At 42.8% G+C, this 72,089-nt stretch overlaps 1 protein-coding gene across 1 annotated transcript; it reads left to right on the forward strand.

Annotated features, from left to right (window-relative positions):
* The first annotated feature begins 42,022 nt into the window (after window positions 1–42,022).
* FOXQ1 (forkhead box Q1) lies at window positions 42,023–44,647 on the forward strand. The gene has a single exon (XM_075316490.1). It carries the CDS (start codon window positions 42,366–42,368, stop codon window positions 43,689–43,691), a length of 1,326 nt encoding a protein of 441 aa, XP_075172605.1. The 5' UTR covers window positions 42,023–42,365; the 3' UTR covers window positions 43,692–44,647.
* Window positions 44,648–72,089: the final 27,442 nt, after the last annotated feature.

Here is a 72,089-nt window from a genome sequence, read left to right on the forward strand (position 1 = left end):
GAGCTACAACTCCCCTAGCTCCTCACTCTCTGAGGGCTACCACTCAATTCCTCTTCCAGCTCCCCAGGAGCTGCCACTTCAGCTCCTCTTGCACTGAAAGCTGACACTGAACTGATCAAGTCCCTCCCACCAGTCTGCCTGACCCCTAGGCAGGTGGCCCTATTCCAGCTAGACCACCCACTGGTGTGCCTGACAGGGTGTGATATAAGGTGACTAGGATTTGAATGCTGATAGAAGCAATACCAAAGGTTAAGATCCCAGAACCATGGAGGTTGGGTTCTGCACTATAAGAAAAAGGAGTGCAGTTCCCTGTGACACCCTGACTAGTCCAGGGGCGTCACACAAATACTCACCTTATATTCTACATTCTAAAGCACAACTTGTCCTGCAAAAAATCAAGCCCTCATATGACTATATGGACAGAAAAGTAAAACATTCTAGCTCTGGGAAGAAGGGGAAGGAAAACCGTGAACACAAAAAAATCGAAAAGGGCTACGTCATAAATGGGTTGCTGAAACCCATTTGCAAATATATATATATATATATTTTAGCCTCAAACAGTGTCAGACTGGCTACCGGAGAAACCACCAGTAATACCAGGCCTGGCTGCGGTTACCTGCATTGAACTCGGGAGCTCTCACCCGAGCTCCGGAGTTCAGCCCGGCCTGTCCACAGCTGTCATGAACTGAACAGCAATCGCCGGGGAATCAGTCGGCGCTCGCAGTTCAGTTCTGCAAATCCGGAGTTCAGCCCAGGCTGCACTCCGGAGCTCAAGTGAGAGCTCCGGAGTTCAATGCAGGTAACTGCAGCCAGGCCTGGTATTACTGACAGTTTCTCCGGTAGCCAGTCCAACACTGGCCTCAAATATATGTTTTTATGTATTTTTTATGTAGATTTTCCCCAAAAGGTGGATAACTCAATGAACCAGAACTACAGGCAGTATTAATCAGATATTAGTTGTGACACCTCAGACATGTACAGTTGAAACCAGAAGTTTACATACACTATCTAAAAAGACACATATGCATGTTTTTCTCATTATCTGACATGAAATCAGAATAAACCTTTCCCGCTTTAGGTCAATTAGGAACCAAAATTATTTATATTTGCCAAATTGCAGAATAATTAGAGAGAGAATGTTTTAAGGCATTTTTATTACTTTCTGCAAAGTCAAAAATTTACATACACTAAAGCGGGCTTTACACTCTACGAAATCGTTAATAAATTATCGTCGGGGTCACGTTGTTTGTGACGCACATCCGGCGTCATTAACGATATCGCAGCGTGTAACACTTAAGAGCGATCTTAAACGATCGCAAAAGAGGGCAAAACCATTTGCCGTGGAGAGGTCGTCCTGAAACAAAAAATCGCTTTCAGGATGTTAGCAATGTTGTTCCTCGTTCCTGCGGCAGCACACATCGCTGTGTGTGACACCACAGGAGAGAGTAAAATCTCCTTACCTGCCTCCATCGGCAATGTGGAAGGAGGAGGTGGGCGGGATGTTTACGTCCCGCTCATTTCCGCCCCTCCGCTTCTTTTGGCTGCCTGCCGTGTGACATCGCTGTGACGCCGCACGACTCGCCCCCTTAGGAAGGAGGCAGTTCGCCAGCCAGAGCAACAACGCAGGGCAGGTAAGTCCGTGTGACAGGGGTAAGCGAGGTTGTGCGCGATGGGCAGCGATTTGCCCGTGTCGCACAACCGACGGGGGCGGGTACGATCACTTGTGATCTCGCTAGCAAGATCGCAGCGTGTAAAGCCCGCTTAAGAATACTATGCCTTTAAATAATATGGGACAGCCCATGGGATGATGTCATATCTTTGAAAGCTTCTGAGTTAGAGACACACCTGTGGATGTATCTTATTGCGCACCTGAAACACACTGCTTCTATGTGTAGCATCATGGGAAATTGAAAAGAAATCAGCTAAGATCTCAGGAAGAGAATTGTGGACTTGCACAAGTCTGGTTCATCCTTGGGTGCAATTTCCAGATACCTGAAGATGCCTCGTTCATCTGTACAAACAATTATACACAAGTGCAAACAAGATGGGAATGTCCAGCCATCATGCCGCTGAGGAAGGAGATGGGTTCTGTGTACCAGAGATCAACGTGCTTTGGTCAGACATGTGATATTAACCCAAGAACAAAAGCAAAAGATCCTGTGAATATGCTGGTGGAAGGTGGTAAGATTGTGTCATTATCCACAGTGAAACGAGTACTGTATAAACATGGGCATAAAGGCCACTCTGCCGGGGAGAAACCATTATTCCAAAAGAAACATAAAAAAGCCAGATTGATATTTGCAAATGCACACAGGAACAAAGACCTTAATTTCTGGAGACATGTCCTGTGGTCTGATGAAACTAAAATTGAAATGTTTGGCCATAAGGACTATCTTTACATTTGGAGGAAAAAATGAGAAGGTTTGAAGCCTAAGAACACCATCCCAACTGTGAAATATGGGGGTGACAGTATCATGTTGTAGGGTAGTTTAGCTGTAGGAGGGACTGGTGCACTGCACAAAATAGATGACATCATGAGGAAAGAAGATTATGTGGCAATACTGAAGCAACATCAAAAGACATCAGCCAGGAACTTAAAGCTTGGGTGGAAATGGGTCTTCCAGATGTTCAATAATGCCCAACTGGTTACAAAGTGGCTTAAGGATAAGAAAGTCAATGTTCTGGAGTGGCCATCACAAAACCCTGACCTCAGTCCTAGTGTAAATTTATGGGCAAAGCTGTAACGGCTGGTGCGAGCAAGGCGACCTACAAAGGGATTGAGGTGTGGAAATGCCTCCGCTGGCAGGCCTCTTGGACTAGCTAACTGAGCTGCATGGTTCCTAGTTTTTTAAATGTATATTTTGATTGAAAGTGTTTTACAGTAAAACAAATCTGCCTGAAATGACGGATGACTCCGATTCATGCTGCTTGCTGGTTCCCTTTAAATGTCAATATTGTAATATAATGATTTATTTAACCGTGGGTGTGAAAAGTGGTTCATTTAGTTAGAACAATTACAAACATTAATTACAATTTGAAAAGCCCAAGCACGCTAAATTATCATAATGAAGTGTAAAAAAGATGATGGGATAACGACCAGAGAAATAATGTTCGTGTAAGGATGAACTATATGCAGTTTATAATGTAGTGTCATTAACTAATAGCAGATCCACCTAGACAGCAATGATTATTAATAGATGTATCTAGCGGTGATAAAACATGCCAGGACACTGCACACACCTTTTCCTCAAGTTAAAAACACACGTAGTCTCCGTGGTGATGATGATTAAATATGCCAAAGGATGGAGCACGCCTCTTCCTCAAGCAAAAAGCTGACCGTGCCTTTTCATGGAAAGGTTTTGAAAATGATTTAATGTGTCATGTCGTGGCAGATGAAGAAACATTTGACTGTGACAACTAATTATTGAGACGAGACTGGCAGCAGAAGATACTTGACAGGAATGTACATTAGCTCTCTATTCAATTACCTGCTTGCATGCAAACATGTAGCTCCCGTCTCATTCCTCTCGCATCACACACAAATGTGGGAGACAAATTAGAAAAAATGGAGCCCAAAAGAGTTCAATAACTTAGCTATGCGTTCTGTCAGGTGACCGAAACCGATCATGGAGGATAGAAAGAACCACAGACAATTATGGGAGAGGTTATTTTACTTTTCATACTACAAGAGAGCATAAGGCTACCCTGTTTCCACAAAAATAAGACAGTGTCATATTTTTTTTGCCCCGAAAAAAGTGCTAGGTCTTATTTTCAGGGGATGGCTTATTCTAGGGGAAACATGGTTAGGTGAAAGTTTACCCCCCAAAATATGCAGATCCCCCTTCCCAGGATCGTTATACTTACCAGACCCCAGGTGTCTGGATGGCCCCCAGGTCCTCCTGTGATCTCCGGTGGGCGCTCTCAGCAGGTATGCTGCACATCGTCCTCCCCTTCTTCTGGCCAACACTCACACATCAGATCGCATGCACACACTCATATACACACACACACACACACTCATACACATACTCATACACACAGACACACTCATACACATACTCCTGAGATCGGACATACAATCGCACACACGCACACACTCATACACACACGCACACACACACACACACACACTCATGAAATCGTACATACAATCACACACGCACACACTCACCACTTCCGGGGATACCACTTGCTTCCAGCCAGCAGGGGACTCTCTGCTCTCTTGTGTCTATGATGCATTCCACCACTGGGTCCTCCATATGTTGCACCCGCAGGTCCTGTCACTCCACTGCAAAGCGTCACAGGTCCTTATGCTGCCCAGAAGCAATCAATATCGCTGGATGTGGTGAGTGTGTGTGTGTGTGCAATCTGATGTGTGATTGTGTGGGTGTGTACGATCTCATGTGTGTGTGTGTGTGTGATCTGATGTGTGCATTCCACCGCAGGTCTTTGATGCATTCTTCTGCTCCAGGTTGGCATCTGGTGAGTATGATCACGGGGTCTTCTGTCTTCTTTCTTTTGGGGTGTGTCCGCTGTCTATAATGAAGTGTTCTGCAGTATTCTTTAACTTTTTTAGCTGCATGGACACTTAATTATTGAACCGCAACTAGGTCTTATTTTCAGGGTAGGTCTTATATTTAAGCCTTGCTGAGAACTCCTGCTAGGCCTTATTTTCGGGGTAGGTCTTATTTTCTGGGAAATATGATAGGATTCCATATTAGCTCCTTAATAATTGTGTCTGATCAGTTTTTTAAAAGGGAATCTGTCACCAAGTTTTCACTACTACATCTAAGAGCAGAATGATGTGGGGGCACAGACCCTGATTGTAGTGATGTATCACTTAATGGGTTGCTTGATACAGTTTTAATGAAATTACTGTTTTACCTGCTGCAGATACACCAATTCTCTGATTGCTGAGCTCTGTATAACCCCGCCCACACCACTGATTGGCAGCTTTCTGTGTGCACTGTGTGTGAATAGACAGAATGCTGCCAATAAGTGATGATGGCAGGGTTATACATAACTCCTGAAATGTTTACTTACAGCAAAGAAGGGCAACAGTTTTACATTGCCCAGGCCAAAAACTAATACTCTAGCAGGATGCAGCCATATCGCCCCCTGCACGTTTTGGAAGTGTGTGTGTGATTTGCTCCTCCTGCACCTGTGATGCCTCCATTTAGTGGGGGCTTAGCTGCATTCTGCTAGAGTACTAGTTTTTGGCCGGTGCGACTTTTTTGCCATTTTTTTCAGCAATGCCACATAGTTTTTGTAGTGATTATTGAAAACTGAGGCAAAATGGTGCACATTGCACTGTGACCGCAATGTGTGAATGACACCTAAAACCCAAACCACACTACTGATTGACAGCTTTCTGTGTGCATAAGCAAAATGCTGACAATCAGTATTAAATGAAGATCAAGATTATGAAGGACATAGCAGTAGACTAACTAGTCCTCTAGTGATGATCTACTGCTGTCAAGGATCCGATCCAATCAGGATCGCTGATGGCACCTGAGATCGCCGATTGGATCAGTGATACTAGCCGATCCGATTGTTGATCCGAACCGAACCCATTAAATTTAATGGTAGGCAAAAGTGATCTTTTGTAAAATGGTGTAGGGGGTCTGTAAAAGAACGAAAATAAAAAAGGGTTAAAGCAGGACATACTTTCTGAATCTCCCACTGCTGCAGCACTACTTCTGGGTATGATAATTATCCCTCATCCATAGTCACTGCTTTCTACTTCCACTGACGTCTCTGATTGGCTGCGTTGGACCACATCCCACCCTCTGAGACAGCTTCTGTGATTAGTTAGAATCATAAACGCTGTCTATGTCCTTATACTGGTGAGGAATAAATAAATACATAAAAATTAAATAGGGTCCCCCCTGTATTGATACCAGCATAGCTAAAGCCACAGCTACAGGCTGCAGCCCCCAGCTGTGCACTTATCATGGCTGTGTATCAAAATAAGAGGAACCTCATGCAGCTTTTTTTAATTAAATATTTTTATTTTTTTTTTTTAAAAAAAGGCAAGCGGTTTCCCCTAATTTTGATACCCAGCTATAATAAAGCCCAACAGATGGGGCTGGCCCATGGTTATTGCACCACCCAGGCTAAAAATAGCAGCCTGCAGCTGCCCAGAATTGTCGCATCCATTAGATGTGACAGTCCCGGCACTTTACCTGGTTCTTCCCAATTGCCCTGGTGCAGTGGCAATTGGGATAATAAGGGGTTAATCGCAGTCCACAGCTGACACTAAGCCCTAGATTAGTAATGGGAAGTATCTATGAGACCCCCCCATTACTAATCTGTAAGTGAAAAGAAATAAATACAAACATGGAAAAAATCCTTTATTTGAAATAAAATACAAAAAAAAAAAAAAACCGTTTTCACCACTTTATTAAACCCCAAAACACCCCTGCAGGTCTGACGTAATCCACAGGAGGTCCCAGGAAGATTCCAGCTGTGCTCCATCTGAACTGACAGCATGTGGCTATAGAACAATGACCTCCCATTGTGAGCTTCAGGCAGAGAATGAATGAGCAGTACCATCAGTGGTGACTTCACTCAGATTAGTTCAGCATCATACCAAGGTGGATGGCACAAGTTTCTGAGCCCTGTGAATAGCTAAACTGGTCATGTTGAAGAAGCAGCAGCAAAGAAGCATAACTAGAACAGATTTGATTTTAGTATTTTTGCTTAAAGAAGATGATGAGCACAAAAGCACTTAAAATGGAAGACTCCTTTAATAAAGACGTGAAGGCCATACACAGGGGCTCTTTGCTCTCAGTATTCGCCCCAGGTGCCATCAATTTTGTGTGGCCCCTTTTTTTCGGGTTTTGTGGGAAATTACTGTATTTCTAATCTGCCTGTTTTTTTATGCTGTTCCAATACACACAAGGGCAATAAATGTGTATAACACAACAAGTGTAATTGCAAAAATTAATACAAGACAAATACTTCATTTTCTGGAACAATTTTAAGGGTGCCAACACTTTCAGCCATGACTATATATAAGCGATAAGGATGACTGCAGGTTCAAGTACCTTAAGGGAGCTAACAAATATAATAAAAAAATCTTTTAAGAAAATATGAAAGAAATAAATCAAAGTTTAAATCATCCCCTTCATTCCCTCAATAAAAATTAAGATATACATAATTGGTATCACTAGGTTCATAAAAGGGCAATCAATCAAGATATAAAATAAGTTAATCTGATAGGTAAATGGCGTAATAAGAGAAAAAAATCAAAAAGGCAGCATTGCGTTTTTCCGGCTGTTGCAACAGCACGACCGAATTTAATCAACATTAAACATTACATTACAATTTTCTCACTGATTACTAAGCTATTTTATATTCATACTCCCAGCCCTTTCAGGAAGAGTTTTCAGCGGTCTCATTATCATGCCCTCGGTCGCGGGGTCGGTCTCTCCTGGGTGGGGAGATCGATGTTCTCCCTGCACCTCCATTCCTGCTTCTGGTTCAGCTTTTGTTGCTGGCTCCGTCTCTGCTGTGCAGAATGTCACTCATCCTGTCCGCTGTGCTGGAACTGCATCCTCGCAATAGGTCCTCTGGAAGTGCGCTTGGGCGATGCCCGCAGTCTCTTCCTTGTTGTTCTGATTTTGACTGCAGGATTACTTCCTGCTTATAAGGAACCTGTAGCCTATGTGTGGTACCTGTGCAACGTGCTCATTCCATTGCTAGGATTCAGGCCCAAACTACAGTGCTCTATACTCCCTTACTGCGCACTGCTGTGCAGTGCAAGATCCTTACCTTTCTTTCTCTACAGAATTTTCCCCAGCTGGTCTGTCAGTCCTGGCTTCACTGCATGCCTCAGATTCCTTTTTGCCAAGTTTACCTCCGTGGTCATTCTGGAACCCCTCCCGGACCCTTTTTATGGCTAGGAGCCGCTTTGTCAGAAGAGGTGCAGAGCACTCCGGATTCCTTCAACTACAGAATCCGCTTCCCTTTGATGGTACAGAGCATTCTGGATTCTACTCTCTGTTTGAGCTGGCATTCCACTATCTAGCTTGTATTCCTATGGACTGTCTGACCCGGGGCTGTGACCGCGATAATTCCTGTATAGGAGTTCCCTCGCCAGTAGCTCCTCCGGCGGTGCACAGCATGAGTCATCCCTTTGGAAAATGGCTGTCTGATCTTCCTGGGCTGTGCTGGGATAATCCCTGTATAGTCGTTCCCTCGCTCTTTGCTCCTCTCGCGGTGCTCAGCTTCGTGACCCTTTGGGGCCTCACATCTTCTGCTCTTGTTTAACATCACTTTAAATAAATCATCTTCTGTTTTCTCCAAATTCTCTCCAGTCTTTTGCTGTATCGGGTAATCTACTGCCACCAGTCACACGGTGGTCCAGCGAGTCCACAGTAACATATCCACGCCTCAGCAGCGTAACACACAGACAGAATTATATGACAGGTAACACCTCTATACACAGGATTCTACATTCACAATAGGTGATTTCCCAACTTCTCATCTTCGACCTGCCTTAATAATGACCTTTAAAAATATTCATTAGATTCTTTAATACAAGTGATAAGGTCTGAGTCAATCTATTGCTGCTTATGTACATGTAGATTTCCTGAAAGAATTGTAAGTATGAGTCTAGATTTGCCCCAGAGGCCAGTATGAATATTGAAAAAAATTGTATTTTTGAATACATATAGTGATATGAAAAGAATTGCCAACATTTTTTAAAAAATTACATTTAACGTGATAACCTGATTTAAGCAGTGGGTAATTTTCTGATGATACATTCCCTTTTAGGCCCTCATATACATTAAATAGCTGTTGGTCGAACATTAGCCTAAAGCTATGTCTCCTGTCTCCCCCTTGTACATGAACGCTGGGCTTAGTTGAATGTTCATGTATTTTCAAAGTGGAGGGAACAAAAAACCAATGTCAGCTGATTCTGCCAATGTTGGCAGATCCTGGCAACTATAATGTGCCTTTAGTTTAGTAACTTAAGACTTTTTTTAGTCTTTACACATTTTTGTATGTATTGATTTAAAGGGGTTATCCGTGACTTTTCCGTTGATGGTCTATCCTTAGGATAGGTCATCAATATCTGATTGATGGGGAAATAACGATGGGCACCCCCACTGATGAGAGGTTCTAAGTGTCTGTGACGGCTGGATGAGCTAAGTTGTGGAACATATCCCAGTCAACTGTATAGTGGTCCCAGACAGCACATCCACCCCCAATTCGAATCAATACGGGGTAGACATAGAGTACCCAGCCACAGCCGCTATACCACTGACTTGAGCTCATTACGTCCGCCGGCTCTTGATCATTGGGGTACCGGATGTTGCATTCCTAATTATCAGCTATTGATGACCTATCCTAAGGGTAGTCCATCAATGTACAAGTCCTAGACAAGCCCTTTATCTTTAGGTCTCTATTTACACAGGAACTTTACAAAATAGTTATTAACATATTGTTTATTGACTTTTATGAACATAAGATGCTGGATACCTTTAGATTCTCAGAACAATGTTTTAAAGTAAAGCATACTGAGTGACTTTCCTTTTCAAATCATTGCCAAGATTTTGCTATGTGGAGCTGAAACAAAAGCTTATATTGCTGAAAGTAGAGGTTGGAAAGAGTAAAGAGCGAGCTCAAAACATGTGTCATAGTTTATATTAACCTAATAGCATGTTTTACAGTGAGTAATGGAATCTTAAATTAAAGGCTGTCATACTGAAAATATGGCAGATTGAAAAATTCCTGCCATAAGTAATTGAAGTCCAATTCTACAGTATATTCACGATGACTTTGTAGTTGAATACAGGGCTGAATGTCAGGACGCTAATAAAATTTAGCATTATCTTCTGCAAAATGGCATGGTTATTGTACTCGGATGTGTTCATACCTTTTTTTTCAATGTTCTTTATATTAAGTAAGAATTAATCAAGCATAAGGGTTTATAAACATGTATAATTCGGATAAGAAAAGATCAAAACATTGTATCTATTACAAAATTATGTCAACGAAAATGTCAGCTTGCCCAGCAAAATTTAGGAAATCATAGAGGTCCATCAACAGTAAAATAAAAAACTATAGTGTGTTGGAAAATGGCCACAAAAAAATAAAAAAAACTTTTTTATATATATTATATGTCATTTGTAATCATATATAAATAGTATTGTCCTGATCGTACTAACATGTGGAAGCATCCTGCCAAGTCATCTTTAGCACGCAATGAACATTTTTGTTTTTTTCCAATTACACAACTTTTAGAATTTTTCTCTGTTTACCAGTACATTGTGTGGTTAAAAAAAGATGTCAAATAAAAGTACAACTTCTGCAAAAAAGTTCTCAAATGACTATTTGATCAAAAAGTAAAGAAGGTACAATTTTGGAAGAAAAGGAGGAAAAAATTAAAGTACAATAAAGAAACTGGATGCATCAGGAAAGGTTTAAACCTTAACCAAAGTAACCCTCTTTCACTCTGATGAAAGCTTTACATCCCTCCTTGGCATTATCTCAAGCGCCTTCATCAGCTAGTCATCTGGAATGGCTTTACACCAGCCTTGTGATAGTTCCCAGAAGCGCTGAGCACTGATTGGCTGCTTTGTCTACACTCTTTGGTGCAACTCATCCCAAACCATCTCAATTGGGTTGAGGTCAGGTGATTGAGGAGGCCATGTCATCTGATGTAGCACTCAATCTCTCTATTTCTTTGTCACATAGTCTTTACATAGTCTGAAGTGATGATACACCCAATCATCCACAATATACAAAAAGTACACCAATACTCATCTCACAAAATGTATCGGTAGGTGCGTACATGGAAATCATGCGGCTCCATAGCAGAAATCCTAATTATACCCCCACCCTCTCAACCCCACCCCCCAAAAAAAAATATTCACAGAAGAGTATATCTCAAAACTTTGCAGCCCTTACAGAGTAATTTTGCTCTTATTAAAGCCTCGAAGTGTTCCTAAACACTAAGATACCCTTCTCAGGGCCTCTATAAAGTAATATACCAACCAAATGCCCTTCAAACCAGATCTATATAAGGTGTGAGTCTTCCAATGGCTGTGATCTGGTCTACATAAGCCTTATCTCAGGCTATTTATATACTTGTTTTTCACATAGATCCCATTAACCCTTTGGGACCTTGCACCAGGGCACCACATCCAGGACCAGGCTTTGAAACTGAATTTTATGCAGTCACTTTTTTTTCAAAATTAATAACACCTTTTATGAAAAATCCCCCTGGTTATCTTCATCTACACAATAGTATGAGGACCACAGTACAGTTGCGCCTTTGACCACCCAATTTTTACCTTTTTGGTCTCACCCTTTTTTCATGCAATAATGCAGTTTTTTGTATCTGACTTTGTGAGTCCACATTTCAGCAGTTTGGTCTTTTACACCATTGAATCTGTTTGGTGGGGGGAAGTGTTGATATTAATGCATGATATATTGCTACTCCTGTTCTACACGTTGTCGTTCACTCATTGTGACCCATCCATTTTTCTACTTTTTGTGCTTTTAAAATATTTTGTATACTTATCAATAACAAATATAAATAAATTACTTTTATGTATTATCATTGGTACTTATTCTAATTTTTCTCCTTGTTCTATTATTGTAGCCTGCGACTTGACCCGGGGATGTGTTGAAGCAATATCATCACACCACTACACGTTCTCTAGCACTGGAAATCTGAAAGAGCCAGGGCTGTCTGCCCTGCTATAGTTTTCAACTGTACCTGCATATTGAGGACCAAGGCCACTGATATTACTAAATTCCATTGCCATGATGAGTTGTACTTGGTATGCATCAGAGTTTAGGGTGGTACCGGTAACATCCACATGAATGCCTAAATGTAACAATTCACAGCAGTACATTAGCAAGAGTATCACATAGCTTCAGGAAACATGCATCCTTACATAGTGCATCATGGTGACATCTCTATATGTTTACCACAGACTAGCAACACATACCCATCTGGCATGATGTAAAAGAAGATGTGACTCATCAAAGCAGGGCCAACTTGTTCCATTCCTGAATGGTCCAGTTTTGATACTCATGGGTCTATTGTAGGTGCTTTGAGTATGTGCATTCTGACTAGGCTGTGGCTCAGCAGCTCAATACACAGAAAGAAAGTACCTATCTGTTATAGGTACTAACATTAAATATCAGAAACAACCCACGAGATCTGCCTTTTTGGCGATATCTTGATTCAGTCATTTAGAAACACAATTTGGCCATTGTCATAGTCATTCAGATCCTTTCAATTGTCCATATTTCCAGCTTCAAAAACACATAAACTTCAAGAACTGGGAGATAACGGGCAATACTCAACAGCGGCACTCTACTCCATTTATTGCTACTAATGTTTGATGAGTGTGCCAGTTGTCCAACTCCCACTGATCTCATATCAATGGACCTATGGATAAGTCATCAATTGTTAGGTTCCTGGTCAACACAATTAACTTTTCCTGTCAGTGGCTTGAATATTACAGTTGATTTTATATATATATATATATATATATATATATATATATATATATATATAATTGCCTTATTCTGCCTGTCTGTCTGTCATGCTCCAAAATTGTGTCACCGTGACATGTCCTTACGGTGACACAAAGCTGATTGGCCGCTGGGCTCGCCATGGCCCCGCCCCCCCACACGGATTGGCCTCTCGCCCCGGCTCTCTGCAGGCCCCGCCCCCCTCACGCAATGCACGCTCGCTCTGGCCCAACTGACACGGAGCTCCGATTCCCAGGTGAGTACACACACACATCAGATCACACTCACTCTCACACTCACTCTCACACACACCTCACACATCACAACATGCTGGGATATCGCTTGCTTCTACACCGGCTCCGTCAGGATCCCGGCAGCGCCAGACATAACCTTGCGATGCTGGGATCTTGACGGAGGCCGTGAAAGCTGGTAACCATTATACACATCGGGTAACTAAGGTCCCTTAGTTACCCGATGTGTATCATAGTTACCAGTGTACACCGGCTCACACTCACTCTCACACACACCTCACACACACATCACATCGCATCCACACATCAAGGTCCTGCAGCTGCGGAACATACACACACATAACAGCACACACACACACACATACACACACACACAAATCAGATCACACTCACACACACCTCACACATCACATCGCATCCACATACTCACAGCATCCTGGGATATCGCTTGCTTCTCGGCGGCGATACTGTGCTGTTGTGAGCTTCCAGGACCTGCCGGGGGATCACATGGCCAGAAGCATGTGATATCCCCGGATGTTGTGAGTATCAGCGCGTATGTGCAATATCGTCAGTGTGTGTGTCTTTGTGTGTGAGTGTATGCGATCGGGTGTGTGTGAGTGGATGCGATCGGGTGTGTGTGAGTGGATGCGATCGGGTGTGTGTGAGTGGATGCGATCGGGTGTGTGTGAGTGGATGCGATCGGGTGTGTGTGAGTGGATGCGATCGGGTGTGTGAGTGTCGGCAGAGGAGCACGGCATGCTGGAGGAGGCTGGGAGCAGAGAGGCTGATCATGGGGAAGGCTGGGAGGAGAGAGGCTGATGCTGGGGGAGGCTGGGAGGGGGAGGGGGAGGCTGGGACGAGGGAGGCTGATGCTGGTGGAGGCTGATGCTTGGGGAGGCTGATGCTGGGGGAGGCTGGAAGGAGAGAGGCTAATGCTGGTGGAGGCTGATGCTTGGGGAGGCTGATGCTGGGGGAGACTGGGAGGGGAAGGCTGATGCTGAGGGAGGCTGGGAGGAAGGAGGCTGGGAGGAGAGAGGCTGATCCTGGGGAAGGCTGGGAACGGGAGGCTGATGCTGAGGGAGGCTGGAAGGAGAGAGGCTGATGCTGGGGGAGGCTGGAAGGAGAGAGGCTGATGCTGGTGGAGGCTGATGCTTGGGGAGGCTGATGCTGGGGGAGACTGGGAGCGGAAGGCTGATGCTGAGGGAGGCTGGGAGGATGAGGCTGGGAAGAAGGAGGCTGGAAGGAGAGAGGCTAATGCTGGTGGAGGCTGATGCTTGGGGAGGCTGATGCTGGGGGAGACTGGGAGGGGAAGGCTGATGCTGAGGGAGGCTGGGAGGAAGGAGGCTGGGAGGAGAGAGGCTGATCCTGGGGAAGGCTGGGAACGGGAGGCTGATGCTGAGGGAGGCTGGAAGGAGAGAGGCTGATGCTGGGGGAGGCTGGAAGGAGAGAGGCTGATGCTGGTGGAGGCTGATGCTTGGGGAGGCTGATGCTGGGGGAGACTGGGAGCGGAAGGCTGATGCTGAGGGAGGCTGGGAGGATGAGGCTGGGAAGAAGGAGGCTGGGAGGAGAGAGGCTGATCCTGAGGAAGGCTGGGAAGAGGAGGCTGATGCTGAGGGAGGCTGGAAGGAGAGAGGCTGATGCTGGGAGAGGCTGGAAGGAGAGAGGCTGAGGCTGGGAGGAGAGAGGCTGATGCTGGGGAAGGCTGATGCTGAGGGAGGCTGGGAGGGGAAAGCTGATGCTGGGGAAGGCTGGGAGGATGGAGGCTGGGAGGAGAGACGCTGATCCTGGGGAAGGCTGGGAGAGGGAGGCTGATGCTGGAGGAGGCTAGAAGGAGAGAGGCTGATGCTGGCGGAGGCTGATGCTGGGGGAGGCTGGAAGGAGAGAGGCTGATGCTGGTGGAGGCTGATGCTTAGGGAGGCTGGGAGAGGGAAGCTGATGCTGAGGGAGGCTGGGAGGAGGGAGGCTGGGAGAGGTAGGCTGAGAGAAGAGAGGCTGATGCACACACACACACACACACACACACACGCGCGCGCACTGCACAACACACCACACACACACACACACACACTGGGAACCACAAACAACTGCCCTACACAGACACCCACACACACAGACAACGCTGCACACACACAACACCCAACACACAAACACCGCGGCACACACAAATATACGCACATACCGCACAACACACACATTGCACAAAACATACCTCCCCCCAAAACACACCACACACACACAAACCGCGCAACACACACACAACGCTACAGACACACAGCGCTCCACAAACAACGCAACACACGCAACACACATACAACACCGCTCTCACCCCCCGTCACACCCAGACAACACCCAGAACATGTACAGCGCCCTACACAAACACTTGGTAACTACACACAACAACATCTATATATATATATATATATATATATATAACAAAAATCATACATGAACTACACAATACGTAAATTCTAGAATACCCGATGCGTAGAATCGGGCCACCTTCTAGTATATATATATTTGTGTCAGAAAACTTATCTGAATTTGGTTTCCACTCTTCGAAGTCTGCTGCAGTTAAGGCACACATATATAGCAGTTTATATCACTTTGCTTCTGCAGCAGGGATTATTTCCTTTTCTTTTCCCTCCAGTTAAGTGTAAAAACCATAGACAAGAATTAATTAAAAAACTGATCCCATATTTTCCTACTGTTTTGTTGCCATATGTCTCCCTTAGGGCAACATAATAGTTATTTTTCGTCTGAGCCAGCAATAATTGAAGTCAAAGTTTTGTACTTTGTGCACCTGTCAAACACCCACAACCGGAGAAAGAGATATTCCACATATTAATTCTCCAGCTCAGTGAGACATACAGCAACAATATGGATACAAAAAATGATAAGGGTGCAATTAATATGTGAGAACGCACCCAAACCAGCCCCAGCTAGATATAGTCAGTTTGCGATGTTGTGTGCTGGCTGACGTGTTATTTTAAGGCGGAAGAATTTTGGTGATGAAAATTTTGCAGGGAATTTTAATTTTCCAATCAGATATCTATGATGGGCACTTAACCTGGAAAGGTATCTAGAAAAGACCGGTCACCATTACTTACTTAAGTAATGAAGAGAGAGCACTAAAGTGCTTGAGTGCACGTTACGTGAATCGAGCAGGTCGGACGCTCAGAGGGGCTTAATTTAAGTAACAAATATAATGGATGTCAATGCAAAACACAAGCATTTTTCCGTTAGACCCTAACAGAAGGTCTGGGGAGGCCTGAAATTGATCGAAACACCGCTGAAATGGGAACAGTATGGGAAAGATACCTGGTCCTATCTCTGCTGGGAGAAAATTATGGCACTTTTATGGAGTGACAAAGATAAGTACAAAACCCAAACTAAAATGGATTTTACTGGAAAAAAATGTTAAAAAATATTATTCCCTGGATAATGTCTTGTATATAAAGCAAAGTAAAAAAAAATGCCTCCTCCACCCCTTAGGCTATGTTCCCACAAAGGATTTTTCCACTTTTTCATAGCTTTCAATGGTGAGTGAAAGAACACTGCAAAAAATGCTGAAAGAATTGACATGCTGCTTCTTTAAAAAAATGTTTTTCAGTCATGAAAAAAACCAACTGTGTTCATGAAATTTATGAAATCTCATTGTTCTTGCTAGTACTGTAAAAATCAGCTTTAAAAATTTGTAAAAAATGTACTATTTTAAACTGGCCATCAATGAGTTCTGACCTCAATGCCATTGAAAATCTTTGGGGTGAGCTGAAATCTGCCATTGGGAAAAGAACCCTGCAAACATTCAAGAGCTTGAACAAACTGTAAAGGGAGAAAATACCAGCTGAGAAGTGCAAGAAGTTTATAGATGGCTACAAGAAACGGCTGCCATCAAAGCCAAAGGGTGTGTAACCAAGTATTAATTAGGGGGGCCGTTATTGCTGAACATGCTGTTTATTCTGTTTCTTCTTTGAAATTGCAACATGTAAGCTAATAATTAGGGATGATCGAATACCTCAAATATTCGGCTTCGCGAATATCCGATGAATAGGTCGCCGCTATGCGAATATTCGATGCGCAATGTAAGTCTATGGGAAGCCAGAATAGTTCCGAATAGTTGTTATTTGGGTTTCCTATTGACTTACATTGCGCATCGAATATTTGCAAATATTCGAATAGCAGCGACCTATTAGGCAAATACTCGTGAAGCCAAATATTTGAGGTATTCGCTCATCCCTATTAATAAACAATGTTTTATTGTTGTCTTATTTTGGACCACTTATTAAAAAATCCTGAGTATATAACTTTGGTATATTTCTTGACGGTTCCATGCTTGGCAAACCTCTTAATAACATTGGGCACTGTTGAAACTGGCATACCAAGGTCTTTGGAGATGGCCTTATACCCTTTGGAAGTCTTGTGTTTGCTAATAGTAGCAGTTCTGATGTCCTCAGACAGCTCCTTTGTCTTCACCATTGTGACAAAGAAACAGGCCTACCATGTGGCTTTTTAACCCCTGCACCCACAGCCACTAATACACCCTTGTGACCAGGCCATTTTTTACAATTCTGACCAGTGTCACTTTGACAGGTTATAACTCTGGAACGTTTCAACGGATCCTGGTGATTCTGAGATTGTTTTTTCGGGACATATTGTTCTTCATGATATTTGTAAATTTAGGCAATTTTTTTTGTGTCTATTTGTAAAAATTTCAGAAATTTGGTGAAACGTTTGAAAATTTTGCAATTTTATGCCCAGAAATCTGAGATGTGTCACACAAAATAGTTAATAAATAACATTTCCCACTTGTGTACTCTACATCAGCGCAATTTTTGAAACAAATTTTTTTTATTAGGAAGTTAGAAGGTTCAAATTTCATCAGCAATTTCACATTTTTCCAACAAAATTTACAAAACCATTTTTTTAGGGACATCACATTTTAAGTGACTTAGAGAGGCCGAGGTGACAGAAAATACCCAAAAGTGACACCATTCTAAAAACTGCACCCCTAAAAGTACTCAAAACCGCAAAGAAGTTTATTAATCCTTCAGTGTTTTCACAGGAACCAAAGCAATGTGGAAGGAAAAAATGAAAATATTACTATTTTACACAAAAATTTTACTTTAGCAATAAAATTTTGCATTTTCACAAGGCTATCAGGAAAAAAAATGACCCATTAAATTTTTCACAATTTGTCCCGAGTACACCGGTGCCTCATATGTGGGGAAATGTAATCTTTGGGCACACGGTAGGGTTCGGAAGGGAAGGAGCACCATTTGAATTTTTGAAAGCAAAATTAGCTGTAAGCATTAGCAGACGCCATGTCGCATTTGGAGACCACTTGATGTGCCTAAATAATAGAGCTCCCCTACAAGCGATCCCATTTTGGAAACTAGACCCCTCAAGGAATTTATCTAGATGTTTGGTGAGCCCCTTGAGCCCACAGAATTTTATAACGTTGAGCCGTGAAAATAATAAAAAAAAATGTTACCACAAAATTGTTGATTCAACCAGGTAGCTTTGTTTTCACAAAGGTAACAGGAAATAATGCACCATAAAATGTATTGTGCAATTTCTCCTGAGTTCGCTGATACCTCATGTGTGCTGGAAATCAACTGCTTGTCGCACCACAGTGCTCGAAGGGGAAGGAGTGCCATTTGATATTTGGAGCACATATTTTCCTAGAATAGTTTGCAGACGCCATTTGCAGAGCCTCTAAGTGCGAGAACAGATGAAATACCCCTTAAGTGACCAAATTTTAAAAATTGAACCCCTCTGGGAATTCATCTACGGGTGCAGTGATTATTTAGTCTCTGGAAAACACCCATGGTATCAAAAGTGAATATTGAAGAATTAAAAATTGCAAATAAGCCCTTGTGCTCAGTATATTGTAGTGACTGTACATTGTGCCCAGTTTGTGCTTCTGTAAACCTGCACTCCGTACATTTTAGTGGGCTCTCCTCCCTACAACAATGGCAAACATGTGGATGCCAATTATGGTTTAGCCACATTTTGGGGCTCAGTAGGGAGGGAGGCATGTGGATTGGGAGCGCAGATTTTACTAATTTTCTTTATCTGAGGGGGGGAGCCATAGCTTTTTTCGAGAGCTTTTGTGCTACCAGTAACGTGGAAGCCTCCCATATTTCCATTAGCTGATGATGGACCTGATTTGAGACTTGTGTTTTTGTGGGTTGAGTTGAATACTATTTGGTGGCGATTTGGGTAAAGAACATTTTGAATTAGTCCACATTTTTCCTGTGCTCTATGATGAGCACTTACATCGGGGTTTCCATCTACATCTCCAAAATACGTGATTTAGGTGAAACCCACAGCAGGATAAATATGTGCCGCGCCGTACTGCGATCTTTTAGAGGCAGAATAAACAAATCAACAGCAGGTGAATAATTGGCTTTATTTTTTACGCCATTAACCTTGCAATGTAGGTGATTAGGTGGCTTTATTCCTCTGGTCAATAGGATTACAGCTATACTAGGTTTATATCTTTTTTTTTTTAGGTTTCGTGCATGTCTTGCTTTTTACAAAATAAAGGTTTTTTGCATCACCGGATTTTGAAGGCTATAGTTTTTTTTATTTTTCTGCTGACAGAGTCATGTGAGGGCTTGTTTTTTGCGGGATGAGTTGGAGTTTTAATTGGAACAATTTTTGGTCACATATTTTTTGATCGCTTTCTGATTCACTTTTTGTGAGGCAGAATCAAGAAGAAACAACAATTCAGAAATAGTTTGGTTTTTTTTAAAGCTTTTCACCATGCTGTAAAAGTGATGATAGCTTTATTCTACAGGTCGGTACGATTACAGCAATACTATATTTATATAGTTGGGGGTTTTTTTGCTGCTTTTACACCAAAAAAACAATTTTATAATTAAAAAAAGCAGTTTTACATTGCTGTATTCTGAGAGCTGTAACTTTTTTACTTTTTGGCTTACAGAGCTGTATGGAGGCTTGTTTTTTGCGGGACAAGATGACGTTTTCAGTGGTACCATTTTTATTTTATGGCTTTTCGATCGTGTTTTATTCAACTTTTTTGTCAGCTATATGTTGAAAAGACAGTTTTTGCTACTTTTTTTAATTTATTTTTTTACTGTATTCATTGAAGGGGGTTAACTAGTGTCACAGGTTTATAGCTCAAGTTGTTATAACTATTTCTTGGAATATTTTTTTTGTTCTTTATTTTCTGATTTTTTTTATGTTTTTGTTGTCTTTAAACATTTTTTTTACTTTTTCACTAAGTTCCTTTATGAGACAGCACCCCACAGTGCTCTGATCGCAGCTACAATGTTCTGCAGTGCTTGATCACTGCAGGACAGTGCAGCTGTCAGCTCTGCAGTTAGAGTGTGTAATCACTGACACTCTCTGTAGGCCCCCAGCAGTCAGGTGATCTTGGGTCACCATGACAACAATCAGGTCCTTGAGATTACATTGCAGGGGTCCGGATCATAGGTAAGTGGGAGCACGATGCCTCTCCTAATCCCCTAAGTGTCGCGATCGGTTTTGATCGTGTCAATTAGGGGGCTAACTAGCCATGGATGGCACAGACACCATCCCTGGCTGCGGGGGCAGTGACTCGGCTGTCAGGTAAATCAAGTCACCGGCCGCAATCGCGCGTGCACGGCCCCCTGTACCCCCGCGATTTTTGGAATGTATGGATATGACCCTGGTCATTGTCACATAAAAATAGGACGTACATGTATGCCCCGCGGTCGTGAAGGAGTTAAAACACTGTAGTCATCATTCATTGGCTAATTCATGTCACATAGGCACCAACAATTTATCACAGGTGATTCTCATTTGTAATTTACCACTGGCGAGTCAAATGTGTTTCCATACTTATTTAAATACCCTCATTCCCCCTGGATCTGTGCTGATGATAGACTTAAAATCTATACAAGCTCTGGATGCAAGCAGTCGGCTTACACTCATCTGAAGAAATATTGTTGTTCTTTGCTGTATCATGATCTGCACATAGATGCAGAATCTATATTGGGTGGTGAGAGAAGCCAAGGGCCAGCAGTAGGCTTGGTCACCATCTTCCCCTTCCTTAGACACAGGATTTCCTTTCCCTTCCCTTTTAGGCTGTGTGCGCACTTTGCGTTGAGTTACTTGCAGTTGTAAACACATCCTCTGGCAGAAATTGTCTTTGTCAAATTTGGTTTTGGCCACAAAAATGCTAAAAATACGTTTGCGTTTTTACCGTGTTTTACACGCTTTTTCATTGCTTAAAGTCAGATGAGGTTTCAATACAAAAAAAACACAAAAAATTAAGTAAAGTTTAAACATGAAAAAATTGCTAAAAAAATGATAACAAAAATCATGCATAAAATCATACACAAAATAACTTATTTTATTAAAATGATAACTGTGATCTAATAGTTATGTTTCAAATAACATTAAATCATTGATTTTCATTAATTTAATTGTCGGACTATGTGTGTTTGTAAAGGGACATATCATGCCCTTAATATAATGTCAAAAACACATGCGTTTATTTTGTCAAAAAAGCATGTAAAACGCTGGGATTTTGATTTAGGATGCGTTTTGAAACTTCAGATTGACTCTAATGTTAGCAAAACGCCGCCAAAATGGCAAAAACAATTGACATGTCGCTTCTTTAAACGCAGAGATTTTGACAAATTTTCTACAACTGAAATGCTGCGTTTTTAACAGCATTGTGCACACAAGAAAGCCCTATTTCCCATAGACTTTCCTTGAAAATCAAAACGCATGCATTTTGGCATTAAAACGCTGCAGTTCAAAACGCTGCGGAAATGCATGAAAAAACACAAAGTATGCACACAAGAAAAAACAAACAGCCAGCACCAAATGTGCACTTCAGCACTAAACATTCCAAACTGTATTTATAAAAATGTTGAGATTTTTGGCAAAAAATTGCAATTTCTTGAGCTGCCTCGCCACGTCACGGCAAATCTCATTTGAGGCAGTCCTACACTAAAATATTTTTATAAAATGTGCCATACGGCCTCACATATGAATAGTAGAACTGCTCTTAGCAGCACTCACCTGGTCTATTTCAATCCTGTACCCATGACTGAGTCATGGCTGTGGGCGGTACAGGTCCAAGCAAATGCTGCATGAAGTAAATAGCCTGTGGACAAGGCCTGATGACTTAATGTGAACAGTCACCAACCGCCAAAATCTAGACAGATGGAATACATCCCAAATTGGGGTGCATAGCAAGGTGGAGGTCAACCACCGACCAATTCAATGAAGAAAAAACAAAAAGCCAGCACCAAATGTGCACTTCAGCACTAAACATTCCAAACTGTACTTATTATAAAAATTTTGAGATTTTTGGTAAAAAATTGCAATTTCTTGAGCTGCCTCGTCACGTCACGGCAAATCTCATTTGAGGCAGTCCTACACTAAAATATTTTTATAAAATGTGCCATACGGCCTCACATATGAATAGTAGAACTGCTCTGGAGTGGCGTTGAGTGACGGGGTGGCTCAAGAAATTGCAATTTTTTGCCAAAAATCTCAAATTTATAATAAGTACAGTTGGAATTTTTAGTGCTGTAGTGCACATTTAGTGCTAGCTTTTTTGTTTTTTCTTCATTGAATTGGTCGGTGGTTGACCCCCACCTTGCTATGCACCCCAATTTGGGATGTATTCCACCTGTCTAGATTTTGGCGATTGGTGACTGTTCACATTCAGTCATCAGGCCCTGTCCACAGGCTATTTACTCAATGCAGCATTTGCTTGGACCTGTCCCGTCCACAGCCATGATTCAGTCATGGGTACGGGATTGAAATAGACCAGGTGAGTGCTGCTAAGAGCAGTTCTACTATTTCATATGTGAGGCCGTTTGGCACATTTTATAAAAATATTTTAGTGATAGGACTGCCCCAATTGAGATTTGCCGTGGAGTGGCGGGGTGGCTCAAGAAATTGCAATTTTTGCCAAAAATCTCAAATTTATAATAAGTACAGTTGGAATTTTTAGTGCTGTAGTGCACATTTAGTGCTAGCTTTTTTGTTTTTTCTTCAAAATATGCACACAGCCTTACCTTTCGCTTTGTCATTCCCCGTACCTAGGGTGACACCTATGTGACAGATAATAGCCCAAATGACACCATTTTAAAAACTATACCTCTCAAAGTGCTCAAAACCACATCCAAAGTTTAACCCATTAGGTGCTTCACATGAACTAAAGCAATTTGGAAGGAAAAAACATTGAAAATTTTACTTTTTCCCACAAAAATATTGGTTTGACCCAAAATTATTTGTTTTCACAAGAGTATCAGGAGAAAATGGACAATAAAATTTGTTGTGCAATTACTTCTGATTATGGCAATACCCCATAAGTGGTGTAAAATGATTGTTTGGACGCACGACAGAGCTCAGAAGGGAAGGAGCGCCATTTGATTTTAAGAATGAAAATTTGGCTGAAATAGATACTGGAAGCCATGTCGCATTTCGAAAGCCCCTGATGCGCTTAAACAGCAGAAATTACTTCAGCACATCTGCAACCACAGGACTTCACTAGACTTCACTGCTCTAGTGTGATTTTGGCCCACCTTCTTCCAGTCTATTCCACAATTCTTTGACTGTTGTGGGCTTCTTGGCCATAACTGTCACCAAGGATTTTTCAGATGTTTTCTATTGAGTTTAGATAAGGACTCTGTGCTGGCAATTTCATTGTTTCAATGTTTTCTGTTTCAAGGAACTGCTTTACCCATTTTGCTGTGTGACAGGGAGCATTGTCCTGCATGAAAATTGCTGGTTGATTGAGTGATGAATGCAAATAAAGAACCATGTGTTGTTGAAGAAGGTTCTGATCCACACTTGCATTCACTCTGCCATGTAGCTGTATGAGAGGTCCAACTCCTGCTGCAGAAAACATTCCCCAAACCAAGACACTTCATCTACCACCGTTCACTGACTTTTTAACACACTTTGGGTTCAGTCTTTCCATATTTTGTTAACGAACATAATGTTTCCCATCAGACCCAAATAAATAAAACTTGTTTTCATCACTAAAATGAACTATGGATCACTTCTCTTTTGTCCACACAACATGTCTCTCACCAAAGGTGAGTCTAGCATTTTGATTCTTTCTTCTAATGAGAGGTTTGGTCACTGCAGAGTGGGGTTTCAGTCTAAGGGTGGCTTTGTACGTTGCAACATCGCACGTGCGATGTCGATGGGGTCAAATCGAAAGTGAATTTCCCCTCCCCCTCTCCTTTTTATTGGGGACTAAGTGTGTGAGCATGCGCTATTCGCTCTTCTTATTTGATATTTTCCCAGTTCACGAGTATGTACTGTGCACTCTCTGTATTTGATATTTTTAAAGTCCATAAGCATGCGCTGTTTGGCTTTTTGTATCTGATATTTTCTAAGTCCATGAGCATGCTCAGTTTACATTCGTGAGATAATTTCTAAGTCCATGAGCATGCGTTGTTTTTGTGCTTTGTATTGGTTTTCCTAAGTCCATGAGCATGCTCAGTTTACAGTTGTGAGATATTTTCTAAGTCGATGAGCATGCGCTGTTTCGTTCTTTGTATCTGTGGTGTGTTTTTCTAAGTCCATGAGCATGCTCAGTTTACATCTGTGAGATATTTTCTAAGTTCATGAGCATACTCTGTTTCGTTCTCTGCATCTGATCTTTCTAAGTTCATGAGCATGCTCAGTGTACATCTGTAAGTGCATGCGTTGTTTCACTCTCTGCATCTAATATTTTCTAAGTCCATGAGCATGCTCAGTTTACAACTGTGAGATTACCCATAGTTCATTGTGGGATTACCCATAGTTCATTGTGAAGGAGATGAATGTCACATGATCGAACTTAGCTCGCAGATGCTTGTTCTGATAGGCGGCAGGTTTACCTGCTGGGAAGCTATTCATTGATGGACTTTATCGATTGACTGATTAACAACCCTATTATAGAGGGAGACATAAAGCCATATTAAACTGTGGAAATGCCTGGAGTTATATCGGTCACCTTGATAGGTGCTTACTTATGAGTGACTGATATATTGGCAAATCATAGCGTAGAACACATAACAGTGCTCGATCACATCCAATTGAAGTGTGAATGGAAGTTATCCTGAATTTGATTTGGCCACTGGAGTCCACCACTATTGGTAGCCCTATGGTGAGGTCACCATCAGAGGTTTTAAAAGGGCATGTAACCGGTTTTCAGCATTCTATAGCCTCAGCCCCCTGATGAAGCCAGTCATGGTGAAACATGTCGGGGAGGCTATTAGCTGTTAGTTTTTAACAGGCAGTATAGGTGATAGCCAGCCATATTACGTTAGGAATTTATCCAGAGTACTGTCAGTCCGCGGCCGCACTTATCTTATACGGAATTAGCTTCCCACCTGCCAATTTTAACTTTTGTCCATTTATATAATTTAATAAAGTTTATTTGATTAGGTCATTAGTTAGGGTACCTCTTGTTGCCCTTCGGGCAAATAGTGTTTGTATAATTACCCCTACGCTGACCGGGTGTGACAATCAGAGGTTAGTGTTTGTGACACTGTATGATGACACAGATCCTTACCTTATTTAGTGCTGAACTGGCTAGCAATTCCAGCTGCAGTGTTGAAATGATTACCCATGGAGATTATCCACATTATCCTGTCCTCTCTTGCAATGGCGATCAGCCTTCTTGGGGGACTTGAAGAGTTTGTGATGTTGTAAAGATGCAATCTTCTTGAAATCACAGACTTGGAATGACCAACTTCTATTGCTATGGCTAATAAAGTCACCCCTTTGGCCTTTAACAATGGTGTCCTCCTTGGTCATCTCCCATGAAGTCCACTTTGGCTCAAACAACGACGGATGGTGCGATCTGACACAGATGTTCCTTGAGCTTCAAGTTCACCTTTAATCTATTTAGAAGTTTTTCTAGGCTCTTTTTTTACCATTCGTATTATCTGTCTCTTTGATTTGTCATAAATTTTCCTCTTGCGGCCACGTCCAGGGAGGTTGACTACAGTCCCATGGATCTTAAATTTCTGAATAATATGTACAACTGTAGTCACAGGAGCATCAAGCTGCTTGGAGATGGTCTTATAACCTTTACCTTTAACATGCTTGTCTATCATTTTCTTTCTAATCTCCTGAGACAACTCTTAACTTTGCTTCCTCAGGTCCATGTTGAGTGTGGTACACACCATGTCACCAAACAGCACAGTGAGTATCTGTACCCCTATATACAGGCCCACTGACTGATTACAAGATTGTAGACACCTGTGATGCTAATTAGTGGACACACCTTGATTTCTTCATTTAACATGTCCCTTTTGTCACATTATTTTCAGGGGTACCATCATTTTTGTCAAGGACTGTTTCATGAGGTTTATTTTTTTAAACATTCTGTGGAAGCATGGTTGAAAAGCAATGTCTGACTTTCATTTGTTCATTTTCATAGATTTTTTTTATTGATTATTACTTTTGTCAGATTCAAGTTATTTCTGTGACCATTGTGGGTTTTCCTTTCATTAAACGAGGGGTACCAATAATTTTGACTGTGTGTGTGTGTGTGTGTGTGTGTGTGTGTGTGTGTGTGTGTGTGTTTATGTAATATATAGGTGAAGTAGAACATAGACTGTGTGAAATTCAAGTCTACCTAGAAAAATGTATGTGTTGAAGCTGGCAAAGGGTAGTTGCACCAATTATTGATTTGATAAAAACTTCTGTTTTATTCATTCACTTTGCAACTTAATTGATAAAAATAAGCTATTAATGCTTTCATTTTAAAGCATTCTTACTTTGCTGCATTCCTTCCACACCTGCCTATAACTTTTGCACAGTACTGAATATATGTTTCCATATAACACTTACTTAATTCAATGATAATAAGCACTATGGCAAAACACTACTCACAACCTCAGTACTCCCTATACAGGGAATAAATTACAAAAAGTCAAAGCAATGTTTCATAGTTCACCAAATGGTGCAAAAGGCTATGAAATAAAATCAATAAGTTAATCAGATCTGGAAACTCCCATAAGACAAATCAAGAATTACAATGTAGTAAAAAATTAGTAAATGTAATTCTTGCACAATTATTTTGTTGCTAAATGCTTTATCTGTTTAACTGTCTCTTACACGACTTGCTGCAACTGGGATAACATGGGAGAACATGTCACATAGTTTATTTTCTTTGTTTTTACTACAGAACATAGTTACATAAATTTTTCCCTAAGGCTGCTTTCAGATGTATAATGTGACTTTTACCTGGCCGGGGATCTGTAGTGTTTTCTTCAGCTTGTAACAAAATATATTATAGCGCTGCGGTCTTCCAATCGCTGTGCTGTGGATTTTATAGACACTGGAGAATGTGTATGTATGAAATACTGTAAATGCCTGTTGTGAAATAATGTAGAGTAACTCCAAAAATAAGTTTTCCATTATTGTTATTAACGCATATGAGTGCCAGCGTTAGACCGGGGTCACACGAGCCTATGGTCTCTCTGTAATCATTTATGGTAAGGACTCTTGAACAAACTGATCCAAGTTTGATCTAAGTGTCAGCTTAGCGTGATCCGATTCTCTGCCATGAAAAAAATGTCTCCATTTTCTCCATTCTGTGAGTCCTTGGAAATTGGACTGCCCTTGGATTTCCCCACACTCATAGTATCATAGTATCATAGTTTTTAAGGTTGAAGGGAGACTCTAAGTCCATCTAGTTCAACCTGTAGCCTAACATGTTGATCCAGAGGAAGGCAAAAAAAACCCAATGTGGCAAACAAGTTCCAATGGGGAAAAAATTTCCTTCCTGACTCCACATCCGGCAATCAGACTAGTTCCCTGGATCAATACCCTGTCATAAAATCTAATATACATAACTAGTAATATTAAATTTTTCAAGAAAGGCGTCCAGGCTCTGCTTAAATGTTAGTAGTGAATCACTCATTACAACATCATGCGGCAGAGAGTTCCATAGTCTCACTGCTCGTACAGTAAAGAATCCTCGTCTGTGATTATGATTAAACCTTCTTTCCTCAAGACGTAGCGGATGCTCCCGTGTTCCAGTCGCAGGCCTAGGTGTAAAAAGATCTTTGGAAAGGTCTCTGTACTGTCCCCTCATATATGTATACATTGTGATTAGATCCCCCCTAAGCCTTCGTTTTTCCAAACTAAATAACCCCAAGTTTAATAACCTGTCTTGGTATTGCAGCTCACCCATTCCTCTAATAATCTTGGTCGCTCTTCTCTGCACCCTCTCCAGTTCAGCTATGTCCTTCTTATATATCGGTGACCAGAATTGTACACAGTATTCTTAGTGCGGTCGCACTAGTGACTTGTACAGAGGTAGAACTATATTTTTTTCATGAACACTTATACCTCTTTTAATACATCCCATTATTTTATTAGCCCTGGCAGCAGTTGCCTGACACTGTCCACTAAAGTGAAGTTTACCATCCACCCATACACCCAAGTCTTTTTCTGTGTCTGTTTTACCCAGTGTTCTACAATTAAGTACATAATCATAAATGTTATTTCCTCTACCCAAGTGCATGACCTTACATTTATCTACATTAAACTTCAATTGCCACTTCTCAGCCCAATCCTCCAATTTACATAAATCTGCCTGTAATATAAAATTATCCTCCTCTGTATTGATTACCCTGCTGAGTTTAGTATCATCTGAAAATATTGAAATTCTACTCCGCATGCCCCCAACAAGGTCATTTATAAATATGTTGAAAAGAAGCGGGCCCAATACTGACCCCTGTGGTACCCCACTATGAACTGAGACCCAGTCCGAGTACGTGCCATTAATAACCACCCTTTGTTTCCTATCACTGAGCCAGTTTTTAACCCAGTTACACATATTTTCCCCTATCCCCATTATTCTCATTTTATGTACCAACCTTTTGTGTGGCACCGTATCAAAAGCTTTTGAAAAGTCCATATACACAACATCCACTGCATTTCCCTGGTCCAGGCTTGAACTTACCTCTTAATAGAAGCTGATCAAATTAGTTTGACAGGATCGATCCCTCATAAACCCATATTGATAATTTGTCATAAGGTTATTTTTCTTGAGATACTCCAGTATAGCATCTCTCAAGAAACCCTCAAGGATTTTACCAACCGTAGAGGTTAAACTTACTTACACTCATAGACTTGAATGGGTGCACGCCATTCGATTTGTGCTGCCACCCTCATCATGCTGAGCTTTTTTTCTTATTCCAAATAGGCATGAAAAATAATGTGAGAAATTTTTAATGGATTTGTAATAAAGAGATTTTTTTACTGATGAAAAATAATTAGGGATGATCGAATACCTCAAATATTCGGCTTTGCGAATATTTTCTGAATATCTCTCCGCGATTCGGCTATTCGATGCACAATGTAAGTCTGTGGGAAACCCGAATAGTTCCCAATAGTTGTTATTCGGGTTTCCCATAGACTTATATTGCGCATCGAATATTCGCAAATAGTCGAATAGCGGCAAGGTATTCGGAAAATATTCGCAAAGCCGAATAATCGGAGTATTCGATCATCCCTAAAAACAATGTTCTGATCGGCACTTCCACATAGTAAAACATTGGTCCGAGTGCTATCCGATAAGACATTGGACAGCACAAGTCCATGTTATATAGTGTTGTAAGCCGGCCCTTAATACACCATACGAGATGCTTTAATGGCTTTGTAGAAAAATAGATCTAGACAGTGTTGGATTGGGATGCATTGACCAAAAGTAACATTGACTCTAAGGGTCCACTGCTTAGCTACATGCAAATAATAGATTACCCTTCATCATAAATTTAGCTATGCTTCTATATAATTACCTTGGTAGATTGTTTCTGTAAAAGAATGATGAAATGCTGCCTTTGTATTTAGTGCATCAACAGTATATTGCAAACTGCTGCTCATGTAGAGGGGCCTACCAGGGGGTTTACCTGCTCACCAGTGGACCAGTCCAAGCATGTAGGTAAGTAGAGAGATATAGAAAGATAGATAGATAGATAGATAGATAGATAGATAGATAGATAGATAGATAGATAGATGCCCTTGAAAACTACTAGTCTATATACTGGTCTATATACTGGAGGGAGTGTTCCAAAGAAGGAAAATCAGTATTAAGAGTAGTGGGATTATATATATCTTGTAAATAGTTTCTGCCTTAAGATTTACATGATTTCAGAATGCTGCAGTATGTCATCAAAACCAATTACTGTCTATGTGCAGCTGAGGACTACACCCATCTTCCCAGTAATAAGTGCTGGAGCTCACATTTACAAGTAGTATTAGCTATGCATTGTGCTCCCCTGCCTTCCTCATTCCCGGCGAGTCACCTCCAGCCTGCAGCTAAACATGAAAAACGATGTCCCAACCAATGCAGCAAAACAACCCTAACTGTATAAACAAGCCCAGCAGCTTCCACTGTGTGCAGGTGTCTAGACAAGGCTGAGGAGCTGATAAGGAGGCGCATCAGCAGAAGCAGCGATGTTTGTACTGCCATTGTCACTTGGAACATCCTTCACGCCGCTTGCATTCTTCTAAAAAAATGGCAGCAGGGACAAAAAAAGTGGTAGAATAACTTCCTGCAGCTAAGATGAATTGTCCCTTGCAACAGACAACAGATTAACCTGGCACATACAATGGTGACCTTTATGAATGCTGTCACTGCCTGAGCAAAGGATCCCAAGGAATGTCTAGTGGATCTATTATTTAATGGACAGGATGGTCAGGAGTATGTTGTGTCTTATTTATTCAATTGTAGTAGTTGTATCCTTATGACCGCTTCCATTCAATGACGAACAATGATTGTATTCAAAAAACAAAATTACGAAAGAAATATTCAAAATCAAATTACTTTTCCTGTGCATTGGGAACAGAAGAATGATGATGCTACTATTATTATTATTATTGTTATTATTATTATTATTATTAACTATTCTTTTTATCCAATTTGTTGTCGATATTTACTAGTTGTCATTTTATTTCCTTCAGACGTCTGAAGAATATTAATATTGTAGTAGTGGTATCCTTATGACTGCTACCATTCAATGACGAACAATGGTTGTATTAAAAAAATAAAATTACGAAAGAAATATTCAAAATCAAATTACTTTTCCTGTGCATTGGGAACAGAAGAATGATGATACTACTATTATTATTATTATTGTTATTATTATTATTATTATTAACTATTCTTTTTTTCCAATTTGTTGTCGTTATTTACTAGTTGTCATTTTATTTCCTTCAGACGTCTGAAGAATATTAATATTGTATAAGTAGCATTCAGTATTTTCTTTCTCAAGTCATGACTTCCATAATAACTCACAGAAAGGTAAAAGTTCAATGTATGGTCTACAAACGATAAGTTGATGTAGTCTGTGCTTGCCATTCTTGTGTGCGATAAAGACTAGTATTCACGTAACTGCCTACATTGACCCTTTTTCTTGAAAAGCGCTGTCATGTGGAGTTTTGAAACAGATCTCTGACGTGTTTACCTATAAGGTTTGGAAAATACTTTTAAGTCCTTTGAATGAAGATAAGAGACAATGAGCACAGTTCCTACACAAATGCTGGAAAGGTAATAAAATAAACATCAAAGGTAGATTGGGAGATATGACCCTATCCCTTGCAGCTCACAACAAAGGCAGGAAGCACAGGAAACCTACCCCAAGCATTGACTGGGGGTCATATCATTACACTTCTAACATCCAAGATATGTATATATATATATATATATATATATATATATATATATATATATATATATACTGTGAAAAAAGTTTTAGGCCGCTGCGAAAAAATATTGCAAAGCAAGCATAGTTATCAAGGTAGTGTTAAAGTCGTGTTCTCAAGTTAGAAAATTATCCCCTATCCGCTGGATAAGGGATAACTTTTCGATCACTGGGAATCCAATTGCCATGGCCTCCAGAAGAGATATGGCTGAATGGAGCGGAGGTTGATCATACACACTGTGGCTCCATTTATTTTACTGGAAGCCCCTAACTCTTTGGCTGACTAAGACCCCCAGTGATTGGAAAGAAATGTCCTATCCAATAGCTATGAGATAACTTTTAAATTTGACATTATTCTAATAGTTTATGTTTATTAATTAACAAAATGCAAATTGAGTGCACAAAGGAGAAATGTAAATGAATATTTAGAGTGATCACACTAAGCAGTAATTCTCCTAGGTACTGTACATGTACACACTGGAAGTAACTATATGGCCTTACCTCAACATCATGCCTGGCCATCACAGTCTCTACCATGTTTTACAGAGGAAGTGCTATGCTTTGGATCATGAGCCATTCCAAGCCTTCTACATTCAGCCAACCTGCCCTTATTAGGAGATTGTGCACCGTGGCGGGTGATACCGGTGTGAGACTCGCACAATGACAGTCAAAGTTCAATCGAGATCATGAGCCATAGACTCGGGTGAACCCTGACGTCACCACGAACATGGCTTAAAACAGCTGAAGACTGCCGAGTGACAGCAGTGCAGTGAATACCACCAGAAGTTAATGATCGGACACGGAAGCAGAAGCGGCCAGGAGACAATGTCTGCAAGACGCGTCGCGGGACCTGTAAGTATTATCATAATGTTTTTTAATAATGTGCTTGTTTTTACAGCTCCTGGACCCGAACTGGACCTAAACTGTAACACGAGCTTCCCAGAAAAGCTCGTGTTCAGAATCGTGTGCAAGAACACTATGTGTCCAGTATGCACCCCAAACTTTACAGTTCGGGTTCACCCATCACTAATTATAAGTACATTTTCTGAAGGTAACAACAGTTACCAATCAGTAGGAAGTCAGTAGGAAGTGTACAGGCCTTTGCTTTAAATGACTTCAGCACATCTGCGGCTACAGGACATCACCAGTCTCTCACACTGCTCTAGTGTGATTTTGGCCCATTCTTCTTCCAGTCTATTCCACAGTTCTTTGACTGTTGTGGGTTTCTTGGCCATAACTTTGTCACCAAGGATTTTCCAGATCTCTTCTATTGGGTTTAGATCAGGACTCTGGACTGGCTATTTCATTGTTTCAATGTTTTCTGTTTCAAGGAACTGCTTTACCCATTTTGCTGTGAGACAGGGAGCATTGTCCTGCATGAAAATTGCTGGCTGATTAAGTGATGAATGCAAATTAGGAACCATGTATTGTTGTATATGTAGGTTCTGATACACACTTGCATTCATTCTGCCATGTAGCTGTATGAGAGGTCCAACTCCCGGTGCAGAAAACATTCCCCAAACCGTGACACTTTCTCCACCACCTTTGACTGACTTCTAAATACACTTTGGGTTGAGTCTTTCCCTAGCTTGTCAATAAACATAATGTTTCCCATCATACCCAAATAAATTAAACTTGATTTCATCACTAAGGCCTCTTTCACACGTCCGTGTTTCCGGTACTTGTTTGGTCCATTTCCTCACGTACCGGAGACACGGGCACACGTAGACCCATTAAAATCAATGGGTCTGCGCTCACGTGCGTGTGCCGCCATGGACCGTGTGTCCGTGTGGAGCATACGTGTGCCCGTGTGTTCCACACGTAGACATGTCCTGTTTTCTCCGGCATCACGGGTGTCACACGGAACGCAAATGGACCACACGGTGTTCCGTGTGACACACACCGGAGAAAACACACGTGTCTGTGAAGAAAATAAAACTTTATTCACATTCTCCAGAGCTGCTGTCTCTGCCGTTGCTGTTAATTGCTTCCGACCCTCGCTCATTATGCTCATTGCATATTCACTTCACTGCGGCCGAAAGCAGCAGCGGGGAGTCGGCAGGATCAGAGACCGAAGATTAGTACCACGGACAGCAACGCCAGGGACAGGTGAGCAGAAAGTTCCCGTTCTCCGTGTGTTATCACGGAGAACACACGGAGAACACACGTGTGCCATAAACACGGCTCACGGAGGGCAATACGCACCTTTGACACGTCCGTGAAAAACGTGCGTGATTTTAACAGACGTGTGAAGGAGGCCTATAATGAACTGTGGAACACTTCTCCTCTGGCCACAGAACATGCTCCTCATCAAAGGTGAGTAAGCCTTTTGATTCTTTCTTCTAATGAGAGGTTTGGTTACTGCAGAGTGGGCTTTCAGTCCAAATGCTCTTAAACATCGTGGCATTGTATGACAATACAGATCCTCACCCTGTTCAGTGCTGAACTGAGAGCAGTTCCAGCTGCACTGTTAAAATGATTACCCATGAAGATTTCCGCATTATTCTGTCTTCTCTTGCATTTGTCTTTTGAGGGCAATCGGGTTTCCTGGGGACTTGAAAGAGTCTGAGAAGTTGTAAAGATGCAATATTCTCAAAGTCACAGACTTGGAATGACCAAGTTCTCTTGCTATGGCTGATAGGGTGAGCCCTTTGGTCTTCATCTGGACACCCTGCTGCCAGAAGGTTTCATTCACTTTGGAACAGCACACCATTTTTGCAAGTTAGGCTGCCAGTTACATACGATTTGTCAGATAATTAAGTAAATTAGCACTAGGTGTCAGATTAACACCAATAACTTGCAGGTATCTGAAAGTGTTCTTTAATTTTGATCAGTGTTCTTTTCCATTTATCTCATCTACATTTTTATTATGTGCTTAAGAATAAATTCAGTTTATAAAATAAGCTTAAAATGCTGCTAGTTTAGTCATGTTAGGATATAATCATATAATCACATAGGACAACACAATGACCTTAACATTTAGGAAATTGTGTGCTGTTCTCTAATTTTGATCCCCAGCGCGTGTGTGTGTGTGTGTGTGTGTGTGTGTGTAGATATATATATATATATATATATATATATATATATATATATATATATATATATATGTATATATATACATATATGGTGCCCCTGAGGCTTCAGCCGCCGCAGGGTACTGCATCTCCCTTAAGATGTAGTACTCATCCCAGGTAAGGAGAGGTCAATCGCTGGTGTCTCTCATATTCACACACCAAACACAGTTAGGTGCTTTCCCACTGGGGGGGTGGCCTGGGGTAGATAGGGGGTGGCCATCACAAAGCATGGGACTTTCCTGGTCACTAGGACAACCACGTGGGGGGCGGGCACCACTTGGGAAAAAAGGAAGGAGCATCTTCCTTGGGGTGAGGGACACAGTTGGAACCTCGGTCCAATCTTCTTTTGTCTCACACTTCTGGGAGCACCATATGACCTGAGCAGGTAGCTCAGCCAGGGTTCTCTACAGCTACACAGAATTCCAGGGTCTGCGGAGAGTGCAGAAAACTCCCGCAGCCTGTTCCACATTCCCCATAAACCGGGATTGGAGGGACCCCAACTAGAAAGGACTCACAGTGGGAACATCGGTGGGGACCTCAAATTGCTCGGGATTGACTAGGACCCCAGCACGGCAGTGACTGGTAATCCGGGAGTGGCAACGGGGACTGTGAGTAAAGTAACCTTGAAACCGCAGAGACTGTGTCCGCCTGTCCTTGCCGGCACAGGCACCTGCCATCACTACAACCCTCATTATCCTCCCCGAGGCCCGCTCTACCTGTGGGGAGCAGAAACATCTTAACTGCTATGACCATCCACCCCGGAGGACAGCTAGGGCAGCGGCAGCTAATCCCTGGCAGGTGGAGTCACGAGACTAACATCCCTCTTCATAATCCCCCCTTTAATTGTACGCTTCGGGGCCACGAAGCCGGGCAGGGCCACCCGTGACATACCCGGACCCGACATCACCAGCCCGGCGACGAGTAATAAGTTTAACCCCTTGCTCCGTGGGTACTACATATATATAAATCAGCAGCAGTTAGATATAGATATAAAAAAAGAAATGGGGGTGAAAAGCTTCCCAGGTAGAAGCCTAACCTAAATTATAGAAACACCTTTAGTGGCCCGTGTGGCGATGTTTCGGTTCCCATTCTGAAGTCTGGAGAATGATTCACACAATAAGCCAAAATATGACCCCATTTGCCAATGAAGATCTAATTCACACTATTTTTGGGGTGCTGTTCGCATTTTTTGTATATATATATATATATATATATATATATATATATATATAATTATTATTATTTATTATTATAGTGCCATTTATTCCATGGCGCTTTACAATTGAAAGAGGGTATACGTACAACAATCATTAACAGTACAAAACAGACTGGTATAGGAGGAGAGAGGATCCTGCCCGCAAGGGCTCACAGTCTACAGGGAATGGGTGATGGTACAATAGGTGAGGACAGAGCTGGTTGCGCAGTGGTCTACTGGACTGAGGGCTATTGTAGGTTTTAGGCTTGTTGGAAGAGATGGGTGTTGAGGTTCCTCTTATATTACACAAACACACAATATATCACCCCTCACATTTTTGTAAATATTTTATTATATATTTTCATGGGACAATAATGAAGATATGACACTTTGATACTATGTAGAGTAGTCATTGTCCAGCGTCTATAACAGTCTAAATTTCGCCCTCTAAATAACTCAACTCACAGCCATTACTGTGTAAACTTCTGGCAATAAAAGGTAGTGCACCCCTAAGTGAAAATATTCATATTTGTGAAGATGTGGAGATACTGAACATACAGATAATAATGAAAATGTACCTAATTGCAATAAATATTTGACGTGTGTGTAGTATATTATATATGATTTCGATAGGTGAAAAATAGAGGAATGAATAAGAAGATAAAATCATTGCAAAAATAAACGTATTCTTTTAATTTGAATGCCAATGATCCACTAATTTCCTCGTAGGTAAACATATACAAGACAATATAAACGTAGGTAGCGAGCATACTGCAGTGTATTGAGGCTGACAGTGTGCTGTACCTGGAGCAGCTCTGCCACCTATTAATGACAGTTCACGTTACACATCGAGACACCAGAACAGGAGGCAATGATATATGCAGCAGACACATCTCAGGCAATTCTTCCTCTCCTGGAAGCTTATCACCACTAACTACCTGGACTGTGAGGGAAACTGGAGCAGAGTGAATTACTTACTGTAAAGCACCACTCCACCATTATTTTTTCAAGGCTGGAGTGCTTCTTTAAATTTAAGTCCCCTGCCCCCTGCAGTATACTCACCTTCCCGCGGCTTTATTGTTTTCTGGCATCACTAGCGTCCCTCTGCGACATCTTCTGACTGGTCGGAAGTCAAGAGTTACATCACAAGGTCTCAATGTAACTGTATGAGAACCATAACGAGGTCACAGCGAGGCTTGCATACAGTTACATTGATTTGTGACCTCTGCTGCACTCCATGAAACATTGGAGCTGCCGTCAGGTCACAAATCACTGGAGACCGACTGGAGCAGCGGTGTAGAAGATGAAGGCGGTGGCAGGTGAGTATAATACAGGGGCAAGGGACTTAGATTTAAAGCACCAATCCAGCGTGCAATAAAAAAAATTGCTGGAGTGGTGCCGTAAACCAATAACTAAGAAATTAAGAGGCTGATATGTTATTCTTTGTAGAATGTGGGGGTCATCTACAAGTTTATTACTCATTTTCCGTAAATAATATGTTATACCATGTTGCATGCCAAGCCAACCACCTGTGCAGTGGCAATCCAACCAGATGGATTGCTTTACCAAGCAAGGCTCCCTGTCCAAAAAGAGAAATTTGTACATTGGTTTGGCCCTCATTGAAGTGCCACCATGATCCAGATTTTAAACCTGTATCTCAGACAGCGAGGCACCCATACTGCCCATACTGGAGAGTGACGGGAATGTTGTGGATGGATATTGTGACATCACTAATTGAATCAATATGGTTTGGGACGTCCAACTTACTTCGGACTCTATGGCAAATCAACATCAAAATGATGTGTTGCAGCTGCACCAGGCTCTACACCCCTGTATGTGAGCAGAATAAATCGTGTCCAAATACACAAACGATTCTGTTATCTTCACCAGCTAAGAAATAAAAATATTGAGGCCAATTTCCAAAAGGTTTTCCCAATCTTCTTTTTTATCATCCTGTTTCTCAAATCTTCTTTCTTTATACAAAGTCAGCTGACCAGGGACTCTATTCCACATATCTATTACTACATACATTTTCACATACCTGTTCTTGTGAAGCTGACTCAGACTGGGTGTAAGGCCCCCTTCACGTGTCCGTGTGTCCAGTATGTGTGGCACAGATACCACATGTACTCACTATAACCTATGGTGAGGTGATCTTCAAATGTCCATGTTTTCACATGGCCTGTGTGTCCACACAGAAACATGTCAGTTTTTAAATGGCAGGACGGACACACGGAACCTATACAAGTCAATGTCTCCGTGAAAAACACGTACAGCACATGAATGATATCACACATTGCAAAATATAGGAGAAGCTTTGAAATGTGTTTCTTCCTTTAACCCCTTAACGACCGCGGGCCGTAAAATTACGTCCTAAATGACATAATCTTACTGCCCGCGGTCCTCCGGCGGCAGCATGCCGCGATCGGCACACATCTCAGCTGATTTTCACAGCTGAGATGTGTGCCTGCTAGGCACGAGCAGAATCGTTATCTGCTCGTGCCGATTAACCCCTTATATGGCGCTGTCAATACATGACAGCGCCATTATAAGCGCAATCGCGGTAAAGTTTTACTTACCGCCGAAACCGGAAGTCACGTGACGCGATCACGTGACTCCCGATAGTTGTCATGGTAGTACAGGGTCATGTGATGACTCCTGTACTACACATGAATTGGTTTCACTTTCGCTGTGCCCGGGGCACAGCAAAAGAGAAAGACAGCGTATCTGCTGTTTACAGCCTTCCAGCTGTGATCAGCAGATACTGCAGAGCGATCGGAATGCTGATCGCAATAGCCCCCTAGGGGGACTAGTAAAATAAAAAAAAAAAGTAAAAAAATAAGTTTTAAAAAATTAAAAAAAAACAAAAAAACCTAAAAGTTCAAATCACCCCCCATTCGCCCCATTGAAAATTAAAGGGATAAAAAAAATAAAAAATATACACACATTTGGTATCGCCGCGTTCAGAAACGCCCGATCTATCAAAATATAAAATCAATTAATCTGATCAGTAAATGGCGTAGCGGCAAAAAAATTCCAAACGCCAAAACGACGTTTTTTTGTCGCCACAACTTTTGCGCAAAATGCAATAAGAGGCGATCAAAACGTAGCATCTGCGCAAAAATGGTACCGTTAAAAACGTCAGCTCGAGACGCAAAAAATAAGCCGTCATTGAGCCTAAGATCCCGAAAAATGAGAACGCTACGGGTCACGGAATATGGCGTAAAACGTGCGCCACTTTTTTCGGACAAACTTCCGATTTTTTTTTAACCCCTTATATAAAAGTAAACCTATACATGTTTGGTGTCTACGAACTCGCACTGACCTGAGGCATCACACCCACACATCAGTTTTACCATATAGTGAACACAGTGAATAAAATATCTCAAAAACCATAGTGCTATCGCACTTTTTTTGCAATTTTTCAGCATTTGGAATTTTTTTGCCATTTTCTAGTACACAATATGGTAAAACTGATGGTTTCATTTAAAAGTACAGCTCGTTCCGCAAAAAATGAGCCCTCACATGACCATATTGACTGAAAAATAAAAAAGTTACGTCTCTCAGAAAAAGAATGGCGAAAAAAAAAAACGGAAAGCGAAAAATCGGCCGGTCGTGAAAGGGTTAAAGATAATGAAAAAACACGGATGGCACACGTACACACAGATTGACAAACCAGACCATGAAATGTGTAGGGGGGCCTAAGAACTACCTGAGGTTCAGAAGCCAATGTAGGTTTTACCAATTTTGCCACAACAGTTTTAACACCTTAAGGCTGGGGTCACACTACCACATAGCATCACATGCTATATGCTAATGACACTCATCTCAAACTTTGCTGCTAGTGTGAGCCGAGTGTCATTCTACTATGCTATGATTCTCTCGCACGCGAGTATTGGAGCACGGGTGAGGAGAAGATAGAAAGATTAATTTCTCCATCTTCTCCCTTACCTGCTCTGTATATCAGACTACCCAGATGTCATCCGAGTGTAGTCTGATATTTCCCATGCACTCATAGACTTGTAAGGGTGTGCATGATCCAAGACACACTGCCAACCTCAGCATGCTGCAATTGATTTCTCATGCCAAATCGACAAGAGAAAAAAATTGCAGATCTGCTCTACCACATTGACTAACATTGATCCGAGTCCAATGCAAGATTTTCTCACATTCACATGTCTGATTATAAGGAAACCTGTCAGCAGAAATTTCGCCCAAAACCTAAAAGATTCCCCCTCTGCAGCTCCTGGGCTGCATTGTAGAAAGGTCCCTGTTATTATTGTGCCCCATGTGAGACCAAAATAAAGACTTTATAAAGTGGTACCTTTTTGTATTCAGATACTATAAATGTGACACGGGGGCGGGCTCCCTGGCCTATTCTGCCTCCTGGTCCTGTATGCCTTCCCCCATCGCTCCTTTCCATAGCTGATGCACCGCCCACTGCTCTAGCCATCCCCGCGCATGCCCAGTGCCAGTCTCACGGGACTGAGCAGTGTGACCGCTGGTGATGTGTGCGCAGGCAAGTGATTATGGGTGGGGCTGTGATTGTTATCAGCAAGTACCCGCCCATAATCTCGTGAGCACGCGTGGCTGGAGCAGTGGGCGGTGCATCAGCTATGGAAAGGAGCGATGGGGGGCGGCATACAGGACCAGGAGGCAGAATAACGGACGCCAGAAAGCCCGCCCCCGTGTCACATTTAAAGTATCTGAATACAAAAAGGTACAACTTTATAAAGTCTTTATTTTGGTCTCACATGGGGCACAATAATAACAGGGACCATTCTAGAATGCAGCCCAGGAGCTGCAGAGGGGGAATCTTTTAGGTTTTGGATGAAATTTCTGCTGACAGGTTCCCTTTAAATTCTAATGTGAGCTAAGAACCTAGTTGCAGCAAACTTGGATACCCACCATGAAGATCCATCACTGAACCATGCAATAGAGGAAGCTGAACATGGAGGGTCTCCTGGACATGTTCAGACCTGTTTGAATGTTCCCGATGACGATTGCTGCTGCAGTATATGAAGGAGGAACATTGCACAGAAATATATTGTCTTTTACAATTGCAACTGTAATGCCCAGCATCCAGCTTCGAATGAAAAATATATTATATCGTATGAGCCCTTTTACAAAGTAATCTGTACAGGGCGCCTAGCCTGCTGAATTACCTAAGTAGGGCTGAGGCGAACAATTATAATTCTCGGCTACAGAATAACAAAAATTGTTCCTCATCATTAAAGGATCAATACTAAGACGAGTAGCTAAATAGGTTAATTATAAACAAGCTCAATACATTATCCTACTGCTGCAAGCCAGCAGCCGGCGGGTTAACTGATTGGTGAGAATAAGGTTGCAAAAAACAAGAAGTTAGCAATAGGCTAGGCTCCCATTGTATCTGTTGAGTTTTTGACACTGCAGAATTTCTGCACCATCTCAGCACCTTAGTTTATTGGGGTTTGTGCGCGTTTTGAATGCTGCGTTTTATCGTGTTTTTAACTCTGCATTTTTATGGCGTTTTTGACTCTGTATTTTTATTGTGTTTTTCATGCTGCATTTTTATCGCGTTTTTATCGTGTTTTTGACTCTGCATTTTTATCGTGTTTTTATCGTGTTTTTTACTCTATTTTTATCGTGTTTTTCCTGCTGCATTTTTATCGCGTTTTTATCGTGTTTTTATCATGTTTTTGACACATTTTTTTTTGTCTGTTTGATGCATCATCCTTTAAATAAAGCTGTTTAGTTTTTCAAACTTCCTGGTATTTACATTAGGTGCAGATTACATGCTTTTTTTATGCGTTTCCACAGCGTAGAGTCATAAATAAATGCATGTGTGTTTTTACCAGTGGATTTTACACATCTAATTCAAGTCTATGGGGAAATTCTGCACAGAAGACTCGGCGTACCTGCATGAGAAACTGACGTGCTGCGGATTGGACACACAGGTGAGCTGACACAGCTTAGAAAAGACGCACAGAGGACATGAGCTTTCTATTAATCCCATCCACTTTGCTTGTACTGTAAAACGCTGTGTTTTTGAAGCAGCCAAATACACATTATCAAAAATGTGAGAAACACTGATCGTGGGCACGTACCCATACTGTGAGTTTGCTGCTGCAATCCAGAAGCCATAGGGTTAAATGAGTGGGGAAGTTGAGCTGTGGGAGGAGGGAGCAGCTTTCATAGAACTTCTGAAGAAACAGCTAGTCCTGTTGGAGGATGTACTGACTCCTGTGACACAGACTGATTCAGGAGCTGATTGTGTCACCCATAGTAGCATGCACTGGCTGGGAGTGTTAGGCTGTCTGCTGGCCGGCTCCCCCTCCGGGAACACAGGCAGGGATTGGCTAGAGATAGAGTAGGTGAGCTGGGCAGCCACCCCCACCTGTCTATTATAATAGAGCGAGGCCAGGGAAGGATCAGTGTACAATAATAATAAGAGCAGCAGGCAGCAGCTGCACCAGACTGAAGGACTTGACAGCCCTTGACAAGCAGCCCCTGACAAGTCACAGCTGTGGCGATTTACTCTTCCCACCTCCAGCTAATCAGCTGCTGAAACATGTGGGCACCGCTGGCTCACCACTGACCCTCTACCAGCAGACTGCGCATACCACTATCAAGAAACCAGTAGGACAATAGTGGAAAGGTGTTGGTCGTGATGAGTGTGGAGGTGTTCCCCAGAGCTACCTATGTGGATAAGGTGTGCAGCGGTAGCAGTGACCAGGAGGGCAGCATGCCATCCCCCCTCTCCAGCCAGGATGATGAGCTTGGCTCTGATGGAGACTTTGTGGCCAACAGTCCCACACCAGTTTTGTGCCCCATGGACATGGACACAGGCAGCCTCGGTGGTGAAGAGGAGGAAGAAGAGGAGGGAGAGGTGAGAGCTGGCTCAGACAGAGAAGAGGATGATTCCGAGATACCTTTGGGATGCAGAACCCAAACAACGGAGGGTGGTAAAGCCAAGACATACACCCGGCGCCCAAAGCCACCTTACTCTTATATCGCCCTCATAGCCATGGCCATCAGGGACTCTGCCAGCGGCCGCCTTACCCTGGCTGAGATCAATGACTATTTGATGAAGAAATTTCCATTCTTTCGGGGTCAGTACACTGGCTGGAGGAACTCTGTCCGCCATAATCTCTCCCTCAATGACTGCTTTGTGAAAGTGCTCAGAGATCCATCACGTCCATGGGGAAAGGACAATTACTGGATGCTGAACCCTAACAGTGAGTACACTTTTGCTGATGGTGTATTCAGGCGCAGAAGGAAGAGGCTAAATCGGGTCACCAAGTGCCTTAAAGACCAGGAGCTTCAAGGACTTTCTGAACACCAGCATCACACTCTGATGCCATCACCTGCTGCCAACCAGAGTTCAGTCTCTTCCTCCAGCAGGCTACTAATGACGTCTGCATCCCCATCGTCCTCCTCTGCACATCCCTCTACCAACACTAGCAGCTCCTCCAAAGAGTCTAGTCCTGGGACAAAGTTCTCCAGCTCCTTCGCCATTGACAGCATTCTGAGTAAACCATTCCACAAAAGAGAGATCAGAGAAGAAGACACTAGGTCATCAAGTGGTAGGATCCTATGGCCTACAGGTGCTTTATTGCACTCTCCTCCTTCAGTCCCTTCTTATCCTCTTCTTTCTTACTCTCCATCATCCACACTGCCTCATTCTCCTTCCATCTTCCCACTTAATCCCCTCAGCAGCGCTGGAGCTTCCTTGCACTTACAACTCTATAGGTATTGCATGCCTGAAGCTCTGTTGCTTTTAGTGGACCCCAGGAATGAAGGACAGCAGCTGTCTGCTGATCCCAGGGAAGATCAGCACCAATCCAGGCGTCCTCCCTCCCAGCATCCACAACTATTCCCGTATCCCAGCTCTGCTAAGTCTTTTTCAGAACACCTGGGAAGTAATGAGATCTTGTGCACCATGCGTTCTCCAGGATCATACCATCCATACCGGTCTGAGACATTGCTAGCATGATGACAATGATGGGGGGAAGGTATGTTTGTTGTAGCATCCACTGAGACTAATTATATTTATATGTAAAAGGCATGATTTATTTGCAAATAATTTGTTGTGAAGGGGTTCCAATAATCTGGTTGCCATGTAATGCATCAATACATTTCTGTGTTTCTTGGATCATCCAACCAATTTCAGTGCCTGTATTTTCTATGTCTGACAAGTGCCTTTAATAACCACCCCAACTTCGGGGAATACTATTTAATATTTACAAATTTTATACCAAAAACACTATTGAATCTCTATGTTATATGCCTGTCTTAACATCCCTTAGCCCTTAGTAATGTGACTGTCACTGACCAGGGTCTACATGAAAATCTAGACCCCTCTTATTTGTAACTATTCGTGTGGCTGTGCCACTGGATCTGCACTGGTATATGTGTTTTATAAGACTTCTAAGTGACCTTCAGCTGCACTTTTTACATATTCTATAACCTTGTATAATTGTATCAGTGGACAGAACACAATTGTGTGCTTTAAAGACCCGACAATACCTCGACTGAGCCACCTCTCTGGCTGTCACCTGTCTGTATTTCAACCTTTGTGCCATTTGTAAAATGTCACTTCTACTGTAAAGTCCCAAATGCAATAACTATGATGATTCCGTAGCATTGTGCCAAACAGTGATGTATCTCCAGGTCATTTCTACTGTAAACACCACTGTGCCAAATATTTTTCTCCTTAAATTATTTATAGTTAATTCTGTGATGCCAGGTTACTACTAATGAACTGTGGTGGGCCAATGATTTGTTCGATGGCTTACAAGAAGCTCGAATCGAGCCGACTTCTTCCAGGTATACCAATGCCATTGCCAGCACTGCCACTACTGAGCGGAAATTGTGTTTTTATAATGTTTTTTATGTATTTTATTGAGACATTCAGCTTATTTTCAAATAAAACTGTTGAGAAAAAAGACATTCCTGTGTGTGACGTGTGCAGTGATTCAGCACTCTGCTTTGTGATGGTTGAAGGGAATTCCATAAACTTCATATCATGTAAAGTATGTGATTCGCGTGAGAAATAATAAAGACAGTTTACAGAGTCTGCAGATCTGGTTACTCCAGAAGACTGCTCACCTTGCAGAAGGAGGAGGCTGAGATGACAGTTCACTCATCTTCTCCGTGTCTTATCTCTCCACTCTAATGTAACCACAAATCTTTAGTGAACACCCAACCATACACATACTTTACTGTCTACACCTAATCACAACAGGATAATCCCTGTCTTATTTTTTATCTTCATTTAGAAACATTCTTATGCAAGCATATATTAAACCCAGTATTAAAAATGTGTGTACTCCTATAAGGAGGATGGTAACAATCCGAAAACGTTGCTTTTTCCTTTACCAGAATGTTTTTGTTTTTACGGAAATAATATAATAGATAATAAATATATGACTGTAGTTTTAGGTCAGTATCGAGTGAACATCATGACCGCTACGTTCTTATGCACATTATGTCATATATCGTGATTCGTGACCTTATGCACATTACATAATATATCGTGATTCGTGACCTTATGCACATTACATCGTATATCGTGACCTTATGCACATTACGTCTTATATCGTGACCTTATGCACATTACGTCTTATATCGTGACCTTATGCACATTACGTCTTATATCGGGACCTTATGCACATTACGACTTATATCGGGACCTTATGCAGATTATGTCATATATCGTGACCTTATGCACATTACGTCTTATATCGTGACCTTATGCAGATTATGTCATATATCGTGACCTTATGCACATTACGTCTTATATCGTGACCTTATGCACATTATGTCCTAAACTCATAGATCCTCCAACCTGCATTATGTTACTGGAAGAAATATGGTAAGTCAGATGTGAAGTTGGATTGATATAGTATTACAAAAATAGGTGTTTTTTATTTCATCCCATACCTACCCATAGGTTGTAAGTGGTAATGCAGCTCAGTCCTACTCACTGCAATAGCTGAGATGCAGTACTAGTCATAGCCTGTGGCCAGGGGTGGTGCTGTTCCTGGCAGAAAGCAGCAACATTTTCCTAATCCTAATTCGCTGAGATTTTTTTCGCTGAGATTGATTTTCCTAATCCTGTATAATCATTTCAATAGAATATTTAAATAGAACCAGTCAGCTGATTCATATTGGCAGAAACACAGGTAACATGAATTTGAGGCTGACTGTTTTTGCAGCTGTACAACATATGTTACATTCTGAAATGCTGTAGCGTTTTAGTAAATGCATTTGGAACTGCTTCTCCAATCTGATCACCTTGACTGACAGGTCCTTTTCTATACACACGCATAGTAAGAGACCTGTCCGTCAATGGGAGTAGGGTGCGGAGAAGCCGCCAGGAACCTGCCTTTTGGATTAATCATCCTAGTCACAATGTCATAACGTTGATGGACGCAATAACCAAGCTGGTCTTTAATATTTGTTTCCAGTGGTTCAAGCAGCAGGAATAAGCTGACCTATTCCCTATTTGAGAAAGGTAACTAAAATAACTGTTAAAGGGAATCTGTCACTAGTTTTTGCCACCTAATTTGAGAGCAGCATAAAGAGGGGGCAGAGATCCTCATTTCAGAGATGTGTCACTTACTAGACTGCTTAGTGTAGTTTTGATAAAATCACTAATTAATCAGCAATAGATTATCATTAGGTTTCACTCATACGAGCACATCACTCAGATGAGTACAATGCGATAAAATCTTGAATTGCACATGAACCAGTGTTATTCAATGAGGGAGAGCAGATGGTCAGCTTTTTTCTCATCCAGATTCTGGATGAGCGATAAGTCGCAGCAGGCTGCAATTATCAATGAGAGACGTGCCACTCACACCCATACAAGTCTATGAGTGCGAGTGAAACATCAGATTACTCTCGGATATTATCCGAGTGCAGTGCAATTAATCCACCCCTCTCCTCTGCATCTCCCTCCTCCTCCTTTAAAGCTGTGATCCGTTCACAGTGGCATGACACTCGGCTCATGCTAGCAACACAGAGGGAGCCGAGGGTTATTAGCATATCGCATCTGATGCACTCACATCGGATGTCATACCACTGTGTGAATCCAGCCTTAGAGGACTACTTGGTGTGCTGCCAGGTAGTCCCGCATATTCATGAACTCTGTATAACTCGTAGATATATATGTGGGCCAATAGAGGAAGACCGTATTGTGTATATTGTAGAGGGCACTATGGTCTCAATGCACCAGCCGGAGTGTGAGGGTTCAGAAAGAACGATGCCGTGCCATCCACACACCAGCTCCTACTCACTCACAGTCAGCACTTACATTGAAGCATTGTACATAAATGTACAGCGTGATTTAGGAGATACCAAGTGGGGGGAGTGAGAAGAAGGAAGCCGACTCATTCAGACTCACTCCGCTTTGGTCTGCACTAAGCGTCTCGAAGTGTGCCTCCCAATATACTAACTTGTGAATTTGGCTCATCTGCTCCTGCTTCACCCAACCTGTGGCTGACTAATTCTGCTGTACTCACTGCCCACATCGAAGCGAAGTACAGAGATATACAGAATAGTGGTGCAAAGCAGGGGGGGAGGCTGTGCATACCAGCTTCTATGCACACCGATTCCTGCTGCATTTAGCACTTACATTGAAGTGTAGTAAAGGAATGTGTAGTGTGATGTAGGTGCTAGTAAGGACAAGGGGGTCCATGATTAGCTGCTCCTGTGCCAAAAGGTTTCTGCTGTACAATCACAGGAAGGGGGGGACACTCTCTTCTGTCATTGGTTCCTGTACCCAGCGGATCCTGTTGCATTCTGCTTAAACATCTAAGCACTGAGGTGGAAGGATGAAGAAGAGGGCTGCATCATCCAATCACATTGCATTGTGCCCTACACTCAGGAGAGTGGCAGGTAGAGGCTAATGCTACACTGAACTGCACTGATACCACACGCAAGGCCAGTGGTACCACACCCAAGGCCAGTGGTACCACACCCAAGGCCAATGGTACCACACCCGAAGCTAGTGATACCACCCCCAAGGACAGTGGTACCACCCCTAATGCCAGTGGCACCTCCATGTTGGTTTGTTCTGGTATTTTGTGCATTCAAAATAGATGATACATTTGCATCACAACTATTATTTCTAATTCAACTGAGTATTTTTCGTGAGCAAGGATAATTATAGATATATAGATGGTAGTCGACTTGGGACAAGAACTCTACCTTTGAAGGAGTGGTCCAAAGTCCAAAGAAATTTTCATCTGAATCCCTCTTTAGTGTCATAATCTAAACTAATTTCTAATATGCTTGCATTAAAAATTCCCTATGTATCCCTAACTACACTATCTAACTGCTATTGTATTTTTTTCCTACTTCCTGTGTCATGATACTTTGTTTCAGAATCCCAGTGATTTCTGGGATATTCTGCGATATTCAAACGAAGCATCATCAGAGGGAAGAGGCTAAAGTCACTGCTGCTGCCTCTGCCGCCTTCCGTAAATGAAGAGGCTCTGCCCTGCTCTGTCCAATTGTGCTGTAATTATGCGATGTGCATAATTATAGTTCGCTCTCTGTTGTTGATTCAGATTAGTAGTAACAAGTTGGAGAACAGAGCACAGTGCACCATCAGTGCGTGTTATCAGGATAACTGGCATGCCGCCCCCGTAAGTGACGTAGCTTGTGAGGGTGGCCCATTGGTCTCTGCACGCCCAGTACCCTGACACCGCGTTCGGCTGTTTCAGTACTTATATTTACATATATGGGGAAATGTTGATCATACCAATCACAGATGACAATAATGAATGACAGGGACATTGCTAGAGTTTTAAAGTATCAAGGGCAGAAGCCTCAAGGTATATGTCTCCCCATAAGCCCAACGTATGTACATATATAGTTATCGCATAACACTGGTGCTGCTATACCAAGACTACTACATAGTGGCTGAACTTCTCCACCATTTTATCACAAAATAAAAAAAAGTCTTTAAAAAACACCACTATTACCGTGATTGATACAGTGACCATACAGAGGTAATAAATAATAGTTCTGCAGACAGTATAAAAAAAGTGCTGCATAATTATATAATGACTAGCCGTTGAGGCTTCTTTTGATTGGAGTGGTTCACTTTTCCTGACATTTTTTTCTGGTCCAGATCGCCATGAAGGCTTTGTGCAAAATAGACATGCAAGACAGTCAAATATTACTTCTCAAATTTTCAGCCCCCAGTTCTGTGCCTGTTTCTGCCCCATTTGCCCCATAACTGCACCTGCTGTGTGGCACAGTGACCCAAATACTGACAAAAATTGTAATGTTACTTCAATGACGCCCCCAAAAAGTGCAAATTGACAGTGCCCCTGAAAAAAATAATGACAGATAGATAGTGTCAGGTAAATGCACAACAAAATAAAAGGGTCAACTGTAACCTAAACTGTAAAAGTGACACCTTTTTCATCCCCAGAAGACTAGTGATCTTTACAGTTTCCCAAAACAATAATTATGAATCTTTCTAATAATTAGAATTATTCAAAACACTTATCTGTTGCATTTCTGAAGAACAGGATGAAAGTGATTCAGCGGCCAAGTGTGTTTCCTGATAAGAACCCAACAGAACACCTAAGGGGAATTCTGAAGAGACAAGTCGGAGATCACTCTCCACCCAGCATCCAGGCTCTATAACAGGTCATTCTAAAAGTATGAGAAAAGATAGATGTTGTAATATGTCACCAATTGTTCATCCGAGACGACTTGGTGCTGTCTATAAAAATCATCGAGATCATACAAAATACTAGATGTTGTAGTTGTTGAGTGTATTCATTTTTGCATTAACTAATTTGTGTAAACTGAAGATTTTTGTAATGAAAGTTACATTACTACTCTTACTTTCATGTTATGGGTTAAAAAAAGTTTTTAAAAAAAAGTGTTGTGAAACAGTCTTGTCAAAATTTTGGAAATTGCTCTTTTTATCGAGATATTGACTAAATCTTACTTTTCAAAGGGAGTACATACTGTATATGTATATATATATATATATATATACAGTGCCTTGCGAAAGTATTCGGCCCCCTTGAATTTTTCAAACTTTTCCCACATTTTAGGCTTCAAACATAGAGATAAAAATTTTAATGTTATGGTGAAGAATCAACAACATTGGGACACAATTGTGAAGTTGAACGAAATTTATTGCTTATTTTAAACTTTTTAAAAAAATAAATAACTGAAAATTGGGGCGTGCAATATTATTCGTCCCCTTTTACTTTCAATGTAGAAAACTCACTCCAGAAGTTCAATGAGGATCTCTGAATGATCCAAGGTTGTCCTAAATGACTGATGATGATAAATATAAGCCACCTGTGTGTAATCAAGTCTCCGTATAAATGCACCTGCTCTGTGATAGTCTCAGTGTTCTGTTTAAAGCGCAGATAGAATCATGAAGACCAAGGAACACAACAGGCAGGTCCGTGATACTGTTGTGGAGAAGTTTAAAGCCGGGTTTGGTTACAAAAAGATTTCCAAAACTTTAAACCTCCCAAGGAGCACTGTAAGGCTTAAGCCACACGGCGAGAAAAATGGTGCGAGTGGAGTGCGATAAAACATCGCATTCAACTCGGACCAATATTAGCCTGTGTCAGCGCACATGAGCGATTATTTTCTCAGCCCTAATCGGACCGAGAAAACAATTGCAGCATGCTGCGATTGTAATGCGAGACTCTTTCGCACCCACACTAGTGCAAAGCGAGAATCGCAATAGCCAGCTACGGAGGAGAGAGAGATAAATCCCTCCTCCCCTCCGCAGCGCCGGCCCACCCCTCCTCAGAGCCGGCCCGCCCCCCGCAGCTGAGGTCTGCTCGCACAGTCGGACCTCAGTCGCAGGGACACTCGCATGATACTCGGCTCCCGAATGTGAGGATCGCACTAGTGCCCCGTGTGGCACTGGCCTAAAAGCGATCATATTGAAATGGAAGGAGTATCATACCACTGCAAATCTACCAAGACCCGGCCGTCCATCCAAACTTTAATCTCAAACAAGGATAAGACTGATCAGAGATGCAGCCAAGAGGCCATGATCACTCTGGATGAACTGCAGAGATCTACAGCTGAGGTGGGAGAGTCTGTTCATAGAACAACAATCAGTCGTACACTGCACAAATCTGGCCTTTATGGAAGAGTGGCAAGAAGAAAGCCATTTCTCAAAGATATCCATAAAAAGTGTTGTTTAAAGTTTGCCACAAGCCACTTGGGAGACACACCAAACATGTGGAAGAAGATGCTCTAGTCAGATGAAACCAAAATCGAACTTTTTGGGCACAATGCCAAACGATATGTTTGGTGTAAAAGCAACACAGCTCATCACCCTGAACACACCATCCCGACTGTCAAACATGGTGGTGGCAGCATCATGGTTTGGGCCTGCTTTTCTTCAGCAGGGACAGGGAAGATGGTTAAAATTGATGGGAAGATGGATGGAGCCAAATACAGGACCATTCTTGAAGACAACCTGTTGGAGTCTGCAAAAGACCTGAGACTGGGACAGAGATTTGTCTTCCAACAAGACAATGATCCAAAACATAAAGCAAAATCTACAATGGAATGGTTCACAAATAAACGTATCCAGGTGTTAGAATGGCCAAGTCAAAGTCCAGACCTGAATCCAATCGAGAATCTGTGGAAAGAGCTGAAAACTGCTGTTCACAAATGCTCTCCATCCAACCTCACTCAGCTCAAGCTGTTTGCAAAGGAAGAATGGGCAAGAATTTCAGTCTCTCAATGTGCAAAACTGATAGAGACATACCCCAAGCGACTTGCAGCTTTAATCACAGCAAAAGGTGGCGCTACAAAGTATTAACTTAAAGGGGATGAATAATATTGCACGTCCCACTTTTCTGTTATTAATTTTTTTAAAAAGTTTAAAATAAGCAAGAAATTTTATTCAACTTCACAATTGTGTCCCACTTGTTGTTGATACTTCAACATAACATTAAAATGTTTATCTTTATGTTTGAAGCCTGAAATGTGGGAAAAGGTTGAAAAATTCAAGGGGGCCAAATACTTTGGCAAGGCTCTGTATATACCGTATATATATGCAGTTGCTCTTGAAATTATGAAATTATTTGGATTTATTTGTTTATATTGCACCATTCATTTGCGCATCAATTAACAAATGTCATCATCGCGGTCCGCATTAGAGCTCACAATATAAATTTCTTACCAATAGGTATTTGGAGACACAGGGAGATCGAACAATCTCTTTGTTGGGGGGATATTCACCCAGGACCCCTGAGCCACAATGCTGCCCCACCTTAACAAAAATTTACAAACTTCGCAATAAACAAATATATTGCTCAACATGACCAATATAGCATTTACATTTACTACATACAGACATGGAATGACAAGTATGTCAAGAAGAAAGGAAAGTTATTGCTTTTAGTTCTGCTTCATTTTACAGGACACCTGCTTGTGTAAACGTTCACATTCTCTCCCTTCAGTCACAATGATTTGTGATTTAGTTATCAGCCTTGTCATTTGCAATAGGGGTTTTGGAAGACGAAGGAATCAATCTGTGTATATTATAGCTGTCACTTACAATTATCTACTATTTGCTGTTCGCCATTTTTTTGGCCACGTTAAAAGAGTCCAAACATAAAACACAACTAGAAGACATTTTACACGTTTATCATGAAATTCATGCAAAATGCGATGACATTGCCTTGGCCACCAGTCAGAGTAAAATTTATCAATTACTACAACTGTTTTTTGGTTACTTACACAAAGAAAAAAGTAACAAGTGTGTTTTTGCTGCAAAATCACATAAAAAACACATGCAATCCACACATAAGTACAGTGGCATGTAAATGTTTGGGCACCCCTGGTCAAAATTACTGTTATTGTGAACAGTTAAGCAAGGTGAAGATGAAATGATCTCTAAAAGGCATAAAGTTAAAGATGACACATTTCCTTTTTATTTTAGACAAAAAATAATATTTTCATTCAGTACCTTTTTAAATTAAAAAATGAAAATTGGCTGATGCAAAAGTTTGGGCACCCTTCATGTTCAGACCAGGAGACTATGAGGGCCAAATTAAAACCTTCAGCTATTAGATTTGAGACATTGAACCATGGCGTGACCTGAACGACCACAGAATAAACAAAAATAAGATGATGCTCCAAGGCCAATGTCCTCTCTGGAATTCTGCAAGGACCAATCTTCATAGGTTCACCAGTCTCAAGTAACTGAGGAGATGCCACTAAAATGCCTTTATAAGTATTCCTATCTCAAAGGCATTTATCTTGACGTACAGCGAGTGTTATAGCTTCCTCTAAGAATTGGGGACGGGGCTGTAAACCATCTTGTTCTTTCTCCGATCCAAAAGTCTCCACTGCCGAGCTTTTAAAAACCGAGCAGTAATTCTGAACACTCCGACCTCTCTGCACCAATACAGTTATGTGGGATTCAGCCACAGCAAATTTGTCAGGGTCATCATAGATGAAGCCAAGAGATGAAAAAAATGCCTCAGCAGAGAACACAGGGAATTCTCAGGCAAACAAAATGTCCAACTTAATTTATGGACATCTATGTGTCACAGGGTGTAATATGATAACTGGAAGGAAGGGCGCCTAGCTGTCCCTTATTCCAAAGGTATGCTTGATGGTGGCGAGGTCCTGACCACCAGTGTAGCCCTGACTCCTGAAAAGAACTGGTCTAACACTCTCACCCAGGGAAGGGCTGGGACAGGAGAAATATATCCCACAAACAGCGACAGACAAGGGAAACCAATGCTCAAACTCACAGCAAGCACACTCAAAGGAAAAGACAATACTTGTTTAGGGAGAAATAAACAAACAACAAGGATATTTCCACCATACACCAAATAGCATACAGCAAATCACCAAAGCTGGATCAAATGCACAGGACCGGTGTCGCTGGGGCAAAGCTAGAGCTATCATTGGCATAAGACCCCAAGTCCCACTATCTTTTAAAGAGTGGGGGTAGCTGTGACAGGTCTTCAATAACCTGTGATCTCAGCAACAATTCGCAGACCAGCAGGAATGAACTCCTGCTAGACTGGACAGCAGAGGGAACAAAAACGCCGTGCTCTGACGTAGCAACGTCAGATTTGATGGGTTGTTACTGACATCTTGTGAGAAATTCATATCAGTAGCACCTTAAGAAATATAGTTAGAAAATTGGTGAAGTGTTCAATACTTATTTTGTCTGCTGTATTTGCCATCTAAAAAAAAATACTTATAGAAGAGCTTGAGGTTTCAGTTGAAGATTAAAAAAAAAAGTAATAAAGAAAACAGCATTCCTAACAATGAAACCTGAGTATCTAATCCTTAATGACAAATAACACTATATGTAATTACCACAGTGTAAGATTAATGCAGCCGCACATAAATAATTAGGCATAGCTATGTGAATGATTGAAAAGGTTCCTTATAACACATAATAACAAACTATAAGGCATGACAAAAGTTTATTGTGTTTGTAGGTGGCAAATAAACCTCTATTGATCTATTATAAGTGCTGTATTTATTTTGGCACGATTTGAGCTAACATTGCCTTAATTCTTCTAATAAGTTTCATGAGGCAAAACTGTAGATCAAAATACACTTAGTTACACAAAGCATTATCTCCTATTGGGATTACATCTAAGAACGCATGTCAGAGTAAAGATTATCTTTTGTCCTGTAATTTCAAGTTTCAATGAGCATATGAATGGTTAGTCATATGTATGACTTAACTGTAGCGTTATCTGGTCATTATAAGTATTGTATAATTTTTCCATTTTTTTTTAATCAATGTCCTTATTTTAAATGTTCTTTATACTTTCAGAAAACCATAGATTAGCTGTCAGCCATCTTTGTCATCTCTTCCATGAAGAGTGCCCATGTAAAACTGTAAAGGGGAAAAAAGCGCAATAGGGTCTTACCCGGTATGAGGGTGGACAAACAAGACAAAGAAGCACTCACCTGGTGAGGTTGTGCCAGTCACAACCCCTTATGATAGCCTGTGAGTGCCTGGTGGTTTAGCTGCTTCTTTATATGATTTCTTTTCCTGAGGAAGGAGACGGATGTCTCTGAAACGCGTAGGAACTATCCAATAAAAAGGAAATCTTTTAATTTACACGCATCAGTGGTTTTCAGCGCGGCATAAACCCGGTCTTTTCTTCTACCTGTGTGATGAAGAGTGCCCAAGCACTCCTGTGTTCTCTGCAAGAAAGCCAATGCTTGACATCTCTTTGGCTTATCTCCTGGAAAACAGAAGGAATGGTAGACAAAATTGCACTTGCCAGATAATTAACTCTGCCAAAAATCATCTTTCAGGGACCCCATACATTTTTCAATATTGGCGGAGCCCATCGATATCATTGGAGTTTAGCTGATCTTAGTCTAATATGAATGGGGGGGGGCTTAACTTTCTGTCCACTGCCATTTGTATAGTGTGTGTTCATTGGATAGACAAGGAAAAGTGCTATGCTGCTCTAGGAATGAAAAAAGCCCAGAGGGTATCATCAGTGATTTTTATTTCAAGGCATTTCAAAGGGTGTCCCCTCTCCTTCTTCAGGAGCAATCACATCCGATTTTTACCACCGCTGTTGAACACCATATCCTACTCCCTATACTCCACGCAATCGGCCTTCTCTTCCTGTCATTCTGACCGCTCTTTCAGTGCATAATGTGCTGCCTCCACATCTTCTTTTCATCTCACTGTTGTGGTCCCTCAAGGTTCAGTCCTTGGCCCTCATCTCTTCTTTCTCTACACTGCCCCAATTGGACAGACCATCATCAAATTTGTCTTCCAGTGCCATCTTTATGCTGATGATACACAATTATACACCTCATCCCCTGACCTCACCCCCTGCTGTACTACAAAACACCAGTGACTGTCTGTCCGCAGTTTCCAACGTCATGTCTGCTCTCTATCTGAAACTTAACCTTTCCAAACTTGAACTTCTTCTACTCTCTCCATCTGCTAACCTCCCTAAACCTGACATCTCCCTGTCTGTGTGTGTGACGCCCCTGGACTATCAGGTCGTCACAGGGTACTGCACAAGCTGCCCTTCAGTGCAGTATTCCGCCTCCCTCTTAGTTCTGGGTCCCTACTTAAGTGGTGTTGCTGTCAACAGCAAATCAAACCCTAGAGACACCCTGCACCACACCCACCTGACACATCAGTGGATGGCTTGAGTGGAATAGAGTCGCCCACCTGGGGGGGTCAGGGAAGGGAGGTGAGGAGTGTAGTTAGTCTGTCTGTGAGTGGAGAGAGAGTTGGAAGTAGCCCTCGAGCTGAGAGGAGCTCAGAGGAAGTCAGGAGTGGTGACTCCCTGAAGTAACTGCCTAGGTTGCAGATAGTGGTCTGGGCCTAGAGGAGACGGACCCCCGGTTGCAGAGGATTGTGACGATGTGCTCGGACCTGTCAAGGATGACAGCCGGCAGCCTAACACTATCACTGGTCCGGAACCGAAGGCACGACGGGGTACACGGACCCTAGGTCGGGGAGTAGCTTCAGGGAACCTGACAATTCACCAGAGGAGAATGGAGCCTTTACGATTCGTTCCCACCCGCTCCAGAATCAGGGCATTAGCACAACGAGGGGGATAGGACTTTCCAACCAAAACGATCCAGACAATCCCAAGCGTGAGCCCTGAGAGCAAGCTCCCATACTTAGCCATAGTAGGGAGTGGGGCCCGGCTAGTTCCATGCTACCGGGCCATTAAGTTGAAGTCAAACTAAGTGCCAGGAGGCAGGTCACGGATCACCAGAGAGCACCACTTGGGGGCGGGACCCAGACGAGCTCCCCTCAGCGGCAGCAGTACCCAGAGACTTGGTTTACCCAGTTGTCAGTGTCTGATTATGAACTGAGTGAATACAAGAGTGACCCCTGCACCCCACAGCACCCCTCACCGAGTCCCGGGGCACCCCCTACCCATGGAGGGTTACACTATCTTGCTGCCCTCGTTCCATCATCCCAACGGCAGTGGTGGTACTCCCAATTACCACACACCACGGGTGGCGTCACGAACTATAACTCCCCTGTAAATACCCCCTTTTGCTCGAGTGGCCGCATGACCCCCGTCCGGAGACCCTCGAGCCACAGCGAACCCGGATCCAAGCAGCTCGGCTGCTTCCACGGGGGCAGCACATGTGCGGCACCACAATATCTCCTAGGCCGCAGGCTCACTGTTTGGGTGTTGTGCTTGACACCGATCTGTCTTTCACCTTCTATATACAATCTCTCACCTACTCTTGTCACCTTCACCTGAAGAACATCTCTAGAATCTGCCCCTTTCTCACCATAGAAACAACAAAAATTATCCCTGTGGCCCTGATCCATTCCCACCATGATTACTGTAAGTCTCTATAAATTGGCCTCCCCCTCACTAGACTTTCCCCTCTTTAGTCCATCCTTAATGCAGCAGCCAGGTTCACCTCTCTGGCTAATAGTTATTCCGGCGCTTCCACTCTGTGCCAGTCATTGCGATGGCTGCCCATACATTATAGGATCCAATTTAAATTGTTTGTTCTCACCCACAAAGCTCTTCATGGTGCAGCACACCTTTACATCTCCACCCTTATCTCCATCTATCACCCTACCCGTTCTTTACAGTCCGCAAACGACCTTCGACTAACATCCACACTAATCCGAACCTCCAACTCCAAGACTTCTCCCGAGCTGCACGAATCCTCTGGAGTGCTTTAGCCCAAAAAACTAGGATGATTCACAAATTGCACAGCTTCAGATGCTCACTAAAAAACACCTTTTTAGGATGGCCTATCTCTCTCTCAAATCGATGTCAATTCTTATAAATCCCCTCTATATATCCCCTCCACTCTTTCTCAGAACATAATTCTCCCTCAAATTCCATCGGATCCAAAAGCATTACAAAGATTGGCTGGTGACTGGCTCATGTAGCCTTTATCCCACATATCTTAGAGATGGCTGGATCATCATAAATAAGCACCTGTATCTCATGTCACCACCACCCCACCCTATTGTAGATTGTAAGCTCTTATGAGCAGGGTTGTCTTTATTTTTGCTTTAATTATTGTATCTTCTATTGTGGTTACTTATGTTTGTTTGTATAAGAACCTCTGAATTGTAAAGCACTGTGGAATATATTGGCGCTATAGAAATAAAGATTATTATTATTTACATGCCTGTTGTCTAGATAATGCCCTATCTTGCACGTTTTTGTTTTTTGTCCCTCTAGTTTGTATTAAATTCTCTGAACTTTAGCATTAGATAATTTTGCCCTGGTCTCTTCTGTATCCATTCATATGTAGTATTAGTGACTACCAAAGTCTTTTTCTTGACAAAAGACTGACGGCACGCCCAAAGTTGCAATGTGAACAGGTGCATAACTGAGCTTGACATATAATGACAAAAAAGACAGCTGTACTCTGAAGTGGTAAAACGTGCAAACCATGATAAACATGCATTACTGTTTAAGGATATCTAAGAAAAAATTGAGATATTTAGCATACAAAAATGGCAATTTTTATATCTTCCCCAGTAGCCATGTCTGACTATGCACCCTTCCCCCATTAGCCACTGGTGATTTTATTCTTTATAGTATTCCTACTTGCCCAGACACATGGAGGTTTTTAAACCAGAGAGAGACTTCAGTTCAGTGTAGGTTCTGAGTAATATGAGATTGCCTTGACGTGGCTACTTGGCAGATATAGAAATGGCCATTTTTGTTTGCTAAATATTTACATTTTTTATTACATTTCCTTTAGCAGTAATGCATGTCTATATTCTTACATTCATGGTTTGCATGTATTAGCATTTCAGAGTGCAGCTGTCTTTTTTTGTCAAAGTCTTTTTCTTGAAAGCCAATTAACCTCAAACAACACTTAAATATCGAATAGAATTGGAAATGTAGAAGGGGGAAGCCATCACCAGGGACCAGAAAATCAGTACCAGAAGGGGAAAGAGATGAGTAAACATATACTGCACGGAGTAGGCAAGTTATGCTATTAACTGCATCCAGTATCCCTGACCAAAAAAATAATCTAAAATGTAGTCATGTGAAAGCAATACATCTATCATCCTCCTGTAAACCCCCTTCTTTGAAATGGGACACCAACATTAATTCCCCCACGTTAAATGTAATACAGAAAGCCACTCGAAAAAGCAAAGCTTCTTACTGGGAAGAGATGCCAACTTTTCTGACAACCAAGCCAAAAAGAGGTGTATGAAATGGGACATCTATTCTCTTTTCTGAGGTGACCACTTTTTAAACCTTGCAATGCCTGTCCAATTCAACTACTTTGTAACATCCCCTCAATCCATTATCTGAAATTAAAAGCGAAGACCCTTAATTTTATGCTAAGTACTTGCAGCTGACATATCCTTCCTTATCTCTTCAATGCAGGATGTATGAAATAGTGACCTTTAAACACTCTACATCTAACAAGTAAACATAATGACTATGTATTAAAGCTTGACACTCACCTTTTGCCTTACCATGAGAACTCCATGTGGTTGATGCTAGGGACCTCTAACACCATAGAGGCCTTCACCAGATCCCAAGGTGTTGCTCGCAATTAACACCCGTGATATGGAGTCAGAAATTCCATGGTCAATGCCTGGAATTTAAGGAGAATGAAATCATATATTTTGCTGCAAGCAGTGCAACACTAAATTTTACAATAAGGAGTCTACAGGCTGTGAAGAGGAAGACAGGTTATGAACCACTCTTGCGCTATAAGAGTGGTAGACAGTGTCAGTCCTGTTCCTAAAGACACCAATTGCATCAGTGTATTGTCATATCTTGTAATGTGAACAGTGTCTTACGTATTTTGTATATACGGTGTCATGTAAATTGTGTTATATTGTAATGTATAGTGATAATGTAATGTATAGTATTTAATAAGGATATTTAGTAAGGACGTTGTTGCACTACAGGGCCAGAAGAAGTTAAGTATTGGGACTAGCCCTGTTGTAGTTCTTAGATGACTGGCCGAACTCCCTAAAAGAAGTAATATCCGTCACATATAGCACATTGTCAGGATTAACAATTAATTGGGATAAATCATCTCTGATGACATTAGGGTCTGTCCCTTCTGCTCACTCCCTCATTGAAGTACCTGGGTATTTGGATAAGTGAAAGGGTGACAGACTAGGAGAAGCTGAATGTCTCGCCTCTTCTGTGCAGGTTCCAACAAAAAATTAAGGTCTGGTGCAAACTCCCACTCTCAGTAATTGTCAGGGCTAACTTAGTGAAAATGATCCTTATGCCACAGGTGCTATATTTATTACATAACGCGCTCGTCTAGTTGCCCCAACGTCTCTTCCATAAAATTAACAGCACTTTCAGATAATTAATTTGAAAAAGGAGAATAACGCGGATAAAATTACAGATATTGCAAAAGCCTAAAATAAAAGGGGGATTGGCAGTTCCGGGCCTGTTTCTTTATTACCTGGCAGCGCAGCTGCAACACTTTAAGAACTGGGAGGAGGAGGGGGCGGGAATCTCATATTCAATAGTGGCAATGCTTTAAGTAAAAAGGACTTACCTGCAGAATTAGATTCAGGGGGGTTATTGAGAATATCTACTTCTACTTATCATACCCTAAGGGAGATGGGGAAAACTTGGGAAAAGACAAAAGAGGTATTGAAGGTGGGGGTCGTCACTAAATACTCACTTATATGGGGAAACCTGAATCTTCCTGAGATTGATAAATTACATGGGTTTGAGTTATGGTAGCGGAAGGGGCTCAGGAGGATTCAGCAATTGTTTGAGGAGGGGCGGGTTAAGATGTTTGAGATGCTTAGAAGGGAATTTGATATACCGAACATCAGGTTTTTCCAATATCTTCAACTTCGGCATGCTTGTGAGGTGCAGTCGGGGTCAGTGGGCTTATCATCGGTGGACCGGACGCCATTGTTGGACATCTCGGTGGCGTCTAGGGAAACACAGAGGGAGCAACTTCCCGATACTACATGTATTTTCAAGATGCCAAATTCAAGGCGGAGACCTGCAGACTTAGGGATAAATGGCAGAGAGATGTAGGGAATATCGCCACAGAAGTATGGGAAGAAGTAGTACAGACCATCCCGCTACTGTCCGTAAGTGAGTCGAAGAGGCTATCGTGACTATTTTTAGTACACAGAGTATATAGGACCCCAACAATTTTATTTAAAATAGGGGCTAGCTCTGATTCGTGCTACTGGAGGTGTGAAGTCACGGATGCTGATCTGATCCACCTGATGTGGAATTGTCCGCGTCTGAGAAGATATTGGACAGGAGTGCTTGACCTTATTGACTCAGTATATGACTACCGTGTTTCCCCGATAGTAAGACACCCCCGATAGTAAGACGTAGTGGGGGTTTTGGGGGGTCGGCTAATGTAAGACGTACCCCGAAAGTAAGACGTTGTAAAAATTTATTTATTTATTTTTTTTCCTCTTTACAGTACAGTTACAGCGGCCTAGCGCTCAGCTGAGCGCCCTGACATGCCGCCGGCAAAGCGCTCAGCTGAGCGCCCTAACATGCCGCCGGCATGTGACAGCTCTCAGCTGAGAGCCCTGACATGCCGCCGGCAAAGCGCTCAGCTGAGCGCCCTGACATGCCGCCGGCAAAGCGCTCAGCTGAGCGCCCTGACATGCCGCCGGCAAAGCGCTCAGCTGAGCGCCTTAACATGCCGGCGGCCGAGCGCTCAGCTGAGCACCCTGACATGCCGCCGGCATGTGACAGCTCTCAGCTGAGAGCCCTGACATGCCGGCGGCAAAGCGCTCAGCTGAGCGCCCTGACATGCCGCCGGCAAAGCGCTCAGCTGAGAGCTGACACATGCCGGCGGTCTGGCGCTCAGCTGAGCGCCCTGACATGCCGCCGGCAAAGCGCTCAGCTGAGCGCCTTAACATGCCGGCGGCCGAGCGCTCAGCTGAGCACCCTGACATGCCGCCGGCATGTGACAGCTCTCAGCTGAGAGCACTGACATGCCGCCGGCAAAGCGCTCAGCTGAGCGCCCTGACATGCCGCCGGCAAAGCGCTCAGCTGAGCGCCCTATCATGCCGGTGGCCAAGCGCTCAGCTGAGCACCCTGACATGCCGCCGGCAAAGCGCTCAGCTGAGAGCTGACACATGCCGGCGGTCGGGCGCTCAGCTGAGCGCTCGGCTACCAAGAAATGTTGAGATGTTGCAGTAATGTTGTCCATGGTCCATCAGGACCATGGACAACATACAAAATCACACAGCCTCAGTGCCCTCATGTGCAGCCACTGGTGGTTAAGTTTCCTTAACTTGCGGTACACTTAGGGCGCAATCGCGGCAAGTCCCCATACGGTACATTGCATGGAGACTTGCTACGATTGCTGTGGGATTTTTTCCAATATAAGACATACCCCGAAAGTAAGACATAGTGGCACTTTTGGGGGTAAAAAGAAAGTAAGACACTGTCTTACTTTCGGGGAAACACGGTATCAGACAGATCGTGGACCTCTGACATGTGTTCTTGGGTACAGTGCGGAACTCCCCATCCCACAGAGCCATAAGATTGCCATCGCCCATATTTTATACCAAGCACGAAAGGTAATAGCGCTACATTGGAAAAATAATAAGGCCCCAGACACAAAAGAGCTAATCGAGAAGGTTAATTATACCCTAAAGGCCCCGTCACACACAGAGATAAATATTTGGCAGATCTGTGGTTGCAGTGAAATCATGGACATATTGTTCCATTTGTACACAGCCACAAACCTGGCACTGATTGTCCACAATTTCACTGCAACCACAGATCTGCCGCAGACTTATCTCTGTGTGTGACAGGGCCTTTAGACTTGAGAAATGCGTCTACCAAAAAAGGAGGGCGTATAAGAAATGTTAAGATTTATGGGCTCCATGGCTCGATAGTCCCAATTTGGCCCCAGTGACGCTGACATTGGCCAGAACTCTATTGGCGGGCCTGTTTTAGTCTATTTTAGCCTGTTTTTCCGGGAATGAGTTAAAGAACTAAGTCAGATTTCATGTGTCTTAGTCAACGAATGTATTAGGGGTTGATTACCTATGTCTTTCTATGTATGTGAGATATGCATGTTCCTGGCCACACTCTGATAAGATGGGCACTGCCTCACGCAATGCAAGTATATTAAACGAGGCTGGAAACAGTCTAGTTGAAATGTGGCCGATATTATGCATATGACATACCTCGGCACTGGCCCCAGAGATTCTTCACAGTGAGTGGTGAATGCGGTTAGGATTCACAAGTCTGCAGTCACATAGAGTGACCGCAGATTTGTAGTATAAGACCAAACAACCCCCTAAAAGTACTACAGGATGCAGAAGGCCCACATGATAAACAACCACTCACATTCCTACCACTCAGGAGGAGGTTATTTCCTTCTACTACAAATTCACACAGATGAGGCTAGTATTTGGAGACAGTCACACACATAAGTGTACAAAAAAAGATGAAAAATTTGGGGGCTATTGCATTTTCCATTGCATTAATATTGATTCTTTGCTTTGGTAAACACGGCTGCATTTTTTTGCAATTTTTTTGTTTGTCCTTTTCAATGAGATACTCCAGTTAGCATCATGCTTGGCACCCAATCCCCTCTAAACTGAGGACTTATTTGATAGCTAACTTCACAAACAGTATGCTGAAACCATGTGCAAAAAGAGTGTCTTGCACATGGTTTCAGCGGGAGGCAAGCCTCACCTAAGGATTCAGAGCACTGATGTATCTATGAGTGATAGCACTAAATTGCTGTTACTCTTAGGTTACGTTCACACGATGAGTTTTTGGTGAGTTTTTGATGGTGTGTCAAAAATGCAGCGCCTTAAGGGGGCATTACACGCTACGATATCATTAATGAATTATCGTCGGGGTCACGGTGTTTGTGATGCACATCCGGCTTCATTAACGAGATCGCAGCGTGTGACACTTTTGAGCGACCTTAAACGATCGCAAAAGCGGTCAAAATCGTTTGCCGCGGAGAGGTCGTCCTGAAACAAAAAATCGTTTAATGCTTATTAACGATGCTGTTCATCGTTCCTACGGCACCACACATCGCTGTGTGTGACACCATAAGAGCGACTAACATCTCCTTACCTGCCTCCATTGGCAATGTGGAAGGAAGGATGTGGGCGGGATGTTACGTCCCGCTCATCTTCGCCCCTCCGCTTCTATTGGACGCCTGCCGTGTGACGTCGCTGTGACGTGGCACGAACCGCCCAATTAGAAAGGAAGTGGTTTGCCTGCCAGAGCGACGTCGCAGAGCAGGTATGTGCGTGTGACGCTGCTGTAGCGATAATGTTCGCTACGGCAGCGATCACACAATATCGCACGTACGACGGGGGCGGGTGCTATCGCGCTCAACATCGCTAGCCGATGCTAGCGATGTCGCAGCGTGTAAATCCCGCTTTACAATTCCAGTAAAGTGAATGGGATTTTAGAAGTCTCCTCACCACTGAGCTACTATTTTACTCAGTATAAACTGACCTGCGGAGCATCTTTCAAATCCACAATATGTCATATTTGGTACGCTATGTTTTCTGTGCAGATTTTTGCAATAGACTTGCATTTGATGCAGAAACTCTGCAGTTAAAAAAACATGTATTTTTACTACTTTTCCACTACAAAAAATGCATAAAATATGCAAGTAATCTGCACACAGGTATATAAATAATGCTTTGTCAAAGCCAAATACTAGGAATTAACAAAACCAAAGCACCTTTATTTAAAGCATGACACCCCAAGAAGAGACACAAACCACAGCACCAAAAACACAATAAAAACACATGTTAAAAAGCGCACACAAAAACACAAGTAACCTAAATTACATAATAGGTGCAGAAATAGTACAGAAATTCTGCAACATCAAAAATTCAACAAAAGCTCAATGTGGGAGCACAGCATAGGAAAACTGGTCCAAATATTCTAATCAGACACTGATCCGTGTTTGATCACAGTGGGTTCCCAAAGAAGGCTTTTGTCTCTGAGATGTCAATATTTCCTAATTAGACTTAAGGGTACTTTACACACTGCGATATCGGTACCGATATCACTAGCGAGCGTACCCGCCCCTGTCGGTTGTGCGTCACGGGCAAATCGCTGCCCGTGACGCACAACATCGCTAACACCCGTCACACGGACTTACCTTCCCTTCGACGTCGCTCTGGCCGGCGAACCGCCTCCTTTCTAAGGGGGCAGTTCGTGCGGCATCACAGCGAAGTCACACGGCAGCCGTCCAATAGCAGAGGAGGGGCGGAGATGAGTGGCCGGAACATGCCGCCCACCTCCTTCCTTCCTCATTGCCGGTGGACGCAGGTAAGGAGACGTTCGTCATTCCAGCGGTGTCACACACAGCGATGTGTGATGCCGCAGGAACGACGAACAACATCGTACCTGCAGCAGCAATGATATTTGGGAAAGGAGCAACGTGTCAACGAGCAACGATTTTTACCATTTTTGTGCTTGTTGATCGTCGCTCCTTGTTGTCACACGCTGCGATGTCGCTAACGGCGACGATATATCGTTAGCGATGTCGCAGCGCGTAAAGCACCCTTTATGGACAGGGTTATCTGTGTAGGGCAACCATTTTAATAATAGGCAAATAACGGTTTGTACAGGGGATTTTATCTTTTTTTTGTGTATTATTTTTAATAGATGACACCAATTAATTAAATGAGTAATAAATACTCCAAGCAGCATTAAAAAAAATTACAACCTTTTGTCACTTTTTTTAAAAAATGCATTTTTAACTGCATTTTTTATTTGCGTTTTTCTCAGCTGCAGTTTTGTCTCCCTTTGATATGTTATATTTAAAAAAAAACTGCCTTGCTTTAGACACTTCATGTTACTTTGTTAAATCTTTAAACTTTATTAATAAAATCATGTGCGGACTACATGTGTTTTTTCTGCATTTCCATTACAGAAACGTACTAAAAATGTGTTTGTTTTTTCACCTTTCTGTTTTCCTCATCTCATTCAAGTCTATGGGGTAAATGTGCAAAATAAATTCTTCATCTTCATCTTCTTTCTCTATTCTGTCAGTCAGTGAAAATCAGCTGTCATCCGAGTGTAGTCCGATTTTTTTCATGGACTCATTGCTTCCCTGAGTGCCACTAAATGTTTGGAGGCAAATTTTGCATGCTGTTATTTTTTTCCTCGGACCAATTAGATGTGAGCACTGCTTCACGAACATTGGTCCTAGTGCAATCTGATTTTTTTTTACGGATATCACTCGAAACGAAAATATGGCTGTCTGAACAAGTCCTTACCGTCAGGCTTTAGTATTAGAATATGCTTACTGGTTGAGTGAGAAATACTGCATAAACGAACAATATGGATATATATCTTTCTCATTTTTTAAAAAGCTTGAGGAATGCATGAATAAGTTAAATGCAATTATTAATGCAATACTGCTGCCTATGGGTGGTTGAAGGTAACACACACCTGTTTACCTGAAAGCAGGTAACTTACATTGGCTTCTATTCTTGTTCCCAAGTTTTATTTTACCAAATAGTACTTACAGTGGTAATCGTGTTGCAAAATTACTTGCTGACACTGCAGCTCCCCATTATAAGAATCCCAATTTTTCCAGAAATGATGATTGCCGCAAATCAAGATTTTGACAGTGTTCCCACTAAGTTTGGGCTCATTCAGATGTCGATTCTTCTCATGTGCAAAAAAAAGGTCTGAGGTTCATCAGAGTCCGGTCAGTGTCTAAGTTTTTAACATCAGAGAAGTTTTCATACGAGAAAAACTGATGAATGATGATGATTTCTCAAGTTTCTTCTAGCAAGCGGACAGCATACGAATGATATCCAAATTCTTTCATGGACTCGTAGCCTTGCATATGGAGTCTGATCCATTTTGTGCCGACTACTTTTTTTACAAAAATAGATGTGAACAGTCTAGAGTTTGCTGAAAGATTTCATCACTTTTTATTGGATGAATAAAAAATGATTATGGTTATCTCAATTTTATCAAAAACAGTCAATGACAGACAAAGTTACAAAAGAGAGAGGGAGATGCACTGAGTAGCACCCGGTGGTGAAGGGGATTATAGTAATGCCCGGAGGCTGCTCACCTCAAAAGGTTGTGCACCCGTGCACAACCTCGGTTGTTGCAATAAAGGATCCACGGGGTCCCGCAGAAGCCTGGAGCTGTCTGAAATCCTGGGGAACAGAGTGGAGCAAATCCTTCCGGGTTGGTCACGCGAGCACTCGGAAGTACATCACCGCAGGTCCTGTGCAGTCAGAGCAACCCGGTGTCACAGCAACCGTGGGTCCTGGTAAATGTTATGGAGGCTTGCTGCTCCCAGAGCTGCTCCTGCCGTTAATCCCTCAAGGGGAGGATGTATGTGAAGATATTGAAGTGGCGGTCAGATAGGAGCGCTAGGGAGCAGGAGGACAGGAAGGATTTTAAAATTACAAACCTTTTATTTAATTTAAAAACCCTCTAATGGCCTGCTCCCTAGCGCTCCTATCTGACCTCCACTTCGATATTTTCAATGACAAACAAAGAGCACAGGGGTGGAATCTGAGTGCTGTCTGATTCATTTTCATGACCCATAGGCATGGATTGGTGAGATTGATCAGAGACTTGGATCAAAATCAGACATGTCATTACGATTTTGAATGAGCCACGCAACACGCAAAAATACACAGACATCTGAAGAGCTCCATAGACTGTAATGGGTATTCCTTCTAAAACTACAGAGAGAATTTACATGCAAAAAACTAGTGCTTTAAAAGAAAAAAAAACATAATAGTATAATAATAAATATAATTATATATACAGTGTCTTGCAAAAATATTCGGCTCCCTTGAATTTTTCGACCTTTTCCCACATGTCATGCTTCAAACTTAAAGATAAAAATTTCAATGTTATGGTGAAGAATCAACAACAAGTGGGACACAATTGTGAAGTTGAACAAAATGTATCGCTTATTTTAAACTGTTTTAACAAATAAATAACTGAAAATTGGAGGGTGCAATATTATTCGGCCCCTTTAAGTTAATACTTTTTAGCGCCACCTTTTGCTGCGATTACAGCTGCAAATCGCTTGGGGTATATGTCTATCAGTTTTGCACATCGAGAGACTGATATTCTTGCCCATTCTTCCTTTGCAAATAGTTCAAGCTGAATGAGGTTGGATGGAGAGCGTTTGTGAACAGCAGTTTTCAGCTCTTTCCACAGATTCTTGATTGGATTCAGGTCTGGACTTTGACTTGGCCATTCTAACACCTGGATATGTTTATTTGTGAACCATTCCATTATAGATTTTGCTTTATGTTTGGGATCATTGTCTTGTTGGAAGACAAATCTCTGTCCCATTCTCAGGTCTTTTGCAGACTCCAACAGGTTTTCTTCAAGAATGGTCCTGTATTTGGCTCCATCCATCTTCCCATCAATTTTAACCATCTTCCCTGTCCCTGCTGAAGAAAAGCAGGCCCAAACCATGATGCTACCACCATTATGTTTGACAGTGGGGATGGTGTGTTCAAGGTGATGAGCTGTGTTGCTTTTACGCCAAACATATCGTTTGGCATTGTGTCCAAATAGTTCAATTTTGGTTTCATCTAACCAGAGCACCTTCTTCCACATGTTTGGTGTGTCTCCCAGGTGGCTTGTGGCAAACTTTAAACAACGCTTTTTATGGATATCTTTGAGAAATGGCTTTTTCCTTGCCACTCTTCTATAAAGGCCAGATTTGTGCAGTGTACGACTGATTGTCATCCTATGTACAGACTCTCCTCCTCAGCTGTAGATCTCTGCAGTTTATCCAGAGTGATCATGGGCCTCTTGGCTGCATCTCTGATCAGTCTTCTCCTTGTTTGAGATAAAAGTTTGGATGGACGGCCGGGTCTTGGTAGATTTGCAGTGGTATGATACTCCTTCCATTTCAATATGATCGCTTGCAGAGTGGCACAGAGCTCCTTGGGATGTTTAAAGTTTTGAAAATCTTTTTGTAACCAAATCCGGCTTTAAACTTCTCCACAATAGTATCATGGACCTGCCTGTTGTGTTCCTTGGCCTTCATGATGCTATCTGCGCTTTAAACAGAACACTGATACTATCACAGAGCAGATGCATTTATACGGAGACTTGATTACACACAGGTGGCTTATATTTATCATCATCAGTCATTTAGGACAACATTGGATCATTCAGAGATCCTCAATGAACTTCTGGAGTGAGTTTGCTGCACTGAAAGTAAAGGGGACAAATAATATTGCACGCCCCACTTTTCAGTTATTTCTTTAAAAAGTTTAAAATAAGCAATAAATTTCGTTCAACTTCACAATTGTGTCCCACTTGTTGATTCTTCACCATAACATTGAAATTTTATCTTTATGTTTGAAGCCTGAAATGTGAGAAAAGGTTGAAAAATTCAAAGGAGCCGAATACTTTCGCAAGGCATTGTATATGTGTGTATATGTATATATATATATATATATATATATATATATATATATATACAGGGTGTTCCAAAAATAGGCGGAGGACAGTATGTGTAATGGGGCTATCAAACATGGTGTAAAGTGAGACTAACTCTGTTGCCCTTAGCAACCAATCAGATTCCACCTTTCATTTTCCAAAGAGTCTGTGAAAAATGAAAATTGGAATCTGATTGGTTGCTATGGGCAACTGAGTCAGTTTCACTTTACACCATGTTTGATAGCCCTATTACACATACTATATACCTACTTTTTACACACCCTGCATATACAGTATGTATATATTTTTATATATATATATATATATATATATATATATATATACTAGAAGGTGGCCCAATTCTACGCATCGGGTATTCTAGAATTTACGTATTGTGTAGTTCATGTATGATTTTTGTTATATATATATATATATATATATAGATGTTGTTGTGTGTAGTTACCAAGTGTTTGTGTAGGGCGCTGTACATGTTCTGGATGTTGTCTGGGTGTGATGGGGGGTGAGAGCGGTGTTGTTTGTGTGCTGCGTTGTTTGTGGAGCGCTGTGTGTCTGTAGCGTTGTGTGTGTGTTGCGCAGTTTGTGTGTGTGTGGTGTGTTTTGGGGGGAGGTATGTTTTGTGCAATGTGCGTGTTGTGCGGTATGTGCGTATATTTGTGTGTGCAGCGTTGTCTGTGTGTGTGGGTGTCTGTGTAGGGCAGTTGTTTGTGGTTCCCAGTGTGTGTGTGTGGTGTGGTGTGTTGTGCAGTGCGCGCGCGCGCGTATGTGTGTGTGTTGGGGGGAGGTGTGCACTTCCCATCGTGCTCCATCCCCCATGCAGCGCACTCCCCATCGTGCTCCATCCCGTATGCTGCGCACCCCCCATCGTGCTCCATCTCCCATCCTGCGCACTCCCAAACGTGCTCCATCCGCCATGCTGCGCACTCCCAAACGTGCTCCATCCGCCATGCAGCGCACTCCCCATCGTGCTCCATCCCCCATGCTGCGCACTCCCAAACGTGCTCCATCCGCCATGCTGCGCACTCCCCATCGTGCTCCATCTCCCATGCTGCGCACTCCCAAACGTGCTCCATCCGCCATGCTGCGCACTCCCAAACGTGCTCCATCCCCCATGCTGCGCACTCCCAAACGTGCTCCATCCGCCATGCTGCGCACTCCCAAACGTGCTCCATCCCCTATGCTGCGCACCCCCCATCGTGCTCCATCTCCCATCCTGCGCACTCCCAAACGTGCTCCATTCGCCATGCTGCGCACTCCCAAACGTGCTCCATCCGCCATGCTGCGCACTCCCAAACGTGCTCCATCCGCCATGCTGCGCACTCCCCATCGTGCTCCATCTCCCATGCTGTGCACTCCCAAACGTGCTCCATCCGCCATGCTGCGCACTCCCAAACGTGGTCCATCCGCCATGCTGCGCACTCCCAAACGTGCTCCATCCGCCATACTCCGCACTCCCCATCGTGCTGCATCCCCCATGCTGCGCACTCCCAAACGTGCTCCATCCGCCATACTCCGCACTCCCCATCGTGCTGCATCCCCCATGCTGCGCACTCCCAAACGTGCTCCATCCACCATGCTGCGCATTTCCAAACGTGCTCCATCCGCCATGCTGCGCACTCCCAAACGTGCTCCATCCACCATGCTGTGCACTCCCAAACGTGCTCCATCCGCCATGCTGCGCACTCCCAAACGTGCTCCATCCGCCATGCTGCGCACTCCCAAACGTGCTCCATCCGCCATGCTGCGCACTCCCAAAGGTGCTCCATCCGCCATGCTGCGCCAGCATCAGCCTCTCTACCTGCAGCATCAGCCTCTCTCCTCCCAGCATCAGCCTCTCTGTCCCCAGCATCAGCCTTTCTGTCTCCAGCATCAGCCTCTCTGTCTCCAGCATCAGCCTCTCTGTCCCCAGCATCAGCCTCTCTGTCGCCAGCATCAGCCTCTCTGTCCCCAGCATCAGCCTCTCTGTCCCCAGCATCAGCCTCTCTGTCCCCAGCATCAGCCTCTGTCCCCAGCATCAGCCTCTCTGTCCCCAGCATCAGCCTCTCTGTCCCCAGCATCAGCCTCTCTGTCCCCAGCATCAGCCTCTGTCCCCAGCATCAGCCTCTCTGTCCCCAGCATCAGCCTCTCTGTCCCCAGCATCAGCCTCTCTGTCTCCAGCATCAGCCTCTCTGTCCCCAGCATCAGCCTCTCTGTCCCCAGCATCAGCTTCTCTGTCCCCAGCATCAGCCTCTCTGTCTCCAGCATCAGCCTCTCTGTCCCCAGCATCAGCCTCCCGCAGCATCAGCCTCTCTGTCCCCAGCATCAGCTTCTCTGTCCCCAACATCAGCCTCTCTGTCCTCAGCATCAGCTTCTCTGTCCCCAGCATCAGCCTCTCCGTCTCCAGCATCAGCCTCCCCATCCCAGCCTTCCCCAGGATCAGCCTCTCAGCCTCCTCCAGCACGCCGTGCTCCTCTGCCGACACTCACAGATCCGATCGCATACACTCACACACACCCACACACACCCACCCGATCGCATACACTCACACACCCGATCGCATACACTCACACACACCCGATCGCATACACTCACACACACTCGATCGCATACACTCACACACACCCACACACCCCCACCCGATCGCATACACTCACACACACCCGATCGCATACACTCACACACAAAGACACACACACTGACGATATTGCACATACGCGCTGATACTCACAACATCCGGGGATATCACATGCTTCTGGCCAAGTGATCCCCCGGCAGGTCCTGGAAGCTCACAACAGCACAGTATCGCCGCCGAGAAGCAAGCGATATCCCAGGATGTTGTGAGTATTTGGATGCGATGTGATGTGTGAGGTGTGTGTGAGTGTGATCTGATTTGTGTGTGTATGTGTGTGTGTGTGTGCTGTTATGTGTGTGTATTTTCCGCAGCTGCAGGACCTTGATGTGTGGATGCGATGTGATGTGTGTGTGAGGTGTGTGTGAGAGTGAGTGTG

The sequence above is a fragment of the Anomaloglossus baeobatrachus genome, chromosome 6, assembly GCF_048569485.1.
Source record: "Anomaloglossus baeobatrachus isolate aAnoBae1 chromosome 6, aAnoBae1.hap1, whole genome shotgun sequence".
NCBI lineage: Eukaryota > Metazoa > Chordata > Amphibia > Anura > Aromobatidae > Anomaloglossus > Anomaloglossus baeobatrachus.

What these genes read in the sequence shown, in the direction of transcription:
- FOXQ1 (XM_075316490.1), top strand. Translation starts at nt 42,366, where the DNA reads ATGAGTGTGGAGGTGTTCCCCAGAGCTACCTATGTGGATAAGGTGTGC.